Raw genomic sequence first — 72089 nt, forward strand, 5'->3', positions numbered from 1 at the left:
AAACCCCCAAACCCAGCATGCCCTAGGAGGACCAGAATGGAAAGGTCTCTTGTTAAAGGCCAAATTGACTGTGAAGAGTAACCGGTGCTGTCAGCTCCCTCCTCTTCCCCACAGAATCAATCAGCCTTCATTTCCACGAAGCCTGCTCTTAGCAAAAAGTAACCCCAATCTGGCCATTTTGAAATACAGGCATGATTTGATGGGAAACCTTATCTGCAGCCCCTGAGAACGCAGCCAGCCACTGGCCCCGCGTGACCACAGAGCCCTAGGAACGTGGCTGGTCTGAACCGCAAGGGGCTCTAGGGCTGAAGCGCAAACTAGACTTTAAATCCTCATGACAAAGGGAAAATGTATCATCCATGTCTTTATATTTCTTCTACACAGAGAGGACAATATTTCAGATGCATTTGGTCAAAGGAAATGTAATATTATAATGAAGGATATTTATTTAGTTTCTCCACTGTGGTTATTAGAAAACTGAGTTATGTGCATGGCTTTCTACAGGATGGTGCTGCCTGAGATTATCCTGAATAAGGACATTTCTTTTTTACGCAAGCGAATCATCTACTTTTGATGTACTTCAAGTTCTTGCAATTATATCTACTTGGGGATTTGCAGATGATGGGTCATAAATTAATTCTTTCATAGATGGTTACTCCTAATATCTATGCACCAGATTTTATATTTAAATTCATAAACTCACGTGACTTTTGAAAATAACCCTGAAGTAGTAAAACAGTGCAAATGTGAGCAAAACACAAGTTACTTTGTAATCTCTCCCAAAAGCTTTCAACTTCTTTTCCTTTTTTTTTTTTTTTAAAGATTTTATTTATTTATTTGACAGACAGAGATCACAAGTAGGCAGAGAGGCAGACAGAGAGAGATAGGGGGAAGCAGGTTCCCCGATGAGTGGAAAGCCCAATGCGGGGCTCGATCCCAGGACCCTGGGATCATGACCTGAGCCGAAGGCAGAGATTTAACCCACTGAGCCACCCAGGTGCCCCATCAACTTCACTTTCACTATAGCAACTGTTAAAAGAAGACAGATTTTTTTTAAAGATTTTTATTTATTTATTTGATAGACAGAGAGAGATCACAAGTAGGCAGAGAGGCAGGCAGAGAGAGAGGGGGAAGCAGGCTCCCCGCTGAGCAGAGAGCCCGATATGGGGCTCGATCCCAGGACCCTAAGATCATGACCTGAGCCGAAGGCAGAGGCTTAAACCACTGAGCCACCCAGGCGCCCCAAGACAGATATTTTTTACTTCTAATCCACTCATGACCCACTCTACCAATTATTTGAAAGACAAGTGTCTTAGCAATCAAAGACTCTTATCTCCTAGAAAAATCCTGCTCAATCTTTGCCTCTTTCCCTACCTCATCTGTCTTTCCTTTATCTTCAACAAGCTAACTGATTCCTTTCTGTCAGCTTATGTAATTTGTAGCATATCCATGTAATTTTTTTTTCCAGAAGACTGCATTTTTTGGTATCGAGTTGATATTTACACAACACAAAACTTTTTAAAAGTCTGCAATTCAGTGGCTTTCATGCACTCACCAACCCCTCCATACAACTCGAAAAAAGTTTCATCCCCTCCAAAGAGAATCCCATATCCATTAAATAGTCCCCCTATCTCTGGCTGGCCTTAGCTCTTGGCAACTACCAATTCGCTCTTCAACTGTATCGATTTACAGGGATAGACTAGAACTTTCAGAATCATATAATTATATATCATTATATATAATATAAAATATATGGAATTATACATATATGTATATAAATAATTATATGAGTATATGTTTTAAATGTATACTCGTATATGTGGATTATAGCATATACTATACAATCCTATGAAGTGATTATATGCATAGTATCGATCTATAATTATATTTATAGATATAGTCCATATGTATGCAGATTCTTTCAGGATGTTGTTGAGTGGGTCCATTCTGATGGTGTATTTTGAAACTAGGGAGAAAGCCACAGGGTGGGCTTGGAGACCTGGTGGGCCCAGTCCAAGACATGGACCTGAGGCTGACCACTCTGGACCCCTACTCTGACTGGTGAACCCCAGTGACATTGGGTTTCCTGAAAGTAGTGTTAGTTCAGCACCATTGTCCAGAAGTCCTCCCCAAATACGAGTATTTTTTCTCCAATGTTGAGCCATCCCAGCAAAGGCTAAAGATCCCTTTGGGGGAGGCTGAAAAATTAACAGTATAAATCTGGGGCATGGTAGCCGAGTCCTTCCCCGGCACCGGAGGGGTTGTGGCTCTGTACACTGGCTCAGGGAAAGAAGGGTGCCTTCCAAACCGCTGTTGTAAAAAACAAAGGGTGTTGAATGAATGACCATTTGCAACAAGAAAGTAGTGTTCTCAACGGGCTCGTGCATCACTGTTTATCAAAGGTTAGAAGGTAGCTTTAAGTAATAGAAATAACAAAGTAGTAGATTAAAAAAAAAAAGCAAATATTTGTGAAATCGTGGCATAGGGAAGAACTCTCTAATCATGATGCAAAACCAAAAATTATAAAGAAAAATAATTATAATGACTGAAAGCACTAAAACGAGAGCGTTGAGCAATGGGAAGTCCAGAGGCAGCAGACTCTACAGGGTGGCCTGAGAAAGGACTCCGACTTTGGCTCCCATCTACCGTTGTAGTTTCAAGTGCTCCCGACCGTCACACAAACCCTACTTCCTGCCACACGGTATGCACTCACGGAGTTACTCACCATTTCTTAAACACGTCAGGCTTCTACCCGACCATTTCTCCCTTGTTCATACTGATGATTGTTTTCCTCCTCCTGCAGGAAAACTCTGTTCCTTTATTAAAGGCTATTTTAAATGCCATCTCCTTGAACCTATCTGTCTCCCTTTGCGCTCTGGGCTGGGCCCTGTAACCTGCTTTGGCCAGTGGGATTGCAGAGGTAAAAGGCAGCCTGAAGTGCTTGTGTCTTGGCCACGGCCATGAGGCACACCCATGAGAGGGAGACGGATGTGGGGGACAGGAGGCACAGCTGTCCCCATCACCTTAGCGCAGACTCTTGACCCAGCTGATAGCAGAAGACCCTTCCCCACCCAGCACCGGCAGGTCTTGACTCTTAAACGAATGCCCTTAATCAATGCTTCTTTCTCTTTTTTTAAGTTGCTGAGATGGGGATGGCTTGTTAACAGCAGGCTTGTAGAGCTGAGAACTGAGCGTGAGCCATCGGAAGGTAGGGACAGATGTCCCTGGAGTTTGCTGGCTCACTCGAGCGCAGACACTGGTGGGTGTTTCTGAGCTGGGGGTGTGCTGCCCTGTCGACACCCACACCGTTTGTCGCGGCGAGGAGCAGGGGTTTGTTTTTGGCTCAGTGGAGAGGAGTGGAAACCCTTCTACATCCAGTCTTTCATGGGTGCTACGCCCCTGGCTCCTTTATCCCTGTCTTCCCACAGCCAACAGAGTGAGTTTACTGGTAAGGGAATACAGGAGAATAAAAGGCTTGGCTGTGCCTGCGGTCCACCTTCATGGGGAGGCAGGGGCGCGCGGGGTGCAGGGTCCCCTCCTCTCCGGCCAGCTCGCAGCCGCCTGCCCTGCGGGAGGCACATCACAGTTCACAGCTGCCGTGACTGCTGGGCTCTCACCTGGCCGTGTTCTTCATCTTGGTCTCTTTCTGGAACAAGGTGAGTCGTGTCTGCCTCCTATTCCTGGATCGACTTTTCCATTTTTCCAGGACCTGGGCAGGGAGAAGGGTTCTGTGGGCTGGAATCCCCTTGGAGACCCAGCAGGGAGTTTCCATTGCCTACAAGCAAGGGGTCCTAGTGTGAGAAGATTCTAGAAGTAACCCAAGACTTGTAGTCAGAGGCAGGAACTGGGCGCACTCGTGAGTGTGGCGAGGGCAGCGCGCCTTCATCCTGCTGTCCCCCGCCTCGTCCGGACCCCGCAGGGCCAGCTACCCATAGGAAAACTGACAGCACGGCAGTTAGGGAAGAGGGATTTCGCACTTTTCAAAATGAGTCCCTTTACCCAGCCCTTCTCTGGGAGAGCCAGGCAAGGGGAGGGATGGAGACCGGACGGGGGAAGGGTACCGCTCCCCCCCCCCCCCCCCCCCCGCCTCAGGGAAGGGCTGGAGCCAACCGAGGGCTTGGACAGGACTCGGAGATTAAGTCACCTCAAGTGTACTTTTTTGAAAACGGAACGTAAATCTTAGGTCCCCAAATGCGACTGTCCTTATAATCCAAAGTGATTGGGAAGCTCTGGGACCTCCCAAGATGTTGTCAAATGGTAGGAAATGGTAGATATTGTGGAGACATGTGAAGGCAGGGTTTGGAGAAAAATAAAGCAATTTTCTTTCGTCCCACACCGAATCCAGACTGAATTACACCGGTCCCACCGGGTAGCCTGGATGCTACGTTGTCCGTCCCTGACATGGGGCTGATCTCTTAGGTATGATTCTCCATCAGTGGGGCACTCTCTCTTTCCAGACCTTCCCCCCGTCTACTCCCCACAGGGGTCTCAGGGACCCCCAGCATCGCCCTCTTGAACTGCCTGAAGGTGGCTCCCCAAAGTCGCCCCTGTTAGCCGGCAGAATGGTATGGTTCCTTTCTTGGCTCAAAGTTTCAAACTGTAAAGAAGCAGTTTGTCCCCCAAGTACATTGCTCTGACCTTAAAGAGTGAGGGGTCAGGCTGCAGCCATTTCTTAAAATAATGATTCTTTTCTTCCCAATATAAGAGCCTCACCGCTAAGTCAACATCACAGGAGGATGTTAGAGGAACCATCTGGTTCTATGGAAGCGGGAAACCCTGGGGATGGAGGCATTATACGGAAAGTGAAGACACATAACGGGATAATTAGGAAGGAGATCCTGCTCACTTTTGAGAAGAGAAAGTTTCAAGGCTATGAGAACCCCTCACCTCAGTGCAGGGGGAACAGAGTGCCTGGAATTTGACAAGATCCCACGGGAGTTCCCAGCATCCAACAGGCGGGGATGGCCCTGGTCTTCCCTAAGAGGCCATCTGTCTCTACCCACACTCCCCTGGACAGGGCAAAATTTTCAATAGTGAGGGTTCAAACAAACGACTGCTAGCCCAGATAATTTTCTTTATCAGGCATTTCCCAGTTCCTAGAATATCACTAATGGACATTCTTTATAAGTCCTATCATGTTCCACCTTTTGAAGTAAATTTTCTGGCTTTTAATGGGAAGCTCGCATTTCAACAGTAAGACTGAGCACAACATCATTACTGACTTCTCCGTCTCAGAAGCACAATCTCTCAGCATTCATGTGCTTTAGGAAAACAAGGGACATACGCATTTGGAAATAATAAGACTTGCAAATATAAAGATGCACAAATTGAGAACATTTCAAGGTAATCATTTCATATACAGCCACCTACAAATATCCAAAAAAAAAAAAAAAAAAGCAAACCTCCTTCCCTGTACCAAATGCAATATAATGAAAAGATGAGGTTACGGTGACACTGAAGTCCTTCCACCCGACTAAGACGGAACCAGGAAAATTCTTCCAGAGGAGTGCTTGGTCCTCTTGAAAAACGTGATCGGTCCGTGAGCAGTGGTAGTGGAAATGAGCATGGGCTTAGCATGACCGGCTGGTGAGGTTTAAAATCCTTGCTTATTTGGTGCTACACTCACTCAAAGGCCATACTAACTTGATGAGTTAGTATGGACCAAAAATTAAGAAAAGATCTTGATTCCCTATTAACTTTTTAAAAATGTAATTTAAACTCAATTTAATTAGCATACAGTTATTCTTAGTTTCAGAGGTAATTTAGTGATTCATCAGTTTCATGCAGCACCAGGTGCTTGTTACATGGCGCGCCCTCCCTGATGCCTGCCCCCCAGTTACCCCGCCTGCCCACCTCCCTCCCTTCCAGCAACCCTCGGTTTGTTTCCTAGAGCTAAGAGTCTCTTATGGTTTGCCTCCCTCTCTCTTTTCTTCTTATTTCTATTTTTAACTTTTTGAGGAACCTCCATACTGTCTTCCAGAGTAGTTGCACGAGTCTGCGTTCCCACCAACAGTGTAAGAAGGTCCCCCTTTCTCCGAGTTCTCACCAACATCAATTGTTTCCCGAGTCGTTGATTTTAGCCATTCTGACTGGTGTGACGTGGTATCTCATTGAGGTTTTGATTTGTATTTCCCTGATGCTGAGTGATGCGGAGCATTTTTTCATGTGTCCGTTGACGATTTTTATGTCTTCTTTGGAAACATGTTTGTTCATGTCTTCTACCCATTTCTTGACTGGACTGTTGTGTTGTTGTTGTTGTTTTTGGGGTGTTGAGTTTGAGAAGTTCTTTATAGGTCTTGGATACTAGCCTTCTATCTAATAAGACATTTGCCAAGTATCTTCTCCCATTCTGTAGATTGCCTTTTGGTTTTGTTGATGGTTTCCTTTGCTGTGCAGAAGTTTCTTACCTCGCTGAAGTCCTAATAGTTCATTTTTGCTTCTGTTTCCCTTGCCTTTGAAGATATGTCTACCAAGAAGATGCTGTATTATATAACCATATAAAATTGCAGCTTCCCATCTGTGGATGCCCCCTCCATCTGGTCTTTCTTGCCCAGTTGAGACCCTGAACATCCTAAATGTTTAGCTGCTGCTAGACTCACCAAAGTCCTGGAGAGTCAGGTGTGAGGTCCTAAGACACTGATGAGATTTTTTTTTTTTTTTTAAAGGTTTTAATTATTTATTTGACAGAGATTGAAGTAGGAAGAGAGGCGGGGCGGGGTGGGCGGAAAAGCAGGCTCCCTGTGGATCAGAAAGCCCGATGTGGGGCTCGATCCCAGGACGCTGGGATCATGAACTGGGCCAAAGGCAGAGGCTTTAACCCACTGAGCCCCCCAGGCGCCCCCACTGATGAGATTTCAGCCACATACAGGGTGAGAGTGAGAGGGGACATGTACTTACTTTCTACTTTCCCTGGTGCCTGGAAGTCTTGATGTTGTTGTTTTTATGGTTTGTTTTGTTTTGTTTTGTTTTGTTTCTTGAATGTGCCAGTAACAGCCCTTTCTTCCTTCCCCATGGTCACCAGGCCTTCATGCCCTCAGGCCAAGATTACCACATACTTTCCTGGTTCTCTCCCTTCTGGATTCACTTATATCTAAAATTATCTGGACACACATCGATTTATCTCCACTGCTTAACTCTTAAAACCTGAAAACTCCATAATGCCTCGATGATGAAGTCTTCAGATATGTCAGTTTCTAGTATAATTTGTAAGTATCATCGAAGAAGAACCCTCTGGTCTATGCTCCCTAAATACACTTGGTATTTATCTTCCCTGCTGATGTCATGTTTCCTTGTTTTCTGCTTATTTCAACAGAAACAGTGATACTTTCTTTTCCTTTATTTCTACAACCTTTCCAAACTTCTGTACCCCTCTCTGAATCCTCTGCTCCCTGGACCTTCCTCAGACAGCCCACCTGGTTCTCACCACATCCCTCAGAGCCCTTGCCTCCTTGTTGGCATCGGGTGTCTTTGGCGTTGAGCACGTGGGACTTGGATGGCTAGTTGGCTTCTCATGCACTATTCCCATCTCCCCCATTAAATTGTCCTCTCCAAATTGTCAAATTAATCTCCCCCATTAAATTGTCAAATCCAAAAATATTGACTGAGCATCTAGTGTTGAGCGAGGCTACAAGAAAAACAAAGATCTGGAGAAAAACAAACATTTAGCAGTGGCCTGGAAAACACCCTGGTTCTTGTGTGAGCTCTGAGCACTTTGATTCTTCACATGTGTTCTCACCGTCATAGTCTTCCTTGGAAGGGTATATGTGACGCAAGAGTTAATAAAATATGAATACATAATTATTTAGAAAATTATTTCAGAAAATAAGGCTTGTATATAAAGAGGAAAAATATGTAAAAGCTTCTTAAGGGTTGCACTTAAAAATTGTATTGTGGGCGCAAGTTAGGCTTTCGATGCTAAAATCACCAGCCGCAGGCTTGCCGTGTGCATCAGATGTCAGTGAGGAGCCGACCGTGCGGGGGTGCTGGGGAAGCACAGACAGAAGCCGAGAGCCCACAATACCCTTTTGCGTCTTCTCCAGTGAGCTCTCCTGGAGCCAGAGTTTCTGTCTTGGTGGCCTCTTCTTCCTGTTACATTACAGATGTAGTACAAGGACAAGGTCGTCAGTAGATGCCCCATGAGTACAGGCTGGCTCTGGGGTTGTGGCTGGGAGTCAGACCAGTAAACGAAGGTAGAGCTTGATGAGATGAATTGGTTTTATAGCCCAGGAAGGGGGTGCGTGAGGTAAATAGCATGAGAGAAGACGATGCTGGGTCCAGTGGTGGTGAAGGGAACACCTGGTATGGAGGATGCTTTGGAGAGCCCGGGGCAGAAGGAAAGGCGAGTCCCCAGAGGACCCCTCAGACATCCGTCTTGTACCAAAGCCTTCAGCTGAGAACACATTCTGTTTTCCTGACTGCATTCTCGGTGTCCAGCGCTATCTGTTAAAAGAATGAATGAGCACAAGAACACACAAAGGCAAATCATCATCTGCTCTGTCACTTTCTCAGCACTAAACCGCTCCTCTGACTGGCCAGCCTCTGCTCACGCCCAGGGCTGTGTCTGCATGCTGTGCTGGGAGCCCCCAAGGAAGGAGACCCATGTCCGCCCCTCCAGGATGTTCATAGCTCTGGACGGCAGGCATCACCCTTCACAGCCCCTCTCTCTCTCCCTTCTGTTCGCTCTGGGCGCTTGCCTTGCCCTTGATCGTGGATACACCTCTCCACCATCAACCTTTCCCTGCAAAGCCATCTCCCTCGGAGCTCTCCCCCACGGCCTGTCCAGAGCCAGGCTCACAGGGCATCTGCCACTGTATCCCAGCTCAGGCTTTGGGGGTACCTCATCGGGGTCATGGGGTAACAGTCTCTCGGTAGAAAGGTAGTCAGGCCCCTTCCACCATGTCTCGGCTGTGATGCTCTCTGCTGTCCCAACAACACTTCTCTGCTTGCTCTTCTGGACGGGAGGCAGCCGAGCAGGTGTTCCTCCAGATAAGCCTCCGATGTTTCTGGAACTGACTATTCTCTCTTCCTTCTCCACACCACACGCACCGTGCATGGACTTCCCTGGAGACTGACACTGTGTGTGCCTTTCCCTGATGACTCTGGGAATCTGGTCTGCTTGGGCCATCCGGTGGCCCTCCCCCTCCCCCACCACGATGCCAGCCCTGTGCCATCCCTCCTCCTGAGCCAGCCGTGGCCCCAGAGCACCCTGGACCCAGTGTTCACGCAGCTGCTAATCATCAGTAGGAGCTGGGGTGTCGGATACAATGTATTCGCTGCCTTTCCTCAAACTGTTCCCGGGAAAGGGTCGTGTTGTTCTCTCTCCCACGAGCCGGTTGATGGCCGTTTCCCCGGATCTTGGATGTGCCCTTCCTCTCCCAAACTTTTTCTGAGTAGAAGCATGTTTGCTCTACTCGCCTTGAATCCTTTATCCACCTCCCGGTACCATTTCATTTCTCTTGTCCAGTCATGCTGCTGCTTGAACTTACTTGTATACTATACGATGCTTTATACCGCACGTGAAACAAGTTTATAACCAAGAAGAAGACCTTTCCAGGGGCTCCGGTAATGTTTTGATGTTCTACCTTATAAAGAATATTGTTGGAAAGGACTTTCTGCTTGTAGAAGTAATGGTTTAAAGATTAATGATCATTATGAAAATTAAGTCATTCTTAGTCTATTTCAAAAAGTCTGGCTGTCTTAAAATACAAACCTATTAGCAGGGCTTTAATTTCATTTATTTATTTTTTAAAAGAAAACCCCTGCGGCACCTGGTTGGCTCAGTGGGTTAAGCCTCTGCCTTCGGCTCGGGTCGTGATCCCAGGGTCCTGGGGTCGAGCCTCACATCAGGCTCTCTGCTCCGCGGGGAGCCTGCTTCCTCCTCTCTCTGCCTGCCTCTCTGCCTGCTTGTGATCTCTGTCTGTCAAATAAATAAATAAATTCTTAAAAAAAAAAATAAAATAAAATCCCCTTTCCCCACCCCAAAAGTCCCATCTAGGTAAATTCCCAGGGCTTGGAAGGTGTCAATCATTCCCCAGTCATCTGGTCTACCAGAGAGTCCAGTGATTTTTGCTTCCCTGTGTTCTCTGAGTACAAGCTCTGGCTTCTTTCTTCCTGTTGGTTTTTTTTCTCTCTGGTTTTGAACCAGGCCCACCCTTGTTTCTCTGGCTTCCTGTACCCTCTCCCTCTGGAGTTCTTTTCTGCGTTGTGTGGGTGGGCCCTGTGCATTGTGCTGCTTGGTCTCCAGACAGAGCTTCTAAGGACTTTGATGGGAATTTCACATGGGGCCTGTGGCAGTGTTGGTGGGAAGGAAACTGAACTCAACTCAGACGGACTTTCTGAAGTCAGAGTCAACTCACTCAATGGACATGAGCCCAGAGCTGGTAGCTACTGCAGCCCTAGGATGGAAGTGGGGCAGGAGCAGGAGAACCAGCCATGTTCTAGGACACAGCAAAGGGCAGTAGGAGGCACTTGGGAGTTAAGGTCAGACATTTTGAGGAATGTTAGGTCTTTTGCTCATCAACTGCATAATCTTTAGGAAAATCTTTGTGGAAATGCACTCATTTGTAATGAGAATAATAATGCTAAGGGGCTCCTGGGTAGCTCAGTCAGCTAAGCATCTGACTTTTGATTTTGGCTCTTTCATGATCATGGGGTCCTGGGATCAAGCCCTACACCAGCTCTGTGCTCAGCGGGTTCTGCTTGAAAGTGTTCTCTGTCTCTGCTCCACCCACTCCCTCACTCTTAAATAAATGAATAAACCTAAAAAACAAACAAACAAACAATGCTACATGTACAGGGCTATTGGTAGGATGAAGTAGAATAAGCATGTGGCATGCCTAGGAGATGACACAGTGCTCCTTATTACTTTGCTCCTTCTTCAATTTTTATTTCTTAAAAAATTTTTGTTTTACTTTATTTTTATTTTTATTTTTTTAGAGAGGGGGAGGGTAGCCGGGGGAGAGGGACAGAGGGAGAGGGAGAGAGAAAGAATATTAAGTAGGCTCCATGCTCAGTGAAGAGCCTCATATGAGGCTCGATCTCATGACCCTGAGATTATGATCGGAGCCGAAATCAAGAGCCGGATGCTAAAATGACTGAGCCACCCAAGCGCCCCCTTCTCCATTTTTTGTTTTTTTGTTTTTTTAACAAACTTCTGGAAATTGCATGGGATCCCTTGTGTTCTTTGAAATTAAGGAAGCATGTGGTCTGCCTGACCCAACATCCTAGCGGCCCAAGCCCAAGGGGCTGATGGGTTTTCTTCCTGCGCCATGCGTCTTTTCTCCGGCTAACTTGGGTAGCTCTGGACCCCTCGCCTCACTCGGAGAGTCATGCACAGCTCGGGTGAGCCGGAGCGTGGTTCAGGCAGGGCGTGTGAGCCGCGCTCCTCAGTGGCACAATTAGCGCGGCTCTTTCTGTCACTTCCCCAGGGGAATGTCTAGCCAGAGCGTGGCCATGATGTGAATTGAATTTAGTCACTGTCAGCTGTTTGTAATCTGCAATCTTGTTTAATTTCTGGCCAGAGCCCTTGTTTTGAATACTCTGCAGACTTTTAATAACATTTATTACATTTTCTTTGCTCTATTGAAACCGTATAAGATTGAGACAGTGTAAAGAAACTCGAAACCACTCGCAATCCCAACACCCACAGATAACCAAGATTAATATTTTCTTCTATTATTTTCTGATCTTTCTTTTAATATATTTTGCATCATGTTTCCTCTGCTCTAAGATTCCATAGATTATAGGATGCACTGTTAGTACAAGAGTGCGTTTTGGAAAAAGAAAAGTGTTGGAAAACACATAGGCACCCCCTTACCCAACGTTTACATGGTTTGTAAAATGCGTCGCATTAGTTTTAGATGTGTTGCATTTTAAAAGTGATAAGGGGTGGATATCAGAATCAAAGGCAAGTAAATGTAGATCCCCTGTGACCTAAATGTTTCCAGTTTGGAGGCCATGACTCCGTCAAGCACCAGCAGGGCAATAAATGGAATCCGCCCCACGTGTCTGTGGGTTGTCTGCATTATTCCCACTTCCTGGGTCTCTCTGGGAATCTCCACGTACAGGCAACTTCTTCCAGTCCCCGCGTGTACACAGAGGGGCACTTGCTGCACAGATGCACCACCAATATGTCTTTTGGAGATAATCTGTTGTGCTTTAAGCCTTACAGAAACCAAACACAAAATAGTACAAAAAGTGTGCCCAGCATTGTCCTACACCATCCGATGCCCGGAAGGAAACAGAATTCTAAAATAAGGAAAGGAAGCCCAGCAATTATTTTTACCAAATACATATAAATGTTATATGTAATATATCATATTATATAAGTATGTTATATATAAATATAATTATGTGTATAATAATATTTATTTATAATATACTGATATAATTTCAATAGAGCAAAGAAAATGTTATAAATGTTATTAAAAGGCTGCAGAGTATTCAAAACAATAATTATATATGCATAATATTTATATATAATATACTAACCTAATTATGCATAATATATTATCTTATATTACATATAATACGTATTTTAAACATGCACAAAATATCAATTTTAGGGGGAATTCTGCTCCTCTCTTCTCCCTTCCCCCGATTTTGTTAGGCCACCAGTGGAGCCCACCTACCTTGGTGGCTGCCCGTTCTCCCCTAGCTAATTCTTTTAGATTTCCATCCAAAACTGACATATGCTTATGTCGTCATTTCTTATTGAGATGTTACATTCTTGTAACATACTTCATAAAATGGAGAAACAATCGTTTCTTTATATTTTGAATTGTTTTGAAGTTAAATTTGACTTGGCTGCCACCTCCCTGGCGTGGTTGAACGTCAAATCTCACTCCGGGGTTTTCCACCTGCTCCCTTGAGCTCCCACGAAAATCCTCGGCTTATGCAACCTAATACCTCTGGCAGTGTGCTTCCGGAAACCTCCTGAAACCCAAAGAAACAGTTGATTCCCTGGTGCGAGGAAGCCCAGAGAGCAGAAGTAGGGCGATATTTGCCGGAGACAGCGGGAGGCCGAGCCCGGCCCTTCCTTCTTCCTCCCCTCAGAGCGTGGCCAGAACTGGGCAGGGATCGGCAGCCTGTGCCAGAAATCGCTCGCTGCTCATCCAGCCGGGACACGTCGTGAGGCACCAGCTCCCAAGTGCCATAGCAGGTGTGGGCACATGATGGAGCCCAAGACGGGGACAAAGGCGAGGAGGGCTCCTCCTGGCGGGGCCTGGGCTCCCTTCCGCTATCTGCGCGGGGGGGCTCGGAGACCCTAGCAGGAGGACAGACCTGCAAAGCAGGATGGGTCTCCCTCTCAACCAACAGGTTGTCCACCAGAGACACAGACCACCCTGGAGGGTCATGAGACAGAGAGACAGAGAACCACTGCCGTTACAGGATTTATTGGTTGCATAGCTGGCATTACCTTAGGAAATACATCTCTCAATTATCTGTATACAATCTATACATGTAAAATATAATTATAAAATGTATATAAGACAGACATAATCATCACTTAACCCTCTGCTTATTTTTAGACATTTTGGTTCACTGACATTTACCTATTACAAATAATACCATAATAAATATTCTTGAAGAAATATTTTTGCATACTTGAAGAAATAGTTATGAGAGTATTATGTAACTTATAAGGGGAAACTTGAAGTGAAAGTGTACTGAGGATATTAAATGTCAGCTCTATTTGGTAGGAGATAACAAATTGCCCTAAGGAAATTTGTGCCAAATTGGACTTCCCAGATAATATAGGAAAACATTTTTTGATATTTTTTCCAAACAAACTATAACTTATTATTATTATTTTACTTATTTACTACAAGTGACACTGGATTTCTTTTCCTTTCACATCTTCTGAAAAGTCATTTGTATTTTCTTATGTGTATTACTTTTCCATGTGTTTCCTGCAAGATTTGTTTTAGTGGATTGTTTAGATTTTATTGATGTGTAGAAACTGTTTACATATTAGGAAAGTTGTGCTTTCGTCTCTTATTTATCTTGAAAATATTGTCTATTAAAGTGTCCTGTCTTTCAGTTTGATCTTATTCATAGTATATTTTGTCATAAGAAGCAACTACATGTATATGTATATGTATTTTAATTTCAATTGGACATATTGTTGATCTGTTACTTTATGACAAATAGGTATTACTGTTTGCTTCATAGGCCACCATTCCCACTGACAATATAACAAAAAAGTTTATATGTTCTTGTCATTAATGCAAAGATACAAGTACACGTGCACACACATAAATTTATGTATATAAATATATTTACTTTGTATAAATATGTTTATGGTGTATTTATATACAGAAGTTGATGTGTGTATATAGACAATTAAAAATAAGTAAGTACATAAATATATCTGTGTGTGAGTGTGTGTATACTCCATCTGGGCAAAGTATGACGTAAGAGAATTAATAATTTCCGTGCACGTAACAACTTTTAGCAACATTGTTGATTTTGATCCCTGACATAAAATTCTGCATTTGTCACACACTAAATTTCCATAGATATCTGAATCAGCCTCTGATGCTTCCATGGACCCACCCGCACACTGAACGCATGATTCTGAGCCCTGTTTTACGTGATTGCATGGGATTTCATCATGGGGCTGCACAAGAGTGCCCTTGGCTTATTTCCTCCTTGGTACCTTGCATGTTATTTCTTCAAGATCAGTTCTTTGAATTAACCCCATATTGATACTTTAAAACCTTTCTCAAAAAAAAAAAATTTTTTTTTATTTATTTGAGAGAGAGAGAAAGAGAGACAGAGAGCAGGAAAGCATGAGTGGGGTGAGGGGCAGAAGGAGAAGCCGAGTCCCTGCTGGACAGGGAGCCCAAGGCTGGTCTCCATCTCAGGACCCCAAGATCACGACCTGAGCTAAAGGCAGACACTCAGCTGACTGAGCCACCTGGGAGCCCCAAAGATTCCTTTTTGATATGAACTCAGAAAGAAATTACTGACGACTTACATCTCCACCAGGAGTGGGTGCGAGTTCCTGTTGCAGCATATTCCCACTGCGTGGACACTTCTGTGAATGTCGGCTCATTGGAGAGGTTGAAATAGCATCTTGACTTTACTGTGAGCTCTGATCTGATCATGAATGGATAATTTTAAAAATAGAATGTTAGCACCCAGAACCTAAATGTGCTTGGCAGCAGGAAAGTAAACACGCCTATGTCTGAGCCCGGTGGTATTATAACGGAATACAGAGGCCGTTCTCTCTCGGGGAGGAGCCCTTTAGTACCTCTAGTGCTTCAGGTGGGGTTCCGCGGCACCGAGCACAGCTGCTTCCTGGAGGTGACTTGAACGACCAGCACTGCGGTGGGAGCTGGTCAGGTCCAGCTCGGCTGCGGCTGAACCAGGAGCTCCCGCCAGCTCAGCAGGACACGCTGCACTGGCACTGTGCGCGCAGGAATGATGGTCGGGCCCAGCCCTGGGTGCTCAGGTTAAATTCACCTCTCCCTGAGGTTGCACAGAATCCCGCTCGCAGCCTGGCAGCCCTAGGACCTTCACGGCTAGTGCAGATTAATCCCATCCCTCCCCTTTCTTTCCTACTGGAAGAAAGCTCCACCAGCAGCATGCGGCATTGCCTGTGACTCAAGGCTTCCTGGTTCACACCAGCCCTTCTCCTATGGCCCACGCACTTGGAGAAGCCAGAAATACAGAGATGGGAAACGGAACTTCAGAAGCTCCTTCAGGTCAATGCTAGACCGTGTTTGCTGTTGGAAATACCCCATAGCCTACTGGCGAGCTGCTGCCGGAGATTGGACTAATGCCAGGGAGGGGGAACCTCTGGAGCAGAAGAGAGGCAGTTCTGCTTTCTTGCCCTGCAGAACCCTTCCTGAAGAGTCTGGTTTTGTAAAATCGAGTGACCCCCAGAAGCCGCCTTTCTGACTCAGGGCCGGCGGCCAGCAGCCTGCTCCCCCAGGACAGGAGGTAGCTCATAATTACCAGGTTGGACAGGTTGGAAGAAAGGCAGGAAAAGAAAATCCTAGTGACCAATAAACATGACTATGAATAGCAGATCTCCCCACCAAGAGAGAGAAAACTGGAGACGAAAAGCAGCTTGACTTACACCAGTAGGAGCTGCCATCACGGGTGAGGCTAGTGTTTACAGCTCAGCTGGGGCAGCCTGAGGCAGAGGGTGTCTGGGAGAAGGCATCAGGGAGGGTTTGAATCGGCAACGCCAAAGGCCCTGGGTTCGCCAGCCTGGCCTTCACAGCCACGTAAAGACTCCTCCGATCGTCTTGGGGGCAGGCATGGGAAGAGCGAAAGGCAGGCCCTCCCGACTCCAAACCCCGAAGGCCCCAAACACAACCGAGCCCCAGTGCGCCGGTGCATTCCTGTGTCAGTCATCATAATGGCCTCTTACAAATCAGCCCCCCAAAAAGAATGTAAATAAGACATTTAGATACCAACCTACCAACCTACCAAGCTGCTCTACCAAATCAATCAATCAGTTACGTTTGTGGGCACAAAAAGGTTTACATAGATGCTTTTCCTGAAAGGGGAGGAGGGAGTGTTTTCGAGGTCCGTGTAAATATTTGCCTGCACTAACAAATGTATATATTTAAAAACCAGAAGGGAGGGGCTGTTGAAGGTTAAGTAACAGGATGCCTGCTGTTCCACATCAAATGGAATTTTCTAAAAATAGGTTTGACGGTGCCCCCTAGAATAGAGAGGAGAGCATCCGAGGAAGGAGTGGGGGCAGGGCAGGCAGGAAGGGCCACCATTGTCTCCACTCTCCAACCTCGCTGAGCAAATCTGCCCTGGAATGAAGTCACTGCGGCTGTTCACGTCTGGAGTACGGCCTACATATGATGGAAATACCCAGCTTTGACCTCAACTGGCTCCACATGGTGAGGGCTCCACGTTTGCACTCAGAGATGTCAATACCATCTGAAATGCTGAGTGAAACTAAAAAGCATGCCCTGACTGTCTATGTCCAATGAGTCCCAAGATTTAAATTTCATAGAACTTTTATAAATGTATCCATGTATATTTATTTTATTCTGAGCTGTTGAAGTCCACCGTCTCCTCTGTCACAGCCCGGAGAGTCCCGCTTGTTGCTCTCGCTTGTGTCCAAGAGAGAAAGTGAAGAGATGCACGGGGAAGTAGAAACAGCCACCCGTTGAAGGCCCGTCATCCGAGTCGCACGTAGAAACTGCATCGTCAGCAGAAGAAAGATAGCATTGCTCATTTTTGTTCTTTTGAGAGCGGAGAGCATGGCTCTTCCAGTCTGGTGGAAGGAGCCTGGGAAGTAGCTGATGGCCCCCAGCATCATGCATTCACCCAATGACTCAGGCCTGAGGTTTTTCCCAAAAAATGCAGTTGAGGACAGCACCGTCTCGAAAGCTTTTATCCAAGGTTTGGTCATTTGAATATTTCGGCATCAGCTTGGAAGCTCAGCGGTGGTAAGAGCGCTGTCCTGCCCATAAATTTCTTCAAAGATGGGTATCGTGGTACTGGGAATGGTTTCCACCCTCCGTGTGGCCAGGAGTTGCAAGATTGAGAACACGTGCTTCTTCTTGGCTTTGTCAGAGGTCTCTAGCGGATCTAGTGAAATAGAGTCTAAAACGTCGTATTCCAGTCCCCGGCTTCAAATCAGCTTGCTGTGACCTTCTGCAGCGCTGTACCTTCTGCCTGAAAGAATCCTGAATTCTGTTTTCTTCATCGTGCATGTTACGCGGGGCATTTCATGCAACACGTTACACAACCCTGGTCACAGTTCTTCCTCTGTGACCACCCCTTCTGGGTCAGTTACTCAATCTTTGTCTATTGCCAACCTTCACAAAGGATTGGAAACGCAGCCCCATTCGGATGTCCGAGAGTGTTTTGGACTGATGGGGTGCTCTTCTGGTCTGCCTCATGGTTCTCCTTATCCTGCCTTCTATAAACATGCTCTACTGCGACGTTTCTCTACCTCATCAATCCACGTCAACATCCTGTCTTGTCTTTCTTCTTTCTGTTGTATGAATTAGCCTGTACTTCATGTTTTCATCTCCTACTTCATTTTCCTCAAAATCTTGTTTCTATTTTCATACTCTGTTGACCTAAGAATTTCTAATCAGAAACATAGTATTTCTTTTCTTTCTTTCTTTCTTTCTTTCTTTTTTTTTTTTTTTTGTAAGACCTTATTTATTTATTTGACAGAGAGACACACAGCAAGAAAGGGAGCACAAGCAGAGAGAGCGGGAGAGGGAGAAGCAGGGTTCCCGCTGAGCAGAGAGCCAGACATGGGGTTTGACCCCAGAATTCTGGGATCAGGACCTGAGCTGAAGACAGATGCTTAATGACTGAGCCACCCAGGCAATTCTCGTATTTTTTAGTTCACTTCCCATTTTGGAGAATCAAGAGAGGGGGCCCGGGAGGAGATGGTATTGAAGAATGAGTTAGAGTTCCAGTTTCAGAGAGACCATTAGGATGGGAAAGGACACTTTAAGGTGAAGAATTTACATAGAAAAAATATTTACCTAGCATCTACTGTGACAGAGGTTATGTATTGAGTGTGTAACAAAGTCCAAATTACAGTCTATGATTTTAATATTGGTCTTTAATTAGTGAAATAAGACATCCATGTTCATATGTATATTGTAGGTTTCAGGGATTAACGATGTCACACGGTAGTTATAAATGACCTGCTTCTAGAAAAGGGACACATTTTCCCCAAGTAGGTTGGTCAGGGAGGACTTCCTGGTGGACTGGAGCTGAAATGCATCTGGAAAAATGAGTAAGAGGCAGGAATCAGAAGGGGGTGTGTGCCAGCGGAGGTCTGCTGTGCTGGCAGAGGCACAGGAGGAGGACAATCCGAATGGTGTGGGGTCCGTCAAGAGCTTTGGGAGAAGAATATAGGAAGGCTGGCTACACACAGCTTTAGAGAGCTTTAAACAACAGCTGAGGAATTTGGAATATATCCTACAGATACCAGCAAATCTCTGATGGGTTAGAATCGAAAGATTCTTTGTGCAGAAATTGCGATTTTCTGGCATGCCAAGCTCAATCCTGCTAGCTTGTGGCGTTCTTTCCATGTTTCTGGTCGACCCCGCTAATTCCCTCATCTAGGTTCAGCACGTCATTCCAGGGGAGTGGGCTGCTCTTGGCTTCCCAAACGAATGTGGTCTCTCTCTGCCTAGGCATGAACCTGCAAACTGAAACTTATCAAATGTCCTCTCATTTTGAGCAGTGCTAGTTATGAAAGAAAAAAAAAATGTGCCTTTAAATTTGAAGAAGGTGGTAATTGTCTTCCTTAATTAAGAACTGGAAAAATATTTGTCTGGACAGTCTGAAACTGGAAAGGAAGACACGATTTTGAACAGAGAGAAGAAAACTGGCATTAATGAAGTGTCTAGAGGAGATACTTGAGAAACAATTCATACCGGGCAGAGCATTTTGTAAACGGCTTTATTTCCCTAGACCTAAAGGCCTTGAAGAAGTTTCTGTAAATTGGCGTGTCTTCCTGAGTAACTATCTCTTCAAATGTGCCATTTATATGAAGGCCCTGATCTGCTCTGACAAACGTGTCATTACATCATGCTTATTTTAAAAATGAGAGTAGCTTGACGGGTCTCCCATGTGGCTGAAAATATATGAGCTTGAAATTTAGGAACCTCTCTTTTAAATAAAATTGAAAGGGGAGGTAGGTCGCCATTAAAAAGTATCATCCATTCTACAGAAACCAGATTCTAAAAGGACGGTTTGTCTCAGCCTTCGGCCCACACTACCCTTCGTGAAGGTCCCCTTCTAGAAGCAAGGGAAGCTCTGAAAAGGCACGCTATGGGTTTCTGTCATTTATATACATTTTAATGGATTTATAATTGGATTCAGGATTCCAGCTGGAAAGCAGGAGTAGGAGTGCGGAGAATGTGTCCCTGGGTATTTCCTTTATAGGGATCATTGAGAAACAAGCCACATGCGGAACCAGGAGAGAGGTGGGAATTGGGCTCTCCCGTATTGAGCAATACATACAACCAGATATTTTACCGAAGTCGTCCTGAAAAAGCTAAGCATCTGCCATCTAGCTAGAGAGGCTGACAGTTTTGACACCCCGGGTCTGATCATTAATACGATTATTCATTCCAACCAGGACTAAGTCATTCTATTTGCATTAACTAAATATATTATGAATAGAAGTCACGCTGGCCACGGCAATACTGGGACACGGAGATCCCACTCACTCCTCCGGCAGAAACCCAACATCCTTTCTGTTCCTTTTCTGCCCTCACAATGGACACAGCTGGGAACACGCATATATAAACAACAGGGCAGCAGCGTTGTTTTCAATTCCTCTTACAGTTGAGAATTTTCACGATTACAGCCTTTGCTAATTTCAGAGTGATTCCAGCGTATTTCCTCATGTCGCAAAAACAGAAATCGCCATTTATTCCACTAAGGCACATAGAAATGTTCTATGTCCTCCTCCTGGCTTTGTATTTTTTTAATAGATATCTATGCAGATTTGATGATAAAACAGAGCTTGAAGTATTGAACAGTCACTACGGTTGGGTAAACTCTTATCCAGTCATTAAACAGAAATTGAATTATTAAGGCTGTTACTAAGCCAGTAATAATTAACAGAATCGGTTATTAGCAGCTGCCTAAATGCTGTGCTCTTCGGGCATTTTTGCTTTGAGAGAAGAATAAGGGATTTCAAAGGCGCCTTTTGTGTTTTCCCAGATATTCTTAATACAGTTGACGGAAACCCCTAGACCCCATTCCCTAGAACCGGTTGGTGTAGAGAGGTGACTTGAATTGTTTCTCTAAATTGTCATCATTTCCAGTTATTTTTCACGATGACCGCAGCATGCCTGTACCGGCATGGTCGGGTCTCCACAACCATAGGGGACTTTCTCTTGGACTGAACTTGAGGCTGCTGTTGCTGACTGCTCTGTTCCTCCCTCAGTCCTGCAGTCATGGCTCAACCATCCCAATCCCAGCACTCTCGCCAAGACGCACACTGTCCCCCAGCTGGCTTGGAACCGCACTCCCATTCCTCCTGCCAATTAGCGCTTGTCTCCTCCTTCAGCACACACACATACACGCACACACACGCACGTACGCACAAGCATTGTCTCCTCCTTCAGCACACACACACACACACACGCACGCACGCACAAGCACAGGGACACACACAAACATGCAGAGACATGTACAAACATGCACACACACAGAGGCACACAGAACACACGTTCACACACACATTCCCACACTTGCACACAGAGACACATACATTCACATGCACACGTAGAGAGACAAACACACAATGGGATCCCATGCCAATCTTTCCTTTCTTGTGTCCCCTCAATTCTTACGTTTTCTTTATTTTGACATGTATTTCGCATTTGCTGTGAGAAGCCTGTGATTTCATAAATTATTCTTCTGGGTAAATGTTTTCTTCCAAACAAACTGTAACTTCGTTCAGGAGCTTCCATGATTCTTCTGCAGACTTTAGACCGTCTAGCAATGGAGTTGTCACGCACGATGGATGCCCAGGAAAGACTTGACTAGCCCTCTCTCCCAGAGCCACATTTTGTTGTGTTTTTCATGGCCTGGTTACCTAACTACAATGGTCTTCATGGCCCTGAGGTCATTCCCAATACCCTCCTGGTCCTGGTCAGGCTGCAATTGTCACCATATTAGCTTCTCCTTTTGGCAAAGATGCCATTGGCTTCTGCAGGCCGGCAAGCAAGCTCCTGCCTCTGCTGAGTGGCTCTGAGCACTGCACTCCTGTTCTACTACCTTGGGGCCAAGAAGAAAGCAGTCCACAGAGGAAAACCATGCTTACTGTGTCCCCAGTACATTCCCCCTGCATTTCTCACCCCCTATATATTGTGGGAGTTTTCTGGTAACAAAGAGTTTTTGGAAAAACATTAGTTTATGTTCTATATAGCACAGACACAGAAATGCACATAAAAGGTAACATATACAACGTAATGAGTTGTGTGAGGCCAACTCCCTTGTCATAACCGTCCAGCTTCGGGAACAGAAACTCAAGCCCCTGAGTACGACTGACACCCCCTCTCCCTTTCATGGAAGCCACTTCCTTCCTTTTCTTCGCAGTTTCATCTCTCCAGTGTAATACTACAATTTAGCTTGCCAATGTATTTTCATTATCTGGTAATGATTTTAAGAATTTAAGACCAATTGCTTTCCAAGTATTTGTTCTATGTGAATGCTTTGGTAAGCGCTGTGTGTCACCGCTAACACACATACGCTTCATCTGCGTCCTGTTACCCATACAGCACAGACATCCGTATGCACACCTGTGTTCTCTCTACCCCCATCTCTCTCTCCACGTCTATATCTAGCTATCTGTATACACCACTTGCACGGAAATCTCATTGCTACTTAATTGTCATCCTGACTCTGAGTCATTAAGCATGGTATGACCTCTGTGATTTTTCAGGGTTTTTTCAATTTTGGAATAAATCAACAACTATGATCCCAAAGTCACGGAAAATGTCAATATAAAATATACTCAAGTATGTGAATACTTATGGGTACTGATGGGATGTAAGAGGAAAAAAAAAAAAAAACCTCTCTTTCATTAAAGGGTTGTTATAAAATCTATAAGGATGGTTTTCAGAAAAATTACTTTTCATGCAAGGAAGTACTCCTAGAGATGGTATTAAGTGCAATTCAGGCAGTGATTTTCTTCAGAAGGGTTTGAATGATTTGCAAACATTATCTTCTTGTTCTAGCTTTTTAAGAGTGTCGAATCATGTGCAAGTCATGATGATCTTATTCTGAGTCAAGCAAAAAAGGCAGAAAGGAAAGGCAGCAATGATGAGGGAGTGAATGAAATATATATGTGACTTAGCTCAGAATCCCAGGAGTCATGTAAGCTCTCACTGTCTCCGACACGGGACAGCTGGTGAGCCCACACTAACACAAACATGAAAAAGCCAGACCAAAGTCCTTGCAAGCCGACAGAGTCCATCTTTCTGAGTATGAAGTCAGAGTAAGACAAAAGGCAAGAAAATCAGCCAAGGAACTCAGCAGAGGTGTGGGAGTTGTGATTGAAAGGATGTCCCCTGGAAAAAGCATCAGAGCACTGAGGGGCTTTCAACATTATTGAAATTGTCTCAGGTACAGAGATATTCCTAAACAGCCTGTTGGGTTTGCATTTGTATTTTGCGGCCTCAGACCCAATGGCAGGATCTAATTCCCAATGAAGTCAGTGTAACAGGGACGGGTTAAGGTCCATCTGGAAAAGCCTGATGTCTGCCCTACGACACCCTCGCTCAGGTGTGTTCACTGCTATATTCAAATGAAGAGCTTGAATGATTCCAAATGTAAACTAGGGTATCCGTCCTTCAGGTCCAAGAACATCAGTGTGAAGTATGAATCTGAAGGCCTATCTCTCTGCTGCTAACCGTAAGCAGGGATTAATATCGAGCTAACGCCTGTAAAAGGTCAGTACTGTGTTCTGTTGTTGGAGCACAGGGAATGCGATGCTTTCACTCCAACCAGTTCGAAGTCTCTGAATCTCATTCTGCTACTCAGAGTTATGATCAGAAATCAGGATGCCCTCTTCCTTGAATTAAAAAGGGCTTTAGCAAATACACCGGAGTGTCACCCACTCCTACGGACCATGGGCTTGACTTCAGTCCTACCTCAATGGGTTTGAAGTACCAATAAGACCTCCTCAAGCTCAAATGTATGATATACAAAAAACGAGATCAATTAGAAAAATCTGCAAATACGCATTTACCCCTACTGCTTATAATGGGGGTTATGAAGCAGAATAATAGTAACCTATGGGTGAAAAAATATGAAGATAGTCTGCAATATAGAATTCATGAAAAGTCCTGAAGCTGTTTTTGTTTCTGATAAAGATTTTCTTTTCCACTTGAAAAAGAAAAAAGAAAGAAAAGTAAAGAGTCTGGAGTTCAGCTTACTTGGCATTTGTGGGATGATTTGTTTGGTTATTGGCTTATCAGTGGGTCTCACTTGCACTCTAAGTGACGTTTAATCCATTAGGATTAATGAATTAATGAGAGCAATGAAAAAGTAATTGTTTTAGGTTGGAGCCCACAGGAACATCTATGTTGCAGTTTCTTAATACACATGGTATGGTGTGTTAGCTTCAAAAAGGGGTGCCTCTGCCATGCCCCTATCTGGCCCCACTTGCAGTCTGGGATCAGGGCCACACCACCATCTCCCCAGAACCACGACAACAGACAGGAGCCTTCTGTGCTCAAATCCTGGCCCAGGCCACAGTGTCCTTGAGGATCAGACATGGTACGGAATTTAGAAGTGAAGCAACCACATTGATGACGTAGAGTATCTTTCATAATAGGAGGTAGGCCCCGTTTTAGGAAGGGGTGTACCTCAATGGCTAAGACCTTGAGTTTTTGACAGATTGAGGCTAAAAATCCTAGCATTGTTGTTTTCATTTCCCCTCTGCAGTACAAGGCTTCTCATCCAGGAGACTCTGTTTTCTGTAGTATCAGGTGGAAGGTACCCATTATAGGGGACACTAGAAGAGTTCAATGAAAAGATGCATGTAAGGTGCTTGGCAAGGTAAGTGGTGGAGTTCACAATCAACGAGTTCTTTGGCACTTGGTCTGGTGGATGTTGGGCTTCATGCTACAGTCCAATGGGAAGCCATGTTGTGACATTTTAATGAGAATGTGTAAGACTTTATGTCTGTTACCTGCACATCTTGAGGCAGTGGATACTGGGAAGGAAGTTCTAGAAGATACTAGAATAAAATGAGAGAGGATGATGGGGCGTCTGTGGCTCTGTCAGTTAAGCGTCCAAGTCTTGATTTTGACTCACGTTATGATCTCAGGGTCAGTCAGTTAAGCGTCCGACTCTTGAGTTTGACTCAGGTCATGATCTCAGGGTCGTGAGATGGAGCCCCGCAATCAGCAAGGAGTCTGCTTGAGATTGTCTCCATCTCCCTATGCCCTTCCCCAGTCTGCCTCTCGTAAATAAATAAACACATCTTTAAAAAAAAAAAAAGAAAAGAAAATCAGAGAGAATGAGTCAGACAAGTGGAGAGAGGAAGGGTAAGAGGGAAGAAGGGATTCCGTTCCCCAGACTTTCCGTTGCGCACTGGACGCCCTGACTGCCTCTGGCTTCAGGAAAGGCAGCAAGAGCTGAGATGCATCTCTGTGAAATGGGCCACCCTCCAGCCCTACCTGGCCCTGAGACCAAGACCCTCATCAGGGGCCTTCAGCCTCAATCCAACTGCTTCGCTCAGGCCTCTCATTTCATTAAAAGAAAGAAAGAAAGAAAGAAAGAAAGAAAGAAAGAAAGAAAGAAAGAAAGAAAGAAAGAAAGAAAGAGAAAAAGAAAGAGAAAAAGAAAGAAAGAAAGAAAGTGAAAAAGAAAGAAAGAAATAGAGAGAAAGGAAGGAAGGAAGGAAGAATCCGCCTGCTTAGAGTGGTAACTTGGGAAATTACAGTTGCGGCCAATATTTAGAAAACGAACCGGCAGCCTGACAAGAGCACAGCGCCTGCGAGCAAGAAGCCAGGCTCCCCGAAGCCCTCTTGCCTGGGATGCTGCTATGAAAGACAGCCCTTCCAATGTGCGGACATGGCAGGCTTCCGAGCAGCTTTTTAAGCAGCAAACAGAGGAAAGATGTCTTTTTTCACAACCATTGTGCCTTTTGAAAGAAAGGGGCCAGAGTGTGTCTCTCTGACCTGTTGTGACATCCTGCTGTGGTGTGACAGGCTGTCACACAGTAAGTAAACAAACGACGAGAGCATCCCCCATGGGACAGTGATGTCATACCCGCCTCTGAACGAAGGGACCTCGGGACTCAGTAGGGGAGGGGGCAAGGCGGTGCCAGCATCCGGTTGGAGAGGAGAAGGAACAGGTTTGTCATTCTCCGCACAGTGCTGTTTTGGATTTCCACTTGTATTTACTTCCACATTCTTTACCCAGTCAGCTCACTCATCTCTTGACATTCTTATACACGGTCTGATAACCCTACAGCAATGTTCTGGTTTTGGTTCTGTTCTACTGCATGACGTCACTGACATTATTCTGAGCTTCTACAGCCCATCTTTTCCCATCATTTTCAAGCTTGGAAGTGCATATGGATGGTTTTCATTCAGAGATTATCTCCCGAAGAAAATTTCCCGTAAACATTTCTAATTCTTTGGATTTTCTATTCCTTTTACCCCTGCTCCTATAACTAATGCCACCACAAATAATGCTGAGCCCCTGCTCTAGGCTAAGCATTGATACTCCCTCTGCCCAGTTTGTTACTACGAGGACGCTGTAGGGCGAGCATTATTCTATTATTTTGTAGGTTTGGAAGCGAAGGGTAAGAGAGGGTAGATGACTTACTTGCCTCATGCCGCATGGCTAGCAGGTGGTGGAGCTAGAATCCTGAAAGACATCCGGGAATGGAAGACACAAATATTCAAGGCAAAGGGGCTCCCAGACACGGATTGAAAGTGGTGAGGAAAACTTGAGCAGCCGCTGTTGGTTACCTGTGAGGAGAATCCGAGTTCCTGGGACTCAGCAAGTCCCCACACATGTGTTCTAGTCGGGGGCAGACTTTGAACGCAGCAGCTTTCAGAACCTGGCTATGGCCAGGTGCTCTGGCCTCGACGCTGGTCCTCAGGCTGACAGCTTGCGTCTCGGCCTTGATCTCGGAGTGCTCCCCTCAGTGACTGGCTGTAAGGAGACGCCACCAGCATGATCTTTGGCCTCATGCTGCATCTCAAAGAATGGTTATTTAAAATGGAAACAGTTGTTTTCTGGGGGAGAAAGAATATATGGTAACGTGGCTGTGAGTGGTCCCAATCTTACTTTGCACACTCAACTTCGACTTATCTGCAATCTCAACACAACCCCTGCCTTTGCATGAACCAGGGAGTTTAGCGAACATAAGTGAACTAATTATCTGTAAGTGTTTTAAAGTATTGTATAACTGAAATAATTCCTTGGGTGGCTAAAAGAGGTCTGGGATTGTTCAATTCTAAGACAATCCATCGACCTCTGATCCTATGTAAAACTAAAATATCATGTGAACGATGAACAGCGCCTAAGAGGACCCCCTACCAAAGCCATCTCCAGTGTCGCCCTGGAGGACAACAGACAAAGGAGGTTTTCCCAGAGAACAAAATCAGAGCAGTCAGACTAATGATGAGGAGCCTGTACGACTAGCCATGGAACCCTCACCACTCCCCCTGGCAGGAAGTGAAGTGTGATGTGGAACACGGACCACAGAGCCTTGTTTTTTCTTCTCCAGAGAGAGGTGGTCCCCATCCCTCCCACCCCAATGAGTCTGGTTCTCCCTCTTTGTGTACACTGGGTGTTTAACTGCCTAATGTGTCATTTAGCTATAGACCACCACACCACAAGAGAGTAGAGGAAGACTGGCCAGAGAGTTGCATGTCAACCAGAGATCCTTAATCTTGACTAGAACTGAGGTAATGGACATTTTTGTAGATGTACATGCACGGGCAGAAGCAGCTACGAAAAGCAGGAATCTGTAATCGGTGGCTGTCACTTTCGCCTCCTAGCTTCAGTATAACCATATTCCAAAGCTTGGAGGAAGGATCCCCTCTCATGCATCGAATCCCTGGAAATGTAAGGTTACAGCGATGGAGGAGTTGGTCTACATTACCTAAGGAACTCACTTCACTTTCCCAACCAGGCAGACTTCAGACAGAAACAAATGATCCAAATCAAGCTGATTAGGACCAGTGGGATTCAGTTCCAAGTATGTTATTTGTGTTTCATGGAAAATGAACTCTTGCTCTCTCTCGAGCACATGAAGTGTGGACATACTAGAATGGCTGTAGCTACCTTATGAGGAGAGAGAACCACAACCAGGTGAGACCCAGAGGCAGCAGAGATGAGACCGGTGGGCAACCTTGCTCAGTTAACACTGTTTGAGCCTGGGGTCAGGTCTAGTCCCAGGACTCTCTCTTGTTTGCTCTTGAACCCTGTTGAGTTGGATTTCCTCTTGACAAGCCACAGAAATCATCTCATCCAACCGATGGCAATATTCTCAGCAAAATGAGAGATATGGTCACTACTGGAGAGTCTGCAAAACACTTTGATGCTTTTCATAATGCTTGACTTATAGTAGGGAAAACTGATTAAAGCTTCTAGAATAAAAATTTGAAAGAACTAGGGCAGATTACATTACACAAGAATAGGAAGAGGGGAGTAATATTTTATTTTCAGTATTTGTAGGACACAAGGTTAAACAAATCTGGCATGAATTCCTTTGGGAGCTTTTATTTATTATCTTTAAATTCAAAGTATATCTTTAGATGTGCATCTGGAATTTTTTACTATTGTGAATGTTTCCAACCACTTGGGGGTTGGGGGTGGTGAGAGATTTAAAACATACACAAGTGTGTGTGAACACACACGCCCATGAAAGCTTGCCAAGAAGTATAATTTTTGTACTTGAAAGTGACATCTTAAGAATTTTCTCAGGGAGAATGTGCCTTTAGAAATTCTCCTTCTGGGGCCCCTGGGTGACTCAGTTGGTTAAATGACTGACTCTTGGTTTTGGCTCAGGACATGATCTCATGGTGAGCTTGAGCTCCACACTGGGCTCCATGCTCAGCGGGAAGTATGCTTGAAGGTTCTCTCCCTCTGGTCCTCCCACAACTCTCTTGCTCTGTCTAAAATAAATAAGTAAGTCTTGGAAAAATAAAAAGAAAAAAGAAATTCTCTACAGAGATGGACCAAAATCAATTTGCCTATTGGTAACACCTGCAAAATCCAACTGATGACAGCATTAAATTAATCTAACATCTTTTTGACATAGTTTGGGCTCACTAGATTTTACCATTCTCTCCTAAGTTGAACTTTGGTAATTTGCCTAAAAGCATAAAGAAAATGCTGCAATAATATAGAATTATAATAGAATTGTTATAATAGAATTGTTTCTATTATAAACTTGGTACATCATCATTTCCCATCTTGAAGAGTATCTATGTATGTTTACAGCCTTAAAAGATTCAACTGAATATCTGCTGCATAGACAAATGTGTTATATTAGTCTTTTTAATAATTATGAAATACAACTAAATATATATTCAGAAAACACTAAAAAATGGAATATTGAGTGTTGAAGAGTTAGGCTTTGTCCACATTTCCAAAGAGATATAACATGGGCTTTCCAAAAAGTTTTTTTTTTTTTTCTTCTGTGGTTTGGTTAGGTTTTAAGCATGGAAAATGCATTTATACAGATCCCCAAATGCTGTTGTATAAAAGGTCATGAAGGAAGACTGTGTATTGGTTTATCAGTAATATTATCAATTGGGGAGTATCCAATATCATGTCCACTTTGCATCTCTTGTGAAACAATGAAACTGTCTATAAGACTTCCCATGGTAATGCCAGCAGGAACGTAATTACGTGAACACAGGGCAACTGCCTCTAGGAAGAAAAGGAATGTCGTAACCAGCATGAGGAAGAAGGGAGCAAAGCATCTGCCTTCCTCTTAGCTGCTTCGATTCTCAGTGTACGCCATGCTCACCTTTCTCCCCCTAGGCTTGAACAGTGTCTGCAAAAATTCTAGAGAGTACTGCATATCTAAGATCATCCCTGCATCCTAAAATAATTTCAGTGTTAAAATTAATCACACCTTGGATGAAACTCCTCTATCTCTACAGCTTCTATCATTTACTTTAAAAAACAAAGGAGACCCAATTTTTATTTTTATTTTTTGCAGCTGGAGTGGCTGTTAATGCAAGCATGCTAAGGGCTCTAAATGCCCAGTCATGCAACAACTTGGAAACTTTCAGGCCAACAATTGGTTGTGTGTTTGTGAACTTGAATGGAAAGATGGAATCTGGGCTACATTATTTTCCATTCTCAAAACTTTCCTTCTTAGCTATACACCAATGAAATGTTTCCTAGGAACAGTTGTAAATGCATGTTTTATTTATTTTTGTGTTTACTGCTGTACATCACTAAAAAGTGCTAATCTTGCCTCCTGGATAATTGCTGATGTTTTGATTAAAATATTTATTGTACCCAACATAATCTACTTTCCAAATTCCATAAGGCATAAATTCAACTTTATTTCTTTATTATCTCATCTATGTAAAAGGCTGAGGAGGTGGAATTCTTATAGAATCTGGAGTGTGGAGGTGGTTTCTGTAAGCAGTGATGCTTACCTTGAGTCAACGAATACGAACAGTGGTTTCCAGTACAGAATATTGTCTTCACCAACCTCAATTTGCTTTTCTGGGTTCTTGAAGTAGAAACTCAATAGTGAATGAATATTGTGAAAATCCAGTACAGAATGATCTTTTAATGTGGAACTCAGAATTTCTCACCACTTGAGTTCTTCCATGAAATGATCCACATCTGATAAGTCTATCACTATAGTTACAAACGAAATGTTCCAGTTAAAAGCAAGAACCAAGAGGTAGAAACTCCAGTTAAAAGCAAAGGGACTAACTACAAAATTCCAAATGTAGGTAGCTTATGAGAAACACATCTAAAACATAAGCATATCCCAAACACAAGGTTAAAATAAAAGCAAAGATAAGAAGGTATAGCAAGGAAATATCAATCAAAAGAAACCTAGGTAACTATATCATCTTTGACGAAATTAGCTTTATGGAAGAGCAGTACTAGAGATAAAGAGTTAGTAATGAAGGGTCCAAAAGAGAAAAGATTCAATTTACTGGGAGGATACAACAATTTATGGGTTTGTGTAATCGTATGGCCTCAAAACATGAAAAGAAGAGACTTTTACAATTATAGGAGTAAATGTAAAATAACCCACTACCATTGGCGGAGAATGTTGCAATGTCGTCTTTAATAAGAAAAAGAACAACCAGCTAAGAAAATGTTAATAACAGGAAGACTTAAACAAAGGTAGCCAATCTGGCCTAATGGAAAGAGAAAGGGAAAGAACGAGACGGAGAGGGAGGCGGGCGGGGAGGAGGAGGAGCGAGAGAGGAAGTAAACGCAATCAACTCCATTTGCTTTTGCAAGTATACTCGGCATAATTTTTTCCAAAATTGAACATATCCTGGTCCAGAAAGCAACTCTCAATACGTCTCAAAAGGTTCAAGTTACACAGAGTATGTTTTCTGACAACTGTGCCATTAAGTTGGAAATAAACAAACAAATTAACAAAAGATACAGCAGAACACACGGATGACTGGGAATTAAGAAATATAGTTTTAAGCAGCCCATCAATCAAAGCAGAAATTATAATGGAAATAAAGTATTTTGAACTGAACTACAACAAAAATATATATGTCTGTACTTGTGGAATATCACTCAGGTAGTACTTAAAGAATATTCTCAAATATATACATACATAAATGTATACAAATTAATGAACCAAGCATCTATTTCAAAAAATTAAGAGAAAAAGAGGTTGACCAAAAAAACTCAGGGAAGTAAGAAGTAGAGGAGAAGAAAAAAATTAAAGCCACAACAGAAGTTATTAAAGTAGAAAACCAATACAGAGAAGATACACAAATCTAAACGGTGGTTCTTTAAAATAGTTCAAACTGGTAACCTCTGTTGAGACGAGTCAAGAACAGAAGAGAGAAGGCCCAAATGACTAGTTTCATGGATGAAAAAGATCCGTCTCTGGGGATTGGCAGATATCAAAAAGATAATAAAATGACATTACGGACAACTTTAAGCCAATAGAACAGACAGTTTATGGAACAGAGAAAATATGTTATAAAAACTTAACTCACCCAACTGCTCTCTCCACAGCCCTGGAGATGCCAGTAGTCCTTGCTGTAGAACATTAAATTTCTAAAATATAAAATCCTTTCCACTAAGAAAACCTTAGGTCAAGATGGCTTCACCTCCACGTTTTTCCCAATTATTTAATAAACATATAATTCTAATTGTACAGGATTTCTTCCAGAATTCATTTTATGAACTAATTCACCTGCTAGAGAAATAAAGGAGAAAAAATCACAGGTCATCTTTGTAGTGAATAGTGATTAAAAAAAATCTTGAAGTATTATTTGGTTAACTATAAAGTATGCAAATTATGACCTCACTGAGTTAATACCAAAATGAAATATCAGTTTATTATTAGAAAACAAATCAGTGTATTTCAACTCAAAAACAGTTATTAAAAGAGAACCGTGGTATAGTTATTTCAAGAGATTCTTAACAACAGTCAATGAAATCATGTCCATTCATAATAAAATCTCTCAGCATTTAAGAATAGAAAGGAACTCCCTATACTGACAAAAGGTGTTTATCAGAACATCAGCACATAATTTGTTTAATTTGAAGAGCTGGAGGGTCTCCTTTAGGTTCTAACAGAGGAGGAAATATGTCCTCTGTCACCATTTCTTTTCAGTATACTGTACAGTTCTTAGCCAGTGTATTAAGTATGAAAAATTAATTTTCTCTAGTATTTTAAGTAAAGAAAAAACAATTAAAGGTACAAGAACTGGAAACGAAGAAATAATTCTGAAGGAAGAAAGAAAACTGTAATTATGTGTGTGCTCTGAAGGAAAGTCTCTGAAAGGATCTAGCAAAAAGCTCAAAGAATTCATGATGTTTACCAGAATTGACAAAATCAATTACAAAAATAAACTGTATTTCTCTACCAGTAACAAATAAACTTGTGGGAAATGTACTATGTAGAAGAAGATCCCCTAATTCACAAGATGAGAGATAATTGTAACAACAACAATGAAGTACAAAATCTCTTAGTGAAAAATGTAAACTTTCATAGATAATATTAGACTAATGGAAAGGTAGGTCATGTTTTTACACTGGAAAATTAATAGTGTCACGTCATGAAGATGTTAATTCTTCCCATATTGAAGTGCATGTATTCAGTGCAATCCTAAACAAAACCCCCCAAAAGTAAAAACAATATATGAGGTAACTTGATGAAATTATTTTGAAGCAATTATGAGAATTCATATAACCAAAATATTTTCACACTCTCAAGAAGAATCTGGGAGATCGTGATGTGTCTTCTGTTAAAGCTTTTTAGGAAGGTATAGAAAGCAGTACAGTGTGGTGTCCGGCCCAGGGATACACCAGTGAGCAGGAAGGGAGCACTCAGGGTGGACCCTGGGATGTCTGACCAAGACTTCTGATGATTTAATGACCGGTTGGAAGCGAGGGTCCTGTTGATACATGGGTTTCAGTCAATAGGGGACCCATGCACAACGCAACATGAGCTTGAACTTCTATCTCAGATACAATTTGACTGTAGGTGGGCTGTTCGCCTAAATGAAAGGGGAAGAACAAAACACATAAAATTAAAGTGAAATAAATAAAATAAGATATAAAATGATATAAAATGTGAAATGTTAGTACAGGACAATTTCGTTCCTTCAGATAGAGTAAGATATGTTTTAAAAGCACAGGAGTTTATAAAAGACTGAAATGCTGAACTAAGGTAAAAGTAGACAACTTATTGACTGGGGGCATTAAAAAGAGAGTGACATTAAGCCAGCCACCCACGGGGCGATTACATCTGTGACACTCACCGATCTGCAGATGATGTGTAGCTCATGAGCTCCCATAATTTGTGATTATTATAAGGATTTTTAGAAGACGAGCAGAAGAATGAGCAGAATGAGCAAAAGATCCAAAAAGGCACCTCACAGGGGGTCAGACACATATCTAAAGAACATGTGAGAAGGTGTTCAATGTTCATAAACATTGAGAAAACGGAAATTGAAATTACCGCGAGATAATACATGCCCACAGCCTGAAAACATAAAATAAGCGGCAAAACCCAGTGGGGTCAAGGACTTAGAGAAACAGGAGATCCTGCTCTGCAGGGGAAGAACAGCTCCGTTGTCTCTGTGGAGCTAAAACACACACGTGTGGCAGCAATTCCTGTGCAAATTCCTGGGCAAATCCATGTTTCTGATAAAACATGCAGGCAGCGAAATCAGGGATCTGTGCCACTGGGCATGTACGAGAGTGTGGACTGCAGCACGGTCCACAAGGAACAAAGATCGGAAATAACCCAAGCACGTATCATCAGTCGAATGGGCTAACAGCTTGTGAAATACTCAGACAGTGGAATAGTACACAGGAGTGCAAAGTCTACATTACTTACCACTAAATAAAAAATACATATATTGTTGAATTAAAGAGGCACAGAGCAAAATAATGCATGCTGTACAATTCCATTTCCATAAAGTTCAAAAATAGGCTAAACTGGGATATTTGGGGACAGGTGTGTGGGTCATATGAAGATAAACTACGGAAGGGAGGCATGACTGTGTGAGTCAGGTCGGGCGCATGGTCGGGAAGAGTTAGAACCAGAGTTAGAACCAGAAGTGAGGTTAGGAGTTGGAGGACCCCTGGGATCTTGGCAATGTCCTCTAATACTTTGCTTTCGTAATGATTACATGGGTATTCATGGTGATTTGTTTAAATTATGTATTTATACTTTGTGGATTTTCCTGGATGTGTATTATCTCAAAATAAAAAGTTTAAAAATTTCACAATACAAACTTTTAAAAAAATCTCTACTTTACACAGAGGCGTTCTAACTAGCTGGTACTAATGAGAGAAAGTATGAAAACTGATCTATGTTGCAAGACCTGAAAATGCCAGTTTTACTTGTGACTTTTAGGCAGTGTGTTACACACTCCTACACTTGTTTAAGCCTATGCACAGTTATAGGCCTAGGGGATGGAGATAGGCAGAAGTGAGGGCATTTGTAGCCCTGAGCTGCTAAATCCTTATTCCTTGTGAACCCAGTGATTCACTTTGTGTTTTTCTAACATCCAATAAAATTAATAAACATGAATTTTCACCATGCTCAAGTGACTGTGTAAAGATTAGTTGTCATTGAGCTTCACGTGGAGGTAACACATTTCACATCACTCTCATGTTTCAAACATTAGAAACACCTTGTTTCAAACTCAGCTAAGGTTCTTGAAATATGGATATGAATGAGGTAGGAAGGGCATCAGCCTCAGACCGACTTCTGAGGTTTACTCCTAAATACACATGTTCCTCTGTAATGCTTTACTGCTGACTAAGAGGATTTTCAAAATACCTGATGTCTGTTTTATTTTGAAACAAAAGGTTTGTTTCCCATGGAAATGGAAGGATGTGTTCCATTAGATCATGCAGGAAGAGCGTGGGGCATTCAGACTTAGCACCACCTCCGGTTGACCAGCCTGTGGGATTTAGGGTGTCCTCCACTCCACTCCACTGACAATGAAGTCCGCCATTTTGCCTTGACTTCCAAGGACTTGGCCCCTGGCAAAATGGAGCGAGTTTGTTGGGTTTTGTCGTCTTCCACTGCACAGAGGTAAATGCTATTAAATTAATGGGGGAGATGTTTGTACTTTCAATATAGTATGCATGAGATTTTATTCTTTTTGAGACTATCAATCATTAATTGGTGTGGGAGAGCTCATTCACAAGGGAAAAAAAAAAAAAAAAAGTAAAGCTTGCCCTTTAATGTAGAGTTAGAACCAGATCATACTGATCAGCATCTCATCTTGTGATAAGAGTGGGAAGCAGTTACATTCAGAAAAGCTGCTAAAACTGCACTTTTACCACTAAGAAAATTGTACTCAGAATGTAAGTGAAAGTAATTATAAGTTGACTCAATAATGAACATCTGATTTGACTAAAGAGCTCTCTATTTTCATAGAAACATCTTAATTGGTTATGGAGGAGGGAAGGGTCTCTGCCAATAATAAGATGCACCTGGACTGTGTCTCCCACTTGGGTCTGAGCCCCTTCCTGTATTCGGGAAAGAATACTTACCCCCAGGGTGTGCATCTCGCAAACTCAGCTTACTTCACTATGGAAAATATCAACAAGGCCAGTATGGATTCCATTATCCATTTCGTCTGCTTAGCAGTTTTGCCAGACAGGATGGGCCCTAGAGCACCTCACTCCTAACCTGCCCCAAGTTGAACATGAGTGTCTACCCCCAAGCTGGCCCTCCAACTAAACAGATGTGTATGATAATTTGCAAATGTGTAAGAATTTGGTCCAAGCTCACCTGAAAATATTTTGAAAGAATTTTCTGAAATGGTTTTCTGCCTCAGGCATGACACCGAATCTGGTGGAATGTTGAGAGAGATGGCAGACAGGCCAGCCCTCGCTTTGCTCTCTGGGACGACAGCATATGTTCTAGATTTAATGTCCCAAAACCTGGTCTGAGCCCCCACTCTGTGCCTGAGTAGTTGTTTTCCCTTGAGGAAACTATCTGTCTTACCTAAATTCAAGAGAATTAAGAATTAATTAATAATTAAGAAGAATTTTAATTAATTCTAATTAATTAAGAGTTATTGTGAGGTTTGAGTGGAAAATGCATCAGGATGTCTCCTGGCAAGAGGCATCCATACTTCAAACAGGTGGAAAGATGATCTCACTCAGCCACCACTTCCCCCGTGGGGAACCAGGGCTGTAACTCTCATACTTTGGTCACTAACATTTTTTTTTTAAAGATTTTATTTATATATTTGGTAGTGAGATAGAGAGAGAGAACAATTAGACAGAGTAGCAAGCGGGGGGAGAAGCAGGCTCTCCACGGAGCAGGGAGCCCAACGTGGGGCTCCATCCCAGGATTCTGGGATCATGACCTGAGCTGAAGGCAGATGTCCAATCAACTGAACCACTTAGGCAGCCCTAGTTACTAACCTTTTGATAAAAATTGTTACCACTCAGTTTTCAGTATGTCTCTTCATTTTGTAAGTAGATTGCAGGAGTAGAGATTTTACCTATTAATAAATGTACTTTAAGCTCCAGTGTGTGTGTGTGTGTGCATGCACGTGTGCACACATGCGTGTGTCTTTGCACTGTAGAGTAGGTGACAGTCCTATCATCTGCTCTGGTGTTTGAATCTAATTTTAATGTTATTAATATCCTTTGATTCTTATAAAAATATTTTCTCAAGGGTAGGTGGGTCTCTGTACAAAATAAAAATGTAGGGCTGTTGGTCAAAAAGCAGGAGGAAGAGCCATGAAAGGTACTGAGTTATAAAGTATTTTCTGTTTTGTTTTTGTTTTGCTTTGTTTAGTTTTTAATTTTTAAAAATATTTATTTATTTATTTTACGTAGAGAGAGAAGGGGGAGGGCCAGAGGCCTAGGACGGAGAGAACCTTAAGCAGACTCCCACCTGGAGCCTGATGTAGCATTCGATCTCATGATACTGAGATCACAACCTGAGCTGAAATCAAGAGTCAGTTGCTCAACTGACTGCATCACCGAGGTATCCCAAAGCTTTTTCCTTTTAAAATTGGTTAAAATATGTTATTATCTATAAAAAGGTAATAGTTGTAGTGGTGATGCATGAGTGACAAAATTTATAAACTGCAGAAATGAATTTTCTACTGTCATAAGCATATAATGTAATAGAGTAACTTATGTTTCATTAATATGAGAACTTGATTACCAGATCTTTCTGGCTGACTTTCTTACAAATTTATTAGACCACCGAAATTTATATTTTAGCAACTTCACTTTCAACTGATAACTGAAAGATCTTAAATCTTTAATGACATTCAATTTTGAGAAGGATCTGCTGATGCAGTTACTATTGGGAATATTAAGAGTATTTTGTAGGATGTGGCAAACTGGGATAAATTTCTGCTGAATTATTTTGAACTAGAAATTTTAGTACACCCAGGGCTGATGATGCTTTCATCAGCAGAAGTTTTCTTCTGTTATTTTTTAAATTAATATTTCCATTTCAGTTGTTCAGATTTTTTTCTTTGTGAACTCCAATCACCTAGATATTAAGTCCTTCTTCTTTTTATCTGTGAATGTGCATCCTTTCTGGACTCTAAGACAACTAGCCAAATTTAACTTCTACATCACCAACATTTTAATTAGTATCAGTTTGTTTCTTCGCTGCTTTCAACATGAATTTGTGTGAGGTGTACTATTTCTGGCCATATTGTCTGTCCTGGTGTTGTTCTGCCTTATGACACCCATTTCCTCCTTATTGTTTTGTTGTCATTTAATTCTTAGGGCTCTATACTCCTTTTAAACATCTACCATTAACTATATTCCATTTGTGAGCACTTTCCCTTTCAATGGTTTTCATTGTTCACTGCTCTTTGCATTTACAAAAAATGTTGTTAAACATTCTTTCAAATATGTTCTTATATACATAATTGCCAATATTTCTGTAGAATAGGTGCTAAAAAGAAAATTATTGTTCAAAAATGAGGACATTTATGTTTTTAACCAATGAGCCCAAAATGGTATCTAAAAAGGTGGCACAAAATTAGCTTCCTTAACAGCATTAATTTTTTGTATACCTATCCCAATTTAGCCATTGCCAAAGATGCTAATTTTTAGAAGACTGTTGGGCAAATAACTTGTGTCTTCTTATTTTGTTAATTGGTGTTATCCTGACTACTGAAGAGATTGAATATACTTTTACATGCTTATATTTTTTCTTCTGTGCTTTTTCCCTCTGTAAACTTCCTGTTCTTATTGTCTGCACAATGATTCTTTGTTGGTCTTTGTGCATAGATGGCTTTAAACTCATCAGGTATTAAGTATCATCTGTTCCATACATCTTAAATATTATCTCCCAAACAGTCACTTTTTAAAAAAATTTAGTCAACTAGGTCAATGTCTTTATTAGTCAAGGATTTTGTACTTGTTTAAGAAGTTTCTCCCACCTCAATAATTATAGCCCACCATTTAACAGGATAGTTTTCAACCCTTTATTTGATTCACTTTTTGGATTTTCAGTGAAAACGCAACTTGGAATTTTTCTCTTATTTCCTCAAAGAGCGCATAAAACGTATCCCTTTGGCTTGTAAGGGAGACTAGAATTCCTGGACTTCGATGGTTTCTATAACTAGTAAATCTACTGACCTGAGGAGAATCCCACTTCTCAATCCTCCCAAGTAGCCCACAACCATGACATGAAATATAGGCAACTTTGTCAAAGAAAATTAAATAAGGACCTTGCATTCTAAAATCTATCCTCGTAACAATTGCATGGAGAGATTGAAATTTTTGTGCAATTTATACTTGCCCTCACATAAGGAAATTGCCAATGAATAGGGACCAGGTTACAGTGGAGAAAATCACTAACTGTTCAGAATTGTTTAATAGAAGAACCGTAAGATTCAGCCAGGAACGGGCTGAAATATTTATCTTAGGCCCCGTAGTTAACAGTGACACCAGCACCTCAGTTATAGTATTATAGTTATTAGTATAGTATAGTATTATAGTTATTAGTATAACCTTAGTTATACTAATGCCAGAGTCACACTCAAGCTTCTAGATGATCATTTTATTAAGATTTATTTATTTATTATTTTTTAGAGAGAGACAGAGAGACAGAGAAGAGGTAGAGTGAAAGAGGCTTCCAACAGGCTCCCTACTGAGTGTGGAGCCCAACGCAGGGTCGGTAGGACCCTGGGTTCATGACCTGAGTGGACACCAAGAGACAGATGCTCAACTGACTGTGCCACCCAGGTGCCCCTAGATACATACTTTTAAATCATAATTTATGTTTTTTATGTTCTAGTTATTTAGGACATTGTAAAATTTCATTTCTCTACTAAGGCTTTTTATATGCATTCTAAAGTTAATAATGAAAGGGAACCACTTCAGGAATAGTTACAGAGAGAAAAAAACGAGCTGACCACTGTGGCCGGGCTCCTGCTGCCCCGGGGGCACACACAAGGAGAGGAGCCCTCCTTCCATACTGAGGTCTGCAGGAGGCTTCTGGAAAGCTCCTTCCCAGGCTCATAGGCATTCAGTGACTATTGACTGAGTAATTGATCTCTAATTACAGTATTTAAGCCTCGAGTCTTCTATAGGAAATGACAGTTGTCCTGTAGAAGACAGCAGGCACAGATTGTTTAATTGGGACATAGCGATGTAAACACTATGGTTTTTTTTTGTTTTTTTTTTTTTTTTTTTTCCGTAAGCCGTTCTTGTGAGTTTCATAAGGAACATCAGCTAAGATATTCTGAGGATGAGTCACCTTGGGACTGAAAAATTCCTCATGGAGGCCAAAGTGTGTCAAGAAATGTGCAAACAAAGAATATACCTTTCTTGTGTAGCATGCTCTTTGGGGAAGAGAATCATTTGCTAAGACCTGGGCTTTAAGGTAAGCCGCATCTTTGGGGGCTGACCATCTGGGTAATGTGACTCTTCCTCCAGCTCCCTGATCTGCTATGGCCGTTCCTCACACGGATGCTGTGAGGGAAAATGAGATAAGAAAGCTGAGATAATATGCTTTGAGAGGTGCTAGATTAGTACAAGGTATGGTTATTAATTTTGTAGGCTACTATTAATAACCCTTAAAGAAAACCTGAATTTAACTCCATGCCAGTTCACCGGACTGTGAACTAAGAACAACTGCGTGTCAGAATAAAAAGAACATTATTTCCATAATCCCTGTAGCAAAATTATTTGCAGGACACACATGCTCCTGGGGATTTCGCTGATTAGAAAACCATTCCTACCAGATATTCGGTAGACCAAACCCCGTCAATTCACAGGAAACTAGACCGACCCAAGTGCCAACTTCTGTGAGCACGCGTGGTTCGCTGCACGTTTTCAGAAGCAAAAGAAAAGGAGGGAATAATTTTATTTAGATTCAGTTTCTCAGTCCTAGAGAACATTTTTGAAGGCTGAAGACATTTGTAGTTCTGAGACTAAGGCTTTCAGATTCACACATACAGCAAAGGGAACAATACGGAGACAAGACGGGCGAGGCGGCCCGCATGCGGGGAAGTCCCTGCTGTTTTATTTATGGGCCAGTCACTAAGACTCGGAAATTGTTGAAACTGGAGGGAATTTAGAGGTCGTTTGGTCAGTACCATCTTTTTTCAAGATTTCAAGCCTTTCAGGATTAAGTTGACAAAAACATTTGCATCAATGTCTGAAAGGAGCATGCCTTGGGGCAAGCAGCCTCCACACCAGGGGACTTGATTGTCGCTCTTCCCCGTTATGGAGAGACCAGGCCGGTTGCTCAGCAGTCCTGCTGGACATGCAGTGGGGGACCCCGATCCTGCTGGAACGACGAACAAACAGGGTCCTAACAGCATTCCCAGCCCCTCACTGCTGGGCCTGCGGTCCCCAGACCTCTCCGGTTCCCACCCCGCCCCGTCTCCCCGCTGACACTGGCTCTCCTGCCCGCCCCGCCCTCCAGTCCGGATGAACTCAGGAAGAGTCACTTCTGAGGCGGCCCGTTCTCTGCACCTCCACGTGTCTGTCCTTGCGCGTCTGTCTGGGGGTCTACCTCCCGGCCTCTGCCTTTGGCTTGGGTGCTCACGTGGCGCCCTTCTCCCATACCTAGCATGACTCTTGGCTCTTTGCTTCCTTATCTGCTGCCACACGGCCCGGCACTTACTCCCTCAGTAGCTCTTACACACTCGAACGTCTAATCGCTTGTGTGTCTCTTGTATCCCCAATTCACTGTGAATTCTCTCGTAACCCAGCATGGGATCTGAGCCCTGGCTGACACAGGATGTTCAGGGGAGACTGGGAAGGTAGAACTTTTCCTTCAGTTATACCCTCATACTGTTGGATGCAACCCGACACAAGGAAGCTATTTCAGAGAGAGCACATGAGCCCCAGTGCCCTGGACTAGCCCACAAGGCTTAGTCTGAACAGGAATTGTTAATCTTCTTCCATGTTCCGACAACTGCAGAACACCTTAGCGGGCAAGCCCCCTCCTCTTATCTTGCTGGAAACCTTCTCTCCTGCTCTCTGCCTGACCTTGGAAATGCTGAAGATCATTATGGTTCCATTGAGGCTTTTTGCAGATTCCAGCTTCACTTTGCATCAGAACGCTGGTGGGAGGCAGGTCGTGGCAGAGTGCATTTCCGTAGGAGTGTCCCTCGGCAACTTCTCGGCAACTCGTTCAGAACAGTGCTGTGGAAAGACCCTCAGGAGAGAGAAGAAAACACACACACGCGCACACACACACACGAAACAGTGGATGACTCATGGTGTGCGGGCATTTTCAGTTGTGGAATTGGGGTGCTCTCAGAACCTGCATGATTTCAATCACATTCCCTTCATTCTCCAACATCACGCAGATGCTAGTGTATTCTAGGCACTATGATCGGGGCTAAGAAGCCCATGGGGACCCCAAGACCATCTTCATCCTCACTGAGTGAGCAAGGCAGGAGAGAGGAACAGAATTCCAGGACAGTGTTACGGGATCTGGTGGGAGGAAGAAGGGGACGATTCGGTGCCTACGGTCGTGTAAAAGGTCATGTGCCTGTGCATTTAAGTCTAAGACTTCACTTTGCAGCAATGACAGAAGTTTTATTTGTAACAGATTCAAAATTTAGGTGCAAGTTGTACAATGTCTGCATATAGTATATTGTATGGTTCAGTAAAGGAAACGGTAGTAGGGCTTTCTGGAGAATGTCATACACCTAATCAAACACTCAACCTTGGTGAACACAGAGATCACATCTTATTAAGGGTCTACACTGTTCCAGATGTTGCCCATGACCTCTGCTTCAAACATGGCTCCCAAAGGTTCAGCCACTGGCAAATAAATTCTGCGAAGGAGAGGTGATAGCATAAATTCACGAAAATACTTCTAGTGCAATCCATTTGTGGACGTGCCCTTTTTTCCTTTGAAACAGGGAGCATGGTTGTGTTTGCATGTGAGGCCCTGGACTCCCTGGTGGGGGCCTTTGGGGCAGCAGATAGGGAGCCAGAGAGTGGGGGCCGTGGACGGAAGAATAGAAAAATGTATTTACATGATGGAGTCGATTTTTCATTAATCAGAAATCATCTTCATTTGTTTGGTCTACAACTCATCTTCCTACGTCATTAAGAAGTAAACTGTCTAATATTTAGTATTTATTTTGGTTTGGTTTGTGAAAAAAATAAAAACAGATCAAATCTGACATAACGCATCTCCATATATGATGGTATCTGTTGGCTGTTTCCAATGTGTTCATCCTAAAATTGTATTCTTAGGACTTCCACATCAGACCAAGAACATTTGAAGACATTGAATTGTTTCATTTCAGTAAGAGAGGATGGTGTTTTCCTCAAATCTGAGAAGGATGGTGGAGTATGAGACATGTTAGCTTTATTTTGTGTGGTGTCAAGAGGGAGAAGTTGGCTTGACTAACGGACGGCTTGGGAGACAGATTCCAGATTTCAGCTTGGTATAAAGACAATCATGGATTTCTTTAAGGAATCATAAGTTCTTAAACACTAGACATGTTCATATACAAATTAGAGGGTCAGTTTTGGAAGATTTTATTGATCTTTTAAAGATTGTATTTATTTATTTATTTGACAGAGAGAGACACAATGAGAGAGGGAACACAAGCCGTGGGAGTGTGGGAGGGAGAAGCAGGCTTCCTGCTGAGTGGGGAGCCCGATGTGGGGCTCCATCCCGGGACCCTGGGATCATGACCTGAGCTGAAGGCAGAGGCTTAAAGACTGAGCCACCCAGGTGCTCAAATAGGTTCAAATAATCGACATGTGACATAGGCAGATGACTTTCTTTCTTTCTTTCTTTCTTTCTTTCTTTATTTATTTATGTGAGCGGGAGAGCAGCATGAGTGGGAAGGAGGGGACGGAAAGAGACAGAACCCCACGCAGGCTCCACGCTCACCAGGGAGCCCGACATGGGCTCAACCTCAGGACCCTGAGATCATGACCTGAGCAGAAACCAAGAGTCAGACACTGAACAGACTGAGCCACCCAGGATCCCACGCAGATGACCTTTTACAGTCCATTCTAGACCAAAAGTTCTATGAGTCAAATGTTAACAGTGTCTTTCCACGTTAGTGATTCAACTAGATTCAGAATGGTTTTGAATGTTAATTTTCTTGTATGGGAACGATCTGAAAGTACGGACTAGATCGCGGTCCCTGTTGTCCGTTTCCTTTGGATCACAGGTTTATGACTCTCACAAATCTAATTAGCTCTTGTGGGATATACATTGATTATCAGTCTTAATAGATTTCCATAATAGGTTTGGCAAGATTATCACATATTTGTAGTCTTTTGGTGATTTTTAAAAACTCAGTTAAAAACTCAGAGCTGGAGTTGGTCATCTTCATGCCTGTCCATCATGGCTTTCTCAGATGATAAGCAGGTGCATTTTGTTAGCTATTCGGGGTATTAACCCGGGTTTGTCGCTGCAGCTGTCCTGTGGATGGTGATGGGATTCCCAGTACGGCCGACTCTCACGCCGGAGAGATGGCTCTGAAAGTCACGGGAAGAATGAAAGATCAGGAACTGCTCACACCTGCATTCAACTACAACTGGGAAGAACAGGGATACACATAAGTCAAACCTAATTTTCCCACTGCCGCACTCCACCTTGTGCCAAATTACCATAGAATTAATAAAAGGCAGATGCAATTATAAATGAGCATCACAGCACGAAAGGAAGCACAGCTAGGTTCTTAGATTTACCAGACACACATACATTACACAATTACGATATATAAATTACACATGAGTACACATTCAGATACATATTTTATGTTCATTCTGAACTTTAAAAAGGTTTTAAAAACTCATCTCACCAGAATGCAACTTCACAGAAATCAGCTAGGTACCAGTGTCTATCACATCTATAAAAAAACGTAAAACGCACCTTATACAGGTTTTCAAAACTGAATTATATCCAACTATAATGAGTGCTATTTTTTTTTCCTGAGGTTTGCAAAGCTAACTAATGAAGGGCAAGGCATCAGAATATGAAGTTGTTACAAATAAAAATCAATTTGCTGAGAAAAATGATGGGAAGAAGACCTGACCGGCAAGTGGATGTAATTGATCAGGGGAGCAGCCCGTTGGCTGGTCCACTCTTTCTCCTGCCTGTGTCTTTTGCATAAGCAGCGTTAGGCAGAGACGTTATGCAGAGACGTTATGTTAGAGACGGCTACAAGTCTCTCCTCATTTCTGCACGGGGAGAATATTTATCTCACGGTCTCGCAATTTATTGAGAGTTTTGATACATTATTATTCCAAAATACTTATCATGTACTCATTTCAGAGTCATTTCAGACTTCGGAAGATTGACTAGTATCAAATTGTAGCTTGTTGAAGATGGAAAGGAACTGCAGCATATTTTCAAATTGTAATTTTGTATTTTTTATAAAGATGTTGAGGCACAATGGGCATACAACATCCATATTGTAATATCCTCATTGTCTCTGATCTAACACTAGAAAACATGATTGGCTTTTTCTTAAAGAGTTCTCAAAAATATGGCGATTTTGGTGATAATGAAATCCGTGTTTCTGATGCTTAAGCTTTTGTTCTAATTAAAAATGGGGTGGGTTTTTGTTGTTGTTGTTGTTGTCATTCTTACAAGTGTATACAGCCTAAGGGGTTCTTAATAAGAATCAACAGTATGTTGTGAATCCGTGTATATTAGTGCCAATGCATACAGATATGTATATTGAAGTATCCGAAAGCCTAACTCCTCAAATTGAAAGCTTTAAATGATCCTAAAGACTCTGGAAACTAAATCAGACTCACACCTTTGCAGTTTGCTGGGATTTCATTCCAGGGCAGGTAAATCAGCTCAGGATTTGCTTCTGATTATGGACGCACTTCAGTAAACACCAAATCAGAAATGTTTTTCTGCCTTGAGAGCCAATGCATTTCCACCATAGGAGTCCATTTGACCACATGCTGGTGCTCTCCATAAAGTCACTTGTATTTAAATCAGAGACACAAACCTCTTTCTCTGGTTTTCCGCCCCTCCCCCTCCGCCGGCTGGCGGTATATTTTCCTTAGCATTCGTAATGTTAATTGGAGTTACATGTGTGCCGTTGGATCTGAATGTACTTCCAGATGTGACTTTTGTAAGCAAGCCCTTTCAGACAAGAAACCCCTTCATATTTCAAATGAAACTGCACCACACAAAGTACCTTCATTAAAAAAAAAAAAAAAAAAAAAAAAAATCCAAAGGACACAGCCATTAGTATGATTAAACACAATGTAAAAAAAATATATATAAAATTACATCTATATTCTGAATTAGGTCATCTGATTTTGATTCTTGCTTTGCTTTTTTTTTTTTTTTTTCTTCTTATTTTCTACTTTAAAATTTGCAAAGGTCCTGGGGATGTGATGTTAAAAATAAATAAATCTCTGTTATTCACTTAAAAAAAAAATCATCTGATTCCCCCTTGGCTTTGCAGAAAATTGAGGGCAGTACTTGAAATCCTATAAGATAAACGATGCATTTAAAATGATGTCAGCTGCCTGAAAATTAGTTTTATCTGTGCCCTTACCTATTATTTTAGTTATTTTATAATGATGGCAGATATGATACCAAGAAAAATAACTGCTTTTGTGCATATCCCGGATGGTAGATGGAGAAGAAAACAGTCTGAGTGTGAGAGGGCTCAGTGTAGAGAGAAAGGCAGAAGCAATTAAACCTCACTTCCTGCGAGGTCTGCGCGAGAGCTCGGCGCTGTTTCCATGGTCATGTGGCCGCGTCTGCTTTCATTTGGCAAGAATTCTCTTATCCTTTAAGTCAGTGAATCCTAAGTTTTTTTCAACGGAATTAAATAAAAGCTGAAGCTCGGTAACAAAGGGCAGATCAGTCTTTAAAAAAAAAAGAAAAGAAAAAGAAAAATGCAACCCTGGGTTGTGCGGTTACAAAAATATATACATTTAGATTTTGTCATTTTGATGTAAGGAAAAACTGTAATAAATAATATCTAGAGCAGAACATCTCGTACGTAAAATCCAAAGAAACAACGCCATGAAACACGGGTTAGACTCCATCAAAGGAACAAGGGGCGGGTGGGGGGAATCTTCAATGAGCCGTGATGTGGCCCCTTAAGAACACCCTGAGCTTAATTTTCAGCCATTTGTGTGGGGCTCATTTATAACTCTGTGCCTGGTTCTACTTCATTGGCAAAGCCAGACACCAAAACAAGTAATTACCATAATTATTTTGGTCCAGGATGAAATCCTCTTGTGGAGCACGCGTTTTATTTTGTATGGGATTTTCCTTAGCCGTATACATTCCAGTAAAATTTCTCCTCAGAGTGTTTATAAACAGCACAGTGAATTCACGGAAGGGTGGGCTGATAATTCAACATAGTCTTATCTCTTTTTGACTCTTTTTCGTTTTCTTGCCACCACCTTCGCTTTTATGTCTCTACTTTGGGAGATACAACAAATAGCATGCATAATTTAATTTTCAGCATTTTAAAGCAAAGGAGTAGATTTAGTTTTCCCAGAGCATTTTATTAAGGAAATATTCTTACAGAAAAGAAAAATCCAATAGGAAATGTAAAAAATGAAACAAATGTGTGTGCGGTGGTGTATTTTGTTATGCGGGGCTTATTTTGATCAATCAGTCATACTGAGACCCCAAATTCTGTAGGTCCATATTTCACAGCAAATACTGGTGGGGGAGGTTCGACTGAATCTCTGGTGTTTAATGAGGTGTCTGCTTCATCCTTCCTACCCGAAATACTCTAAAAACCAAAGTGGTTAAACTTCATAATTTTATTAGACTGTAATAGTTATTTTATTAACATTTTTCTCCAAGGATTTTTCTGTCTGATTACGAGTACTTTGCAATTTCAGACAGTATGATGGATGCTACTTTTCTATGACAAGAATTTTAACAGCCCGTCTTCAGCGCTCAATGCACACCCAATTATGCGTCTGAGCTAGTAACCTTGAATTTATGTTGCCATGGCGACGAACTGGTCATGCATTATGGATCATCATTGAAATTCTACACCCCTACCTAGCATAATGAGAGTTGGGGACTTAATCAAATCAGCCATTCTGTGTGGCTCAGAGTGAAGAGCCCGCTCTCATTGTTCAGAGCAGAGGAAGGAAGCGGGCCTGATGGGGAGGCAGCTGCAGGGCTCCCCTCTGATAGATGGCCCTCGTATACGGTTGTGAATGTATAGACAGATGGTGCTCAATGCCTGGGATTTCCAGCTTAGGCAGCAGCTGTTCCAACAACCTCTGCCGCCTCACCTTGTTGTCACGGGACGTTGAACAGAGACAGAATGTGTGTGGACACACTGACAATCTGACTGAATGTACACTGCACGGCATCTTTCTTTTATCATACGAAGGCCGGCCGAGAACGAATGCCGAGGGAGGGTAGGGGTGGTGGTGGGGGGCCGGGAAGGGGAGGGCGGCCAAGAGCACCCTTCTGAAAACCAGACCCTGGAATTGGAGTATCTCCCATCTCCATTTGACAAGAAGAGAGACCGACAGTGGTAATCATGGCCTTGGAGAAGTCTGGTTGGCTGCTTTTTCAAAGCCCAGAAATCATAGACAGAACCAAGCCATCCTCAGGCAGACCTCAAGCAGCCTCTATCCCATAGGTGCTGGGTGTCTTTGCTATCTCCTTGCCTGAGACAAAACACCCGTCAGCCCAGGTCCGAGGGGCAGGCTGAATGTCAGGGCAGCGATGGCCAGACAGAGACCGCTGGTTCGACTGCTTCTCTCTCCGCAAAGCATGGAGAGTATGAATCAGCGAGAAAGCATCCTGGTCGTTCCCGCTTTGGTATGATTTTCACAAAAATGGACTTGTTAAATGATCTTTTCTCTCTCTCTTTTAGAAATCGCTGCACTAATGTGATGGCTCAGAAAGGCATGCCCTTGAAGAAAGCATCTAGCGCCCTAAGTCTCAGGGTCCCTGTGAGTGTTTCTCAAGCAAAGCATGAAGACCTGGACTGTGCTCGGACTACACCCTCCCCGGCCCTCTCCGGCCACCCCGTCCCGCGACCATCAGTCAGGCTGACTTACTAACAACTCTGGAAACAACATGAATTGACGGGAGCGTTATCCGTTGACAGACGTGCTACCCCTTTCTTTCTTCCATCCGGAATCTCTCTGCTTCATTTCATTATCCCTTTTATTCATTTTCCCTACCTTCCCGGGCTTAACACTTAAAGCTGCCTGAGCCACTGGGTTGGGAAGGCTTGTTTATGTGTGCACGGAGGAAGGGCCTTTTTAAATATTTCATAAGGCTCTGGGTGTCTCGCCTGATCTGCAGACCTCCATGACTGCAGGATAAGCAAAATTATCTTATCAATGAAACATGCTTTGACCCGATAGATTATAACGGCTCCAAAAAAGCCATTACCCTTTCTCACGTTAATGCTTAGCAGACTATGAAGTGTTTTAGTAAGGTCTGGGAGGCAGGGGAATCTCCAAAGCCAGCACTATCCATATCTGGCCAAAAAAGCAGGTTGCTTTTTAGAAGTCTTGAAATTGGGTCAATATTACACATTTTAAACCTTCCTGGGATCTATTATTGACATTCAGGGAATTAGAGGCATAGAAAAAATTTCACAATTGATAGGTACATTTTTGTTATTCTCCAAGTGCTATAGTAGGCTATCCATAAATAGATAAAAGACTTAAAATATGAATTTGTATTTAAGAATATGGAAGTTGTCACTAGAACACTGATATTATATTAAAACTAAAGCATTATACTGTCATAAAAAATTAAATAGCTGAATAAAAACTACAGGCACGAGAATCTGGAGCCAAGTAAATCTATTTCTGAGCACCCGTTTTATATGGATGTCTTGTATGGGGGTCGGGGGTCGTTTCTTTCAAGTGGATGAAAAGCAATACCCATTTGACTTCTGTATCTTTGTGCTCATCCATAAACAGCCGCTTTAACATATGATCATCACCACTATTTCACTTGAGTTCCCATTTTTTTCTGAGAAACAGCATTTAATGAGTAGTTTTATTTTTTCGATAAAAGTGTCACAAATCAGCATACTGAGAACATCCACCCAAACAATACTCCAAGCTCTAAACATATATTTTAATTTTTTGACAAAATGAAGGGAAAATAGGTATATTCTTTCCATTAAATCTTTAAAACTATCCGTGTATAAATATTCCCTACACAGATAGATATTATACTTAAAATGTCATAATTAAAGGTAACATTATTTACTTTTTCTACAAATGACTATGAATGTGTCATCTTAGCCATAAGAATGTTTCTGTAAATGGAACTTTTGCCTACATTTTGTGGAAAAAAAATCTTATTTTCAAAGGTCTTTCTGTGAGTTTCCAAATATATAATAAATACTTAGAGAATAATAATTTAAATAAAAAAGGAACCTAGAAGGAATTTGAAAGGATGAGTCCTCGTCGAGCCGGATTCACTGACGGGGTCTAACAGCACGCGGACACTGGAAATCGGAAGTCTCCTGTCAACTGCAAAGGTTTAACTGTGGAAGTTTGACAATCAATGAGTTCCCATGTAGTAGAGCCCATGAGGGTCACATCTCACAACCCCTTCTCCTAAATGCTCTAATAAGAATGACCTCACTAAATTTTCTTTAGCTTATTTAAAATAATTTTCAAGTGAGTCACGATTAGAAAACATTTGGGATAAACTGACATGCAGACACACACACACACACACACACACACACACACATTTATCTACCTAATTCCTGTTTTTTGTGATTTCACCATCTCTGTACCTATTAGGTCTCTCTGACCCTCTCTGCTGTTAAGCAGATTAACAGAAGCTGGGTGTGTGCGATAGCAAGCTTACCTTTTGTTTGTTTGTATTTATCAAACACGCATTAAAGACACACAAGTTGGAAACGTGTCGGTGAACAGGGAAGGACTCCCTAGGAGAGAGCGTAAAACAGGTGTTCTCTCGTCCCCGGTGACACAGGATTCGGAATGGCCACTGAGGACTGTGACAGCGGTGTCTTGCTACCCGGTGGTAAAGCTGGGGAACAGAGACACGCTGTCTGTCGCCAGTCCTGCACGACGCCCCACGCGGATTCCCCAAAATGACCCACACTGGGAGAGGCGTCTGGCACCAACACCTTACAACGATCCCTGCTGGTCCTCGTGTTGGAAAATCGACCTGCTCGCCACGGAGGGACAGGTATGGCTGCTGGGTATTGAAGACACATCGCAGGGAATTTCCGGAGTCAGGCGTGTTACCCCCGTACCTTTCCCTTGGCCACATGCTGTCCGTGTGGCTCACATGATCCATTCATGCCCTTTTGGAACAGTTGCTTAAGTCTCATTGTTGTGGTATCCTCTTTCCGTCATCAAGGAGACAGTGGAGTTTCATGATCATGTTAGTCTTGGGGTTATATGTGAAAAATTGGAGCGAATACCGTGGGCCTGTGTCATGGCCGCCCGTGAGCTGATGAGACCCTCGTGTCTTACTGAAAGTGAGGGGAAGCCAGGCACCCAACTCAAACCAGGCTGCTCCTTCCTTTACAGTTTCCAAAATGCGACACTCAGCCTGAAGATGGACAAAGCTGCTTTTAACAGGGTGTGGCCTCTGAGAAGAGACACCAACACCCTTCCAGAATCAGACAGGTCAGGCAGCCGGACAGGGACGGGGCTGAGGTTGTCCACGGCTTCACGCGCTCCATCCAGGCCAACCCGACCTCGCACGCTGCCTCCCCTCCCTTCCTGCTGTCCTGCGTCCCCTCCCTAGGCTCTCTCCTGAGCACAACGGCTTAGTCCCTCGCAGTCACTCAGGGGAACTTGAGCTCTTTTGGGCAAACAGCTCCCCGTAACACACCGGTGCCCACCTGAGAGCCTGTCTGTACAACAGGTGGCGCAGTGTCCACACACGCTAAGTAGGTTTAGCAAGGGAGACCGGCCTCTCCTGTCCCACGGAAATGCCCTCTTTTGGCCGCGAACTGGCCTGACTGGGCTGGACAGCAGGTGATTCCGGAGGGTCAGGGAGGCGGAGGCAGCAGGATGTCATGAAGAGGCCAGGTTCCCTAGGAAGATGCCCCAAATGGCAAAATATAGATCTGGTGTTATTCCTGCTGTAGCCTCCCGCCGTCCGTCTACACAGTCTATACGTCCCGTCTATACGCGGGAGTGTGCGCACACCCGTATGTTTGCGCGTGGGATGTGGAGACAGCAGGCATTGAGACACTAGTTTTCAAATATTTCTTAAGCGACAGAGTGCTTTTTTTTTTTTTCAAGTGCAATTCTAAGAAATTCAATCTATGGATCAGATTTTAGAAAAGCAAGCTTGGTACGGTTAGGGTCCCAACTTCACCTCCACCAGACTGGCCTCCCACATTCCCCGAGCTCCTGTTGTGATGTGGAGAATCCTTACAGGGAGGCACACGGTGTGAAAAACCACTGGTTTAGCAGAGAGCTTCTGGGGCGTGATGGGAGAGCGTATCAGAACGAGAGGCGTGCCAGCCAGTCCTGTGGCATCGCAGACAGGTGTCTCTGCATGTCCACCCCTGTATCGGCAGCAGGGGAAATACGTCCTGCTGTCGTATCCTTCCTGAGCAAAAGAAACCCCACTCTTCCCATAGACTGTGAACCAAAAGATGAAAACTGTTACACAGGCTTGCCTGTGTTCTGGGAACCTGTTTAGTAAAAATAAGTTCAGAGTTAATACTTTGGAAGATCAGAGATAGGCTCTGGGAAATTTTAGAAATATAAAATAAATAATAAGAGCTATTTATAAAATACAACCTATATTTAGGAGATATAATCTCCACGGGTAATCTGCTCACACACCAATTGAAATATCTGAAAGTTGGATGAAAAATAAATTTCAAAATTTTCTAAAGTCACTATTTTGTGTCAAAGTAGAGATTAACCCATAAAATATGTCTTCATTCACTTATTTATGAATCTCATTTGGTCCATATCAATCAGCTTGATTGAAAATGATTGTCACATAGACAAAATACAACCTGTAGAGTGAATTGAAATAGGAAATTGATCTTTTAGGGCACAATTTATTTTCATTCTCCTTAACATCCTTACAAGGCTCTGGTCTCCCAACACAGTTTGCAGAGAGCCGTGGTCCCTCATTTCTGAATTTAACTGTGGTTCTTCCATTCTTCAAACCTATCAAGACATGCTTAGAAAAATATGTACATGCATATATATTTTCATCTTACAATTTTTAATTTGAGTTAATATGATTTGGATCATTTTAAAAGAATGATATTTTAATTTCTGAGAAGTACATAATAGAAAAATGACAACTGAATGTTCATAATTATCAAAACGATGTAAGGTGTGGAGCCCGGGTGGTTTGGCTGGTTGGGTGTCGACTCTTGATTTCAGCTTGGGTTGTGGTCTTGGGCTTGTGAGATCAAGCCCCATGTGGACCTTGGGGGATTGTCTCTCTCTGCCCCTGACCCTGCTCCCACATGATCCAAGTAAATAAATAAATAAATAAAATCTCAGGGAAAAAAAAAAAAAAGAACCACATAAGGGACATTGTTTGGTTTCTAAAAAGTTTTTACTCTGATGATACGATTTTCACGAATGCAGGGGTAGCGCACGGAAACAAGACAGAGTTGTACATGAGACATACGTGCTGACCCAGAATAGCTTCTGCTTTTATTTGCAAATAAATGTTTATGATTCAATGACTACAATATCTTAACTCTAAAAGCGCATTGTTACTTACAATAGTACGTTCCTTGCATTTATTAAACATGGGCTCTGGGTCAAGAACACATCAATTACCTCCTTCGAATCCCACAAATCTCCTTCCGTACATGAATGAAGTCCTTGAGGCTCAGCAGGAGAAGAGTCGTTCCTTCACTTTCAAAACTAGCTTTGGGGCCAAGGAGAGATGCTTGTCTACTTTTTCATCCGTGATTTTGAATTTCTTTCTGCTTGGTAGGTTTGGATTTGCGGAGTGCACAGCTCAGCATCAGCAAAGGAGTTCTGCGGGGCCCGAGGCTGACTTTGTGGAGCCCCATCTCCCACTGGAGCTGGCCGGAAGAAACCACGCCATCCAGAAGGCTAACTCCAGCTCTCCTGCTGTGCTCCCCAGGACCGCACAACAGCCTGTGGGTCAGTGCCCTCCTAGGCTCCTCGAGACAGTGGGATAGAAAGAACAGCCATTAATTATCAAGTAAGGGAAAGTTCTGTGGTTTTCCTCAGTCATGGCCACGTCAGTCTTGGGGCATTCAGAACAACACCATTCAGCTGACTGTGCTTTCTTTGACAATAACACTCCTTAGGAAAACGGTGCCCATACGTTACCTGTCCCCCGAGACAGCCCTGGTTTATTTCTGTGGACCCACTGTAACCTCTAAGAGTTCACTCTTTCACCTTCAAAGGACGTCGAACCCGATAATACCTACAACGGTCAGCTGCCTCGCAGACACGGTTGTGTGTGCTGCACATTCTATATTGTTATCGTTCAGTCAGGACACACGACAGAGCGCACCTGGGAGTAGCGGTATCGGTAGCTGTTAGATGACCGCTCTAGTAGTTGAACTTAAATGATCATTTGTTACTGCCTCAACTTACTCTAAAAATTCTTTCCAGGGCTCATGGAAACAGCGTGCGTCTCCCATGACTTCTTTGATGAAGTAGAAATAGCCTTCTGCTCTCTACAGCGGCAGCGATGACACACCTTCTGGGCCACAGGCCTCCCAGCACGGTCTGCAGGGCCGGCCCCCATGCAGCAGGAGCTCAGCTCCTCTCACGGTGGCCTGACTTCTGCTTGTCTCTACACTCTGACATCTTGGCACCGAGTCTGTGTGTGTGTGTGTGTGTGTGTGTGTGTGTGTGCATGTGCTCGTGTATTCCTCTCTTGCTCCCTCTACCTGTCCTTCATCCTGGAGCAGAAATCCTGGTGTGAGTGACCGTCCGCAAGCAGGGAGAATGAGGAGGAACAGGAGAGGCCCTCATTTGAAGGGAACAGCATGTTTTTTAAGTGCACTTGTGCCCTGATTTCTTTACAGCATGAAAATAATCCATTCTTTAACTAAAGCCATGCTGGGTAATTATTAAGGTGTCACCTCTTAGCTTGGTGGTGGCACAATGTCATATCATTAGTTCACTGTCAAGTGTCAACCTGAGTTTATGGGAAAGAGAGAGAGAGAGAGAGCAAGGAGAGAGGGACGGAAGGGGGGGAGGGGAAGGACGGAAAGGGGGAGGGGGAAGGGAGAGAGGGGGAGGGGTAAGGAAGGACGGAAGTGGGGGGGAGGGGAGGGAGGAAGGAAATCTGGAGGCGAAGGAAAGCATGAACACCAGGCAGAGGATGCGTCTGAGTGAGTTTAGTGTGGAGGTCTGAAGCTCACAGGAGGTTCTCCAAGAAGCGCTCACTCGTGGCAGCCTGGGGGACAGGATGTGAAGACGCAAAGCAGCCACAGGCCTGCGGCGAGCGGGGAGCCCAAGCCCGCTGGCTCCGCTGACCCATCCCGGAGTAGAGCAGCCTTGCGCCGGAGGTTAAGGCAGCGAGGGCTTGGGCGAGGGGGTCCTCGGGCAGGGACAGCACGTGCAGCCTGGGGGGCAGCGTGTGCTGGGGCCAGGGGAGGTCCGTCCCCCTGTGCGCCCAGGGCTGCTGGCAGCTCCCCACACGCCAGAACCTGGGGGTCTGCTCTCCAGTGGGTTATGATGGGGTGACCCCCACCCTCCCCGAGAGAGCAGGCGGAGTGTGGCCCGGAGCCCATGGAGGGAACCCCGGACAGCGGGAAGGCAGTGGGGGGTGAGGCTGTCGTCCCCACTGGGGTGGTGGAGACCCCTTGGAAACCTGCCCTCCCCCACCCAGACAGTGCGGGTCAACTGTAATGAAGTGTGACCTGGGGATCCCCCGAGCTTCCAGAGTGAGGCAGAGTTTGAGAACCACTGGCTTGGGCCAGGTGCCAGCACGCCGTGGTCCATGAGTCAAATCGGTGCAAATCTGTGGTTCTTGGAAATAAGTTGTGTCGGAAGCCTGCTCCCCCCTTTCATCTACATGTCGTCTGCGTCTGCTTTCCTGCTAGGAACACAGGTCCCAAAGCCTAGAATATTTACTCTCTGCCCTGTATTGAACAAGATTGCTGACCTCTGACCTAGAGGAGGTACTTACCCAAGTCAACATGCTTTGCTCTGTGACGTGACTTTAAAAACTCACGAAAGTTTTACTTTACTTCATTAAAGGACAATTCTAGAAACAGGTTCCTTGTGAAATAATGGTCGTTCTGGGATGTATTTTCTTGGCCGTTGTATGGACGAGGGAGATGCTCAAGCTAGTGGTCACACAGAGGGAGATGTCGACGCCCGGCAGGATCGAAAAGCCTCCGAATGTAAGGTCCTGGGCAGTCTGGGGCTCCTGAAGAGGGGAAGGAACAATAAAAGAAAGAAAGAGAGAAGAAAGAAAAAAAGCAGCGTGAGGGAGGAATTTGATCATTGTCCTCAAATATTTGCAGGACTCTAAGGTGCCAGAGGGTTGAGATTTATTTCACGTTACCTCACAGGGAAGATAGATGCCCGGTAGATGGAAGATGTGGGAAATTAGACCTGACAGAGAATTAGATAGAATTTCTAACAATAAAAAATTTCTTCTCGAGACCATTAGCTTCCTCTCATTGCATATTCATGCGACCGACCCTGTTAGCACCTGGGATATGTCGCCCTGCTTCCTCCCCGGCTCCTTAGAGAGGAGGGCGGTCGGAGAGATAGAACAAATAGGTCCCAGAGCAGGTTCCGTCTGTTCCGTTGACATATTCCCTTTGCCCGCGGGGTCCCCTGAGCAGGGGGCCCTGCTCTTTGCCCCAGGAGGTTGCCCTGTGGGGGTTCTATCGACCCCACGCCCTCCTGCTTCCCTTTGGTTCTCTCCACCCGGGAGCCCCTGCAGAGACCGGGGGAAGGGAGAGCAGAGAGGACAAGGTAGTATTGTCTGATTCCCTCTCGGGAGGTCAGCTGGGGCTGGCCGTGTCCTTTCTTGACAAAACATCCTTCTCCTCGAAGGGAGCCTGCTCGGGGCCTCTCTTTTTGGCTTCCATTCGCCTCTTGTCCCCTTGTCCCTCTTGGCTGCTGGTAGACCTAGGTCACTGCATGTCTCAGGTGAGCCCCCATGACCTGCCCATACTTGTGTAATTGGTCCCTTCGCAAATAAACTTTTCTCGAACTATCCCGATTTGAGTGTGCTACCTGATTTCTGTCCGTACGCTGACTGATGTGATGGCTGGGTATCGGCTCAACGACAGTCAGGCTTTATTGTTCACCCACAGAAGAGTTCAAGGTGGGTGCCCCTGCCGTTTTAGCAGTTAGGACACTAGCTCTTCTCTCTTCATGCAAGTGTGCCCTGGACTGTTGCCTTCGGTGGGAAGGGGTAATAAAATAGAGAGAAATGCATACGGGTGCCCCCTGTGAGCCACACCGGGAAATGGCACACCGCATGCACATACTCCCTGGCTTGAAGTCAGGCATATGGCTTCTGTTATCTCAGAGAACTATAGTCGAGTCGGGGGGAAGCGTCATCTAACTGTGTGCACAGGAAAAAGAGGAAGTCTGTTTTGGCCAGGAGTGGGCAGCTTCTGCCATAAGCACCAACCCTGAACTGGAAGCAGTTGGCCACTTCTGGCTGGTTTCTGTGAGCAAGTCAGTTGTAGGGACCCGAATCAGGCCAGAAGGGAGCCTTTGCTATCTCAACCTGCATAAAACCAGGTAAAATCTCCAACATTAAGAAACTGCCTCCAGTTCTTAGCACAGAATTGGCCATTTTGTATAAGAATAGAAATTGTATTCAAAGTCAGATCTCTCTCTACCTCTGCAAAGAGAATGGGATATCTGAATACGTTTTTCAATTCCTTCTTTGCATTTGATGATCCCCTCACTTTAAATCTAAACCTAATTTGTACAAGGCTATGGGTCTCCCACAAGACAGACACTGAAATCAATCCGAAAATGATAGTTAATCAAAAAAGGACGAGTCCAACGTACTGGCAGAGGACTAAAGAACGTCGCTGCACAAATGTAAAATGAATCTTCTAAGAAAGAATCCATAATGAGAAAGACCCTCACTTAACAGCACATTAAAGAGGAACTCAAATGACATTTCTGCGTAGTAAAGAGACAGCTGTGCTCCACATACACCCCAGGGGCACCTGTGGTAGCAGAAAGCGGTGTTACAGAATCACTGGTGCTCTGCCCAGTTCTCTTCTTCCGGCTGCTGTACATGTCCCTCAGCGGGTGACAGTATTGTCAGCCTCTCCCAGGGGTACCCAGACAGCTGCATCCTGTCCACCCCACGGACCATCACTGACTGCAAAAAGAGCACAGATTCAGGCTCTTTTGCCTTATCAGAGACGACATCTTTCTTTAGCTTCCTTTGGTGCTTCCCTCACACCCCCTTTCCTGAGAGGCATCCTCAGTTAACCATTTTCAAAAGAATCCCTCACTCTGCCCCAAAGAGCGTCTGGGAAGGTCACTGTTATAGGAACGATCGCCCAGTGACAGAAACTACTCGACAGCTGGGATCCATCCCCGACTCCATCGCGATGCTTCTGCTCAGGTCTTGGTAGGGCTCCAGAGACATCACTGGTCAAGGGAGCTCTAGTGCCATGTCACATGTGACCCAGCATAGGATCTACTGATGACCCTAAATGCAGGGGACTAGGGGCCTGGCGGAGGCAAGGATGCTGGTGATCGGTGGCAAAAGCCTGCGTCTTCAGATGGTGCTCGGAAGCAGCGTGTCAACTTTGACAGCCAGCGTGGTGAATTGGGCAACATTGTCCTTAGAAGAGAACAGCCTAGATCTGCAGCTGGAGGGGGCGGGGCAGAAGAGTCAGCGTTGACTCAAACTGCAGGTGCGTTCTCACGGCCCTTGGCTGCCTCGGGTGCCAGACTCTGGCGGATGGGGGTACGGCTAACATCCGGCCATCGCCCAATGAATGTTCTCTCCAGGGAAGACCGGTGTGAACCATTAAATGACCTTGCTCAGGATCGGCAGGTCTTGTGGAAGGCTGGGGCACGTAATAAACAAGAAGTGGGCAAGTAGCCACGTGTGGGCCCCCACCTACGGCTTCCGGAAGTGGGGTTAGTGGTCCTCTGGAAAGGTCTTCTTCCCAGAGAGTGGGGTAACGGTCCTGAAGACCGTTTCCACAAGGGGGGTTCTATGAACGTGAATCTGACAGTGGAGCCAAGGGGTCCCCTCTGACTTTCCAACAGACCATCACTGTTAGGGTTGGATTCCAAGTTTTAGGGAATCATAATATGTAACCACAGCCATGAAGCTATCATTGCAACCTAGACTAACTTTACGCCCTCCTCGCGTTTTACTCTTACAACCTTTTAAAATATGAAGGGCTCTTGTTTGTTTCTTCGAGAGAAGTGATAGGGCTTCAAAGAAGCCAAGTCTACAATCTGAGAGTGACCCATGTGCTTGTTTGGGATGCAAATGGATGCGAATCCTCTTCCGTTTTGGCAGGAACTGTGCGGGCCTAGAAATAACATCAAGGTGAGGTCGAGGAAGTAAATAACGTATTACCGGATGAAAAACATTAATTCCACTTAGGTTGCAGATTCAGTAGCGCAAGTCAGGCTATGTTCAGCTTCTAGAGGCTCAGAAGTACTACGGAGAGAAAGAAAGTCAACTAAAGACCTCGGTGAGCAATTCCAGGCGTATTTTGTTAAGACTGTGGCATACACGATTCACTGACTTAGACTTCAATCTCTCGCTGCTTCGATGCGTTCTATAAGCAGCCTAGTTTGGGGCTCTCTAGGTAGTACACCTATTGCGTCCTTGCTGTGTCTTGGCCATTTATATCTTAGCTGAGAAGCTGCCTGGTCCCACCTCTCCAAACCCACCCTGTGCCTTCCTGCGTTCCTGTTCTTCGACAAAGATTTGTGATTTTTAAGTGTGTTCTTCTTCCCCATTTATGGGTGAGCTGCTCGAGGCCACGGGATGAATCGATTCATCTTTGTTCCTTCAAATTTAGCATAATGGCTTCATCATAATCCATGCTAAATGCACTCATTAGATAAGAGGATGAAAAAATGGAGGAAGAAAGACAGATTCAGAGTGAGCCGCGTAGCTTGGAGGTACAGCTCAGAGTAATTTATGTAAACACAAGAAATGCAATTTTCACCCTGGGAAGATTTTTAACTCTTCCACTGATTTACAACATAACAATATTATTAAAGGCTGGTCTCCCCTTTTATATGTATTTATATATAAAAGCAGAATTTGTATATTTTTTACTTTATGTCACCTCCTAGGGGCAGCCTCTTCTTTGGAAAGTGATCAGACACACACTTTATCAGATACTGATAAATGGTTAATGGAAATCAATGAAGACCGCATTGAACATGAGCTACACAGCCCCCCGTGAAACCAAGAAAATATCTAGACAAGAAGGGCAGGAGGCAAGTTCTACTGTGGATCTGGATTGGTGGGGGTGACCGGGGAATAGAGGAAAACTGGATCTGGGGAGAAAGGACTGAGTGAGGGGCCAACACTGTGTACGGCAAACACAGGAAGCCACCGCAATTACCATAGATGAGCTGGAAAAGAAAAAAAAGGAAGTGGAACTCCAGACACCACTGGCCTCACCTGAGGCACTGAGTAGCCTCCTAAAAGGACCCCTACTTCTGCCTTTCCAGACCTTGTACTGATAGTAGCTAAAGGGGCCCTTTGAAAACAGAAGTGGGGATGTGTCCCTGCTTCCTCCAATGGCTTCCCTCAGTCCAAGTAAAGGCCGTGCGCTCATGCTCTCATCACGCCCGACCCCCACTTTCTGACCCCTTCAAGGGCTCCCTTTTTTTGCCCACTCAGCCAGCCTCGGGGCGACCTTCCTGGTCCCTTCCGGGGTACAGGTGGTGAAGATCTGAACACTGTACTCGGAGGAAAGTTGGGGAGAAGTTGTTCTCCCTTCCTGGCCTTTCTGCAAACATGTCCCTAGGATGGACTAAGATGTCTCTGCTTTCTTGGTGTTCTCTGATGCTTGCTTAGAGAAGCCCACTTTGTCCTGTGTGCCTCTGGGTGGAAACCAGCCACAGCAGTCCAGCACCAGGGAAAGAGGTTCTAAGTCCTCCCACGTCCCTCTGGAGGCTTAGTGAGGGAAAAGCTGGATCCCGCCTTGACCCTGCCACGCCCCCTGCAGAACCAAACTTCGTCTCTGATGTCTCTGGTGCCTGATGCGAAGGCATCCCCTTCAAGGTCGACATCCTCCTCACACTTCTTACAGGCCCCCGTTACTTCTCTGTCAGATCCGTTCCTCTTTCTGCGCAAATAAATACCTGGAAGAAGGAAGATGGTGGTCCTGGTCCTGGTTAGGGCCTGCGTTCAGCTTCAGTTTTGTTCCTTCTTCCAGTGGATGCTGTGCCTGCCAGGACAGGTCTTCCCCACCGGAAGGCGAGGGTCTGTGATACCGCATGTGGGCATGGAGAAGGGGAAACGGGAATCGGTTCTTTGTTTGTAATCTTCCATTTTTTTTCTCTTATCTACGTATGTGATTTAATGAAGTTACTCTGAAATAAAGTTGAAGAAAAATGTATGTATCCAACCATTTGAAAATTATTGAACTGAATTGAATTTTTAACGATGCTACAATCATCCCGTTGGCTTTCTCTGAGAAGCATGGCGGCCATCCCTCTCTCCCGCATGTGCACAGAGCGGTGATCACATCTCCTCGTGCTGCCCGGTGTGCTGTGGTCTGCTCGTTCGTTTTCATCTGCAGCGAGGCCAAGCACGCCCTGGAAGTTGTGGGTGAGCCAGAGGTCCCGTGTGTGAAATCTCACAGGACGGATGAGCGTCCTGCTGAGGGTTGTTTTCTGCAGGTAATGTTAGGAGTCGATGTGGAGGAGATAATTTCTGTGTCCCTAGGTCCTCGGGCTAGTTGCATTGGAAGCACCTTTATAAGTCAAGCAGAATCCTTCCTCTGATGAGCGAGGGGATTCGAAAGTTGGCTGACTGCCGGTGCCCCTTGCATGTCCTCTTCTTCCCGATGCAGAGAACCTTGGCCACCATCCAGTCTTCCTTGCTCTGACAGCTCCCCAGGACCAGGACAGACAGAAGGCCAGCTGTTTTACATGATGAGTTTTTATGATAAATGTGCTATTGTATCTGATTTTAAAACTTTTTTTTTTTTTTTAAGCCATGGTTTATCAAGAATTGCCTTTGTGTGTAACTCGATGACTGAGCCAGACATCTATTTCTAGGTGCCCCTATGCCAAACGGCACCATTCAGAATGTTCTCACACCAGTGTGACGTCCCCGCAGAGCCAGCACCCTGCTGCACTCTGCAGGGCAGCTCCCTGTGGAGTTCAGAAAAAATTTTGCTTTCTAGAACTCAGCTACTCTGTCAGGCAGTTCTGTGTGTTCTTAGGTTCTTTTGTAGACACACGCACACGGGGTCCTTCACAACAGAGACAATTGTCCATGTGACAGCAGTCCTTGCATGGTTATTTGAAGACCCCGCCCAGAGCCAGGAACCAAGGAGAGAAGAAAAGGCTCCTTGACATTCATCCACCGTGGGTACCTGATGAAGCACTTTTCCAAGAAATCATCACAATGTGCCCTGATGTGAATTAGAATTAGGGGGAAAACCAGCACAATTTGATTGGTTTTGCTTTTGTCATTTCAGGGAATGATATTGAACATGTCAGAGATTCCCAGATTTCATTGTGCTATTTCTATCCCAACCTTACGGAGAAGCATAACCACAGCAGTGCCCTGCTCTCCACCCTGAGACCTACTTCCACAGACTTCCATTACGTCAGACTCATTGAAGGACAGGTGATCTCAGCACATCTGACTCCCTGACATGACAGTGCAGAATTCTGCTGGATGGAGACTCTGAAAGTCTCTTTGTTCTTTTACCCCACGGTTGCTTCTCCAGGGTCCAAACTATATCAGTCATTGTTCAAGGTACCAGGTACAGAGCAGTGCACAATGCAGATAGAACCCCTGCCGTCAGGGAGTTTACCTCCCAAGACAGAGAGACGGATGATAAGTAATGTCAACAAGGAGAACACTGAATGTTCCGTGTCAGCTCTCTGGACACCGAACGTTCCATGTCAGCTCTCTGGACACCGAACGTTCCGTGTCAGCTCTCTGGACACCGAACGTTCCGTGTCAGCTCTCTGGACACCGAACGTTCCGTGTCAGCTCTCTGGACACCGAAAGTTCCGTGTCAGCTCTCTGGACACCGAACGTTCCGTGTCAGCTCTCTGGACACCGAACGTTCCGTGTCAGCTCTCTGGACACCGAACGTTCCGTGTCAGCTCTCTGGACACCGAACGTTCCGTGTCAGCTCTCTGGACACCGAAAGTTCCGTGTCAGCTCTCTGGACACCGAACGTTCCGTGTCAGCTCTCTGGACACCGAATGTTCCGTGTCAGCTCTCTGGAGGAAAGTAAACCAGGGAAGGGAGTCAGGGAGTGTGCGGTGTGAGGCAGGATTGCAGAGTAGAACAGATGTCTGAAAACATACGTATACAAATTAAATTTTACTAATATTTTTGACAATGATTTTAAATAGAACTGCCCTATGACCCAGCAATTGCACTACTGGGTATTTACCCTAAAGATACAAACATAGTGATCCAAAGGGGCACGCGCACCCGAATGTTTATAGCAGCAATGTCCACAATAGCCAAACTATGGAAAGAACCTAGATGTCCATCAACAGATGAGTGGATCAAGAAGATGTGGTATATATACACAATGGAATACTATGCAGCCATCAAAAGAAATGAAATCTTGCCATTTGCGAGGACGTGGATGGAACTAGAGCGTATCATGCTTAGGGAAATAAGTCAAGTAGAGAAAGACAACTATCATATGATCTCCCTGATATGAGGAAGTGATGATGCAACATGGGGGCTTAAGTGGGTAGAAGAAGAATCAATGAAACAAGATGGGATTGGGAGGGAGACAAACCATAAGTGACTCTTAATCTCACAAAACAAACTGAGGGTTACTGGGGGGAGGGGGTTTGGGAGAAGGGGGTGGGGTTATAGACATTGGGGAGGGTATGTGCTTTGGTGAGTGCTGTGAAGTGTGTAAACCTGGTGATTCACAGACCTGTACCCCTGGGGATAAAAATATATGTTTATTAAAAATAAAAAAAATTAAAAAGACAGTTTTCAAATATCACATGAATGGGTTTCTTTTTTGTTTTGTTTTCCTGTTTGGTTTTAGTGGTTGCAAAAGGAAAGCTCATTCTTGAAAAAAATGGTGCTACATTCCCCATTTATTCCTGTTCAATTCAGAAATTCACAGGTAAGTTATTTGCATGGAGATGAGTCGGTACAAAATGAATTAAGGAGTGAATGAATGAAATGGGAAGTTCGCCAGAGAGAGTTTTCACATGGGAGAGAACTGAGCTCCCATCCTTGGGAAGGTGGGACTCACAGGCAAGCCCCTGTGAGAGGCTCATGTTGCCAACAAGGGGAACCAAAGGGAGGAAGGTTCAAGAAAGAGGAGTGGAGAACAGATTTGCAAGGACAGAGCACAGAGGACAGAGCACAGAGGACAGGGGCAGGGGAAGACCCTGGACCTGAGCAGTGGACGAATTTCTACAGGCTGGGGCTCAGAAGCCTGTCACGGAGCCACATGACTTGTTCCCAGGAAAGGAATCCAGGCTTGAATTCACTCAGTTATGTGCTCTTTTAGATGTACTTTTATAAAAAAAAAAAAAAAAGAAAAAAGAAGGAAAGAAATAAAGAAAACCAAGACACTTTTTGAGAAGCAATATAATATTGTAAAGTTCACCAGTTGGGTCTAGACGACGCGGGTGTGAGCCCCAGCTCCACAGCCACCGGGAAAATTAAGGTAGCAATGCTTGTTGTGCCTCCAGAGGAAATAGGGTCCCCCAGTGAAATGGTACGTATGAAACTGCTTTCCAAACCAGCGAGTGCTACATCCTTATCAATACGTTTCTGTGCATATCGCTTCTTTTGTTTTACTGGCAAAACCGTTAAATGCACAGAAATTCATGGGAGGGCATGATATGGCGAAGGAAGGTTCATTCTCACTTGACCAGTGAAGCGTAACTGCACGGATGATGATGTTCTGCTTCCTAAAAACCCTCCTCCTCGTACAGGTGGGCAGGACCTCTGCAGTCTGGTTGGCGTCCCGTTTGTGGGACAGTCACTGGATCCGTCCCCAGTGGCCCCTACATCCAAACACCTGTGTGTGCCCTGCGCTAGCTTGTCCCTGAACCTGGCTTGTGCCACCACCTCAGTCCATGCTTCCCTCTAGTGTCTCCATCCCACCCAAGATCCACGTCCAGTCTGGCCTCCCCATTCTCTCTGTCCCCATTTGGAATGAACTGCTCTTTGCTCTGCTGTCTCTTGGCCCCTGACTTACGACATGTGTTTCTTCATGCTGGTTGTTTACGACGACCCTGGAAGCTACTTGAGGATAAGACCCAAACACACTGGTCAGGGCCACCCCGCAGCCATCCGTACCCCAGTCATTAGTGTCTGTGGGGGCACTGAACCCGGGAGGGGCTCTGCCCCTCGTTCTGCCCGTCTTGGCCTCACCACCTGTCCGACGTGGCTCGAGACCCGTTCCAGCCCTGACGTCTAGAGTTTCACGATCTCGTCTCTTTGCACAGACTCTGCCTTCTTCCCGTTCCAGTTCACTTCCGTGCATTTTGAGAAATCCCACGGAGACTCGTGACCTCATGCACCAACGCGGAGTAGAAACAGCGATCTGCCAGACACACACACGGCACCATCTGGACGTAAGTGGGAAGTGGAACCTCAGCATCGGGCTTCAGTTACCAGGATCAGTGCGGAATTCCTTCTGTAGTCACATGGTTCAAAAGTGCTTCTAATGCGTATGATTCACAGACTCCAACTGTGCTCAGAGGAATGGTGGACGAGCAGGGGTAAAAAGTCTGTTGGCTGGTGGGTCGTGTGATCTACCCATAGCTTGTTACATTAAAAAAAAAAAAAAGTTTCACTCATGACCTAAAAATGTTGTTTCTCCCCTTTCTTCTCGATGGAGCAGTGTAAGACTTGTTGGCATCCTGCAGTGCGGAGGAGAGAAGGCATCCTGTCTTGGGTTCTCCTCACGCCGTCGAACGAGCGTGGCCGTGCTGGGGACTGCATGGAGTGTCCCCTTACAGGTTCTTGCGACAGTAAAAGTTAACGCTGTACCCAAATGCTGCTTAATATTTACACTCGTGTGAGCCATCGAGATGATGCGTGATCTTAAGGGCCTCACCATGTCCGTGATTCAGCATCATTAGGCCAGGATGAGATCATTCTAACAGGAAGATTTAAAAGATACCAAGGTTCTGGGAATGGATGGGGAAGAGGGAGAGGCTGTGCGAATGATCCCGAGCCTTTTAGTCGAACGTTTTGGCAGAGAGCTTCGCCTGCTCTCGCTGCCACCGGGACTTCAGAGCACGGGGTCATACAGCAGGTGAGGCACTGTCATTACCAGATCAAAATCTGGGACATCCACGGGGAGACATGAAGGTGATGAAAAGTCATCCAATGGGACTCCAGCAAGAAGATGCTGTTACTGAAATGTCATATACATTTTCCCAAAGCAACTTCTTGAAGAATTAAAAAAAAAAAAAAAAAAGATTTCTGGCATGCTTGAATCCTATAGCAATTTTATTTTGTGTAATATAGCCCCCCCCCACTTTATGGCGATACTTTCCACGCCCTCCAGGGGATGCCTGAAACCGTGGATGGTATGAAACCCTGTATACTCTACGTGTTTTTCCTACACACACATACCTATGACAAGGGTTAATTTTCAAAGTAGGCACAGTAGAGATTAACAACAATTACTAATAAAAAAATAAAACACTAATAACAATGTACTGTAGAGAAAGTTATATGAATGATTTCTCTCAGCTTCTCTCCCCAAATAGCTAATTGTTCTGAAAATCAAATCCCGCGTGATGAGAAGAAGTCAGGTGAGTGACTAAGCATTGTGACTGCTGTTGTTCAGAAGGAAGGTCACCGGCTTCTGGACCGTGGTTACGTCTGGGGAATGAGAACCATGGAAAACGTCATGGGGTGACGACTGTATTTGGCATCCAGCCTGTCCTGAAAAACCTCACTTACCTTGGTTCTGTTCTAAATGCTCCCTGGGGAATTGATCTTGGGTAATTTCTCCGCCTTAATCAACATTAGCCAGATTTCAGCTATCTCAAGTGTGCAGACTTCTTTTCTAACCGTGTTGCAAACACACATTCCGGAAAAACCACCGCGCTTGTATTCTTCAGTCTTGGCCTCTTGATACGAAACTGTAAGTCGGAGAATAAAATGGGTATTTCTGTTGCTGGGAGAGAGGACAGAAGAGAAGCTGTTATTTCCAGAATTTACCAACCAGGCAACAAGATATGGATGTTGACATTTAATGGGGTTGGGCGTGTACCGCGTGTTGGCAAGGGAGCCTTCCTCCAACTCTTCTCACCAGCCTCTCCTTAGCTTCTGCTCATAACTAATTCCGCACACCCCTGTCCCTCCTGAACTCTGATCTGCAGAGGGTTTAAGAGGGCCTTTTTCCTATCTTTCATAGAGGTATTTAAATGAGTTTTACATCATCAGATGGGAATGCAGACGCAGCACTTTTCAAGTATCGGATATGTTAGTCATTGCAAGGTAGATGGGTGCATTTCAGTCTAGTTCAGTGTTCCCATTCACTGGGATGTAGCTTCGCAGGAAGTAGTTACCGATCTCAGAACTACAAGGGATGTTCACGACCCCTGAGTTCACACCCAGTGGCAGGCTAACCTCCAGGGCCTCCCCACGTCCATCACTTGGACACGCAGCCTGTTCCATGTGGGGGCAGAATACAGCATGAAGACAGAGTCCCCTCAGTCTGTGTTTATATCTCAGTGTCTGTGACTCCCACTCCTAAGAGGGGTCACCTCTTCCCCATCATCTGTGAAAGTTTTTGTTGTTGTTGAACTCTTTGTTGATCGATCTTCAAATACCTTGGTGTGACCCAAGCTGGTAGAGAAACTGCATCTAAAAGGAGCTGATCATGGGCAGTCCAGCAGCATAAAGGCGATGTAGTTTTAAGAACTGAAGATGCTTGGTCTGGAGAAGAGAACACTCAGGTTAGATATGCTGCTGCTGAATGATAGCCTGAGCGGATTCACGCAGTAGGGCTCTGGGTAACAGAATGTTGTTCAAAATCTGGAAGAAGGTATAAGCTCAGTGTCTTTTAAGGTCTTTTGCAGTATAGCATAATGAGGAGGGGGTACATGATTTGCACATCCCAGTGCAATATGAAAATGGGTAGCTGTTTGAAATAAGAAAAAAAATGTAATCAAAGATGCTAAAATATCATTTCATTTTCTTTTTCTATTCTCTCTCTGTCGACCTGTCCTAGAGTTTTTATTTTTTACTTAATGGCTTACTCCTGAATAGGAATCTGGTGGGACAAGTCTAGATCCCCAGGGGTGCAAGAGATCCCCCCTCCCTGCCCCTTGGCATGCCTGCATGGCCAGAGGTCATCTGCTAGTACGCCTCCTGCTGTCTGCAGACTGACGGGTTAGAAAGCTGAGCCACGTACCTCCCTTCCCATGGACCCCCTTCCCAGCCCAGGTGAGCATCCCTCAAGAGATGGTGACCCCTGTGCAGGGCACACACTGCAGCAGGCCAGGGTGGGTGAGAGGCTGACCTGCCAAGCTGTCTTCCGCACGCTCTGTGGCTGCCAGCCCAGGGTAGGAGAACCACCAGTGAGCTCAGGCCCAGGTCTCTGCCAAGGTCGAGTGTAGTAGCCCAGGCTGCAGAGGGGCTGGGAGAAGGCTGGGTGGGGTCCATGGAGTCAGGGGGCAGGGATCACACAGCCAAGTACCCTGCCCAAAGGGGCATCTGGCCATGGGGTACCCCTGAGTCAAGGCTCCACGCCCCCCAGCTTGTGTGTGCTCTGTAGCCCATCAGCTGCCCTTCAAAAACACGACTGTCCATGGGAAATTATTAAAGACCTCAAGATGTCAACAGCAGACTGTTAACCCCCAGCACAAGGTCCTTCTGAACTGTAGGCCGCGTCCCACTCCTCAGGCCTCATCCCCAAGGAGCAGGGCGTGTGCGAAGGTTGTGAGCAGACCTGTAGAGCCCGGCTACTGGGGGAGGTGTCTACGACCACACTTCGGAGCTGTGAGTCACCAGGGAACTGACCTGTCACTTGGGTTTAGTCCTCAGTGAAATGGCAACATAGTCATGCCATCTCATACCATGGCTTGAGTGCCTTGCACACCGCACCTATTAGGTAAGTGTGTGCTCTCCTCAGGACTGAGGTCACCGTCATTCTCCAGTTCTTCCTGATGACACCATCTTGTGGTCCAATAACTCGATTTGTATGATTCAGATTATTCAAGACTCATCGAGAATATCTAGCTTCTGGTCCATCTTTGTATGTTTTGCCACTACCAGTTGGCCGTTGACTTGAGAGACGCAGAGAGTTCTCAGATGTCAAGTATCTGCAATAGGGAATATATGGGAAGACTTAGGGAAAGTTACATAGAACCGACATCAAGGTCGGAGAAAACATGGCTCCCGGCCAGACCCTCGCTCCATGCGGCTGCTTTACCAAGAAATGGTCACCACACCTGCGCCCCCAGAAGACTGGGGCTGCTTTAACTTTGTAGAGCTTGACACATGGCTAGCCAGCCTCATGCATCTCTACACCTCCTTTCCTTTCAGATACATGCTCTTATGTGCTTGTGTTGGCGTCTTTATGTTCACCAGTTAGTAGTCTCACTGGTTCCACCAGGCAGCTCTACGTCTGTTAGAAATGAACACATGGGTCACCTGGGTGGCTCAGTGGGTTAAGCCTCTGCCTTCTGCTCAGGTCATGATCCCAGGGTCCTGGGATCAAGTCTGCATCAGACTCCCAGCTTAGTGGGGAGCCTGATTCTTCCTCTGCTGCTTCCCCACTCAGGCTATCTCTCTCTCTCTCTCTCAAAAATAAATAAATAAGAATTTTAAAAGGAAGCAAACACACGAGTGAAATATTTAGGCCTGATAAATTTTGGTTGGCTAGCCTGCTTTATAGTTCAGATGTAGATATGTTAAAATCTTCTGGTATGACTATAATTTAATTCCTTATAATTGTGTCATTTTTTTAGATTTCATATATTTTGACATTAGATGGTCAGGGGCATAAAAATTACGATTTTACATTTCCTTGGTAGTGAAATATTTATTTTACTATTGTGTAAGTTTCATTTTTATTCTGATTTCCCTGATATTATTATTTTATACCTGTTTACATTTGCTTAATATTTATAGGGCATAACTTATCATTCAGTGTTTTGCATGTTTTAATTTTATCTTAAGCTAGATGCTTACAAATCTGATTTGATAGTCTTCATTTAAGACGGTTACATTTACTGTTACTATTGACTGGTATATTTAGAACTATTTCTACTGTCTTGTATTTTTTCCCATTTTTATCTTTTTCTTTTTCCCTGTCTTCTTCTGGATTGATAGTTTTCTGTAGTACCTTTATCCCCCTGCAGGTTTTACTTCTATTCTTTTAGAGGAACCTATGTATTATTGACAGACATAACTCTATTGTTTTGCCTATGATTATTTGGTATTTCCACCTTCCTCCGGACCTCACTCTAACTACTTTTTGAATATTCCTTCCACGTTATTGTTGCTTAGACGTTTATTTTTGGTCTTTTATTGTAAGAAATTGGTTTCTGTGAACAATGAGTGAACACAAGCATATTCAATTTGTTGCTCACTGTTGGTCTTGAAACCCGTCCTTCCTACTCAGTGGACCTCCGCACGCCAACTTAGACTCTGTGCTAGCTTCTTTGATGAGGGCTGGAGTCGGGGTGGAGGTAGTGGGCAGTACAGAGGCAAACTCCGGTCATGAGTACATGTTTGAAAATATCTTTATTTTGCACTAACTTTTTTTTTTTTTTAAATCCCTGCTTGAATTTTGGACATTAATGAAAGCTGAAATAGTTAAAAAACATCTTATTTTATGTGTAACTCCCTGCCTTGTGATTGCTATTAGTTATATTACTTTTAAATGCTCGAAGTTGATAAAGTCAAAGTGTCTGTGATGTTGACACACACAGTTTGGTTCTATGTTTAAACAGCTCCGTGGCCACTCGGCAGCGACTCTTTGATGGCCGTCCCCCTGCCCTCTGTTATTTCTGTTCCTTTCTAGGTTGCTTGGCTTCCACTCCATGAGCCACTTCCAGATGCCCTTCCTCTGGCGTGCCCGTGTACACAGCTCCGGGCTGACGCGTCTTCTGCTGATGAGGACGCTGCTCTGGTTCATACTTACTGGCATCCATTACTCTGAGTGAGAAGTATGTTGTTAGTCTAATTGTAGCTCTTTGAAAGTAATTTATTTTATTTATTGCATCTGGGAGCACATTCTTTTTTTTTTTTTTTTAAGATTTTATTTATTTATTTGACAGACAGAGATCACAAGTAGGCAGAGAGGCAGGCAGGGGGTGGGGGAAAGCAGGCTCCCCACTGAGCAGAGAGCCCGATGTGGAACTCGATCCCAGGACCCCAAGATCACAGCCTGAGCCGAAAGCAGAGGTTTAACGGACTGAGCCACCCAGGCACCCTGGGAGCACATTCTAAATAAAAAATTTTATCATTCTTGAATCCTTTAACAGATCCAAAATTATTTGTTATTCTCTCTCTGGTACCTCCTTTATTCTCTTCTGGGATTCTTATTAAAGGAATGTTACAGACATTCTTAAGTCTTTGGAGAAATAGGTGGGAAGAAACCTCTTCTTCCTTTTCCCATTATGGTGTTTATTAAAGGAATCATAAACTGTGTGTTTCTCTGTGTGGCTTTCTCAATTGAGTTAGTCATATCTTCCATTGCACGAATCTCTTCAGCCCTCCAGCCTTGGTGATGCCCCATGTGTGGTAGGCAGACATCTAAGAGTGGCCCACATGCGTGAAATCCTCTCCACAGGGAGTTCAAGTCAGTAGAGCCTGTGAATGTCACGACATAGCTCACCTAGACGGTAAACTACAAGTTATATGGCTGAGGGGAGATGGTCTGAATGGCATGATCTAATCACATCTACCCCTTAAAAGCAGAGCGCTCCCATGGTTATTAGCAGAGGTCTAGAGACTCAGCACACAGAGGAAGTCGGTGCATCGTCACCGGCTGACGAGAGGGAGGCTGCCATGCGGGAGGGATGCTGGCAGCCGAGACCAGGACAGAGATGCTCCTGTTGACCAACACGTTGACCTCAGACCAGTGGGCCCTCAGACTGCTGGTGACAAGGACCTGGACCCTGCCGACCTCCTCAATGAATCAGAAATAGAGTTTTTCCCAGGCCCATGGATTCCTCCTTGTGACAGGTGCCAGCAGAACCCACTCCGCTCTCACACATAACAGAGATCTTATTTGAAGCATCAAAGTTTGCAGTAATTTGTTATGCAGCAGCGAAAAACTGATACTCCATCTACTACACTAAAATAAAACAAAGCAAAACGAACTAACAACAACAACAAAAAACATATCTGCAGTTCCCTTTTTCAGATTTGTACT

This window comes from Mustela lutreola, chromosome 9, assembly GCF_030435805.1.
Source record: "Mustela lutreola isolate mMusLut2 chromosome 9, mMusLut2.pri, whole genome shotgun sequence".
Taxonomy (NCBI): domain Eukaryota; kingdom Metazoa; phylum Chordata; class Mammalia; order Carnivora; family Mustelidae; genus Mustela; species Mustela lutreola.